This window comes from Pezoporus wallicus, unplaced genomic scaffold (genome assembly GCF_028554395.1).
Source record: "Pezoporus wallicus isolate ANWC-B61680 ecotype Strahan unplaced genomic scaffold, APGP_CSIRO_Pwel_v1 contig_8188, whole genome shotgun sequence".
Taxonomy (NCBI): domain Eukaryota; kingdom Metazoa; phylum Chordata; class Aves; order Psittaciformes; family Psittacidae; genus Pezoporus; species Pezoporus wallicus.
This window is the reverse complement of record NW_026640104.1, coordinates 3,518,400-3,590,488: the sequence shown is the minus strand read 5'-3', so window position 1 is coordinate 3,590,488 and position 72,089 is coordinate 3,518,400. Positions and strand designations below refer to the sequence as shown.

At 40.7% G+C, this 72,089-nt stretch overlaps 1 protein-coding gene across 2 annotated transcripts; it reads right to left on the bottom strand.

Moving 5' to 3' along the window:
• Window positions 1–53,521: 53,521 nt before the first annotated feature.
• FAM204A (family with sequence similarity 204 member A) lies at window positions 53,522–70,261 on the bottom strand. 2 transcript variants are annotated; one of them, XM_057417328.1, is made up of 8 exons: window positions 70,222–70,261; window positions 69,414–69,689; window positions 68,265–68,355; window positions 67,597–67,630; window positions 66,942–67,044; window positions 65,160–65,249; window positions 54,404–54,510; window positions 53,522–54,054 (listed from the first exon to the last, which is right to left on the bottom strand). In XM_057417328.1, exons 2-8 carry the CDS (start codon window positions 69,651–69,653, stop codon window positions 54,003–54,005), a joined length of 717 nt encoding a protein of 238 aa, XP_057273311.1. In that variant the 5' UTR covers window positions 69,654–69,689; window positions 70,222–70,261; the 3' UTR covers window positions 53,522–54,002. The 2 variants fall into 2 exon arrangements, with proteins under 2 accessions (XP_057273311.1, XP_057273310.1); XM_057417327.1 differs by lacking the exon at window positions 70,222–70,261 and adding an exon at window positions 69,857–69,998.
• Between the last annotated feature and the right edge of the window lie 1,828 nt (window positions 70,262–72,089).

The following is a 72,089-nucleotide window of genomic DNA, read 5'->3' as shown; positions in this document are numbered from 1 at the left end:
TTTTCCTGGATTGCACACATCCCATGGATGCATTATTGTATAAATGCTTCTGCTTCCTCTTCCTCTTCTCTTCAAGGAGAGTGAACAGCTGCACTCATATCAACACTCTGGAGCACGAGGCAGTGCCTATGCCCACAGTTTACTCCAGCCCCATGTGCCAGAAGGATGTTTCCACATCTTTCATCCACACACCACAGATCTGAAGTTGGCTAAATGTGAGCTCCAGTCCAAAACATTGCAGCCTGGGCACTGTGAGCCAGTGGCCCAGAGAGAGATTGGTGCTGTCCTTTGTGCTTTGTGAACATCACAAGTAGCCAGGACTGAAGTCCCAGTCAAAACCATTTCCTGGTTATTCATGCTCATATGTTCTCTTCAGCTGAATATACACACACAAATTCTACCAACCAATTTCATTCTTTTCAATCTGTTTAGCTCTACCAGGAATCCATCAGAACCTATTTCCTCCTTGTCTACCTGTTCAAAGAAAGACTTTATAATGAAAGGTTATTCTGTTTTGAAATAGTCCTATCAAGGAAGGATTTGGGGAAGTTTATTCTGATTAGATTTGGGTGCAAGCCCACAGAAAGCAAGTAGGGAGAACGGTCTTTTGCTGCCCCATAAACTTCCCAGGCTCCATGGCCAGAGGCATAGCTAAACATCACCTTAGTGACCTGTGAAAATGTAGCATAAAATAAACAATTTTGTAACAGGGAATAGGAAGAAAAGCTACATGTGTGTTTGTGTCACCAACGCAACTATTATTAACTATTTCTTTAGGAGCACGGGACCAGAATGATAGTTGGATTGGTTTGGTTTGGTTTGGTGTTGCTCTTTCTTGATAGACAAAGCCATTTTGGATTAACTGGATTTTCCATCTAGTACAAACACTGGACTGCTGTTGGTATCTGAACATCTTGTGCACTGTAAGGGGTCACCAGCCCATCACCTGTGGTGCCATGAGAAGGAAATAAGACGGGAATCCATTTGTTTCTCTTCTGAACCTCACTCAGACCACTAGGTCTTTGATTTCTTTCTTCCACATACCAGGCTACTAACACTTGTGGAGCTCTGTTTTCACATGGAAATTTGCTGAGGTAGGGTCTATGCTTCCTTCACTCCTATTTGTGCCTCCTGCTTCATAGCCTTGGTCACTAACAGTAGCTACTGTTGGCACTGAGACCATCCCAGACCCTTTCCTGAAGGATCACATCATTGTACAGCAGAGCTTAGCAAACAGGGGCTGGAAGGGCCCAGGAAATGATTACATCCCAGGACTGGTGCCCACCACCCAGGGCAGATGTTCTCTGGCCACATCCCAACCAAAAGTCAAGGCAAGATCTGGGTCTGGAAGGAAACCCAAGCTGAGAAGGAAGGATGCTGGGATGTGCTCCCAAAAATCCCCAAGTGTAAGAAGAGCATTTTGGGGTTCAATTGAAGCAGTACTTTTTGAGACACAACCCCCTTTCTCTTCTCTTGCAGTCATTTCAGTGACTTGCTTCAAATTTCTCACATTTTTATCTTTTTACTTCCATTCTCTCTACTTTCAATCACATTTTTTGTTGTCACCAAGACTGAGAAATGTCTCAATGTGAAACTAACTTCTCCTTTTCCCCTTTACTCTACTAAAAGTTCCCTAAGAATCACCCCGTGTTCTCCACGACCACCGTTCACGGTTCTTCATTGTGCAACCACGTTTTAGCCCAGTTTTTCCTAAGCAGGTCTGTGTTATGCAAGTGGGGTTTTACTTTTTTAAGTGGAAACAGGCTCAGTAATTTGTAAATATGCTTTGGTTGAAAAGGAGTTAAAAATACAGTCACAGAGACTTTGCTTCCCTCCTCTCTCCCCTGGTTCATGACCTTTGCTTTTTTCAACTTCCTCAATTTAGTTTCAGTAAATTGTCACAGAATGGCACAACACCTGCCTTGGGTACTTGAGAAATTGACTTTTCCTGCAAATTACCCTGATCAGTGACCTTGTCTGGCTACTAAAGGGGTTTGCAGAAGCAGCAGAGCTTTCTGTGTGGCCATCTTCCATCTTCGGATTGGTATTTAGCCCTTTGAAGTTCACTTATCTCCTTAATGTGCAGCTACTTTTGGGGGAAGAAAAAAAGGGGAGGAAAAAAAGGCCATGATACACTTGTCATCTCCGAAACCAAAACAGCAGCAGTGAGACAAACTATTCCATCTCCAAGAGTGCACAGGGCAATGAAAGCTGAAAGGCTCCACTGATTCCGCTTTCCAAAGAATGTGTAGGATTTCTTTTTAGCTGTTATACGTTCAGACACTGCTGACATCGTTGCAGTGGTGTTTAGTAGGAAGGATGTAACAAGACCGACAGTTCCTTCTTTTTATTCCTTTTTTAAAGCTAGCGTAAAAAGTCACTACTCCGAGGTACAGAAGCAACTATCTGCTCCTGCCCACACTGCACAAGTGTTGGGGCAGAGGTTACTTCTGGCAACCTACAAGGTAAAGCTCTTTTTTAGGCGGGAGCTTTGATTTCACAGTGCAACGTGAAGGGGTTATTTGTTTAATTAATTATTAATTGCTCTGGTGGTTAACAGGTGCCGGGTCTCAAGCGAGGTCCCCGGGGTGAGCAGCCCAAGGGGAAGCGTGATTCACAGCAACCTTCAGCAAATTGGCCCAGGAGAAAGTTCTGGAGCTACTTCCCATGTCCTTGTCAAATATCAAAGAAAAACAGTTAAAATGTAAACTTATATTAAGCATTGTGCTTAATTCTGACAAGCTTTTAGGATCGAATTGCACACTTTGGTCAACAAAAGGGAATTAGGCCGAGCTCTTCAACGGGAGGGGGCTGGGACAGCTGTTTGAGAACCGTATGCATAACTCTCATCTTATTTTCCACATCTGTTCTGTTTAATTTAGCTAAGCACTTTGAGTCACAACTTGTGGCTGAAAGCTCCAATCCTATTTTACCTGGGACTCCAACTGATATTCAAGATCTTAGAAGGAAATTAAAAAATGCCTGAAAGATTACATTATCTAATAAATTTCCCCCACCCCACTCTCTTTATTTTTGCAACTGGTGAAGATTTATTGCTTAATTGCAATTTAAGAAAAATTTTAATACAGTCAAATGCAAATTGTGTTTGAACGTGTGGGAGGATTTTTCTTTCCTTTCCTTCTTTTCCCCTTATCTTGAAAAAGGAAGTCTAACTGGGAAAAGCCCACGAGTAAGTTTTGAGTAAGGAAAAAATAGCAGAAAAACTGTTTTCTTTATTTCTTTTGCTGTCCTTACCCTGTCTTGCCTGATCCCTTCTCAAGATTTGTGATTTTAACCTTCTAACACCATTCTGAACTGCGGAAATATTACCCTTGTTTTAGAGGGAGGGAAATTAAAACAGAGGGCCGATAATGTAAGAGGTCCGTGGCCATGCCTCCTGTGTGTTTGGAGAAGAAATGATCTTCAATGCTATTCTTCATTCTTGATCTCCAGGCTTGATCAAGATTGAAGGACAATACTGAAGATCAAAGATTCAACAAGATTGAAGAGGCTGGTTCAACCTGGAGAAGAGAAAGCTCCAGGGAGACCTTAGAGCAGCTTCAGTGCCTAAAGGGGCTCCAGGAAACCTGGAGAGGGGCTTTGGACAAGGGCCTGTAGGGACAGGCCAAGGGGAATGGCTTTAACCTGCCAGAGGGGAGACTGAGATGAGCTCTTAGGCAGAAGCTCTTCCCTGTGAGGGTGCTGAGGCACTGGCACAGGGTGCCCAGAGAAGCTGTGGCTGCCCCATCCCTGGCAGTGTTCAAGGCCAGGTTGGACAAAGGGGCTTGGAGCTCCAGTGGAAGGTGTCCCTGCTTGTGCCAGGGGATTGCAACTGGATGAGCTTTAAGGTCCTTTCCAACCCAAATCGTTCTATGATTCTATGATTCTGATCCCCAGAAGGGCATGAGCATAGGACTGTGTGAATAAACAGGCTCCATCATTCCTCACACAAGGATCCACACTCGCTGTGTGGCAGCACGGAAGGAGTATTACGAGAGCAGCATGGCACCAGCACATGCTCCTCCATCAGATCCCTCCTTGCCACTCACTTCTGCCACAGCACTTTCCAGCCATTCTGGAAGCTTCTGGGGTGCTGCAAGCTCTGCCACTGACACTGTTTCTCCCCCTGTTGCCTATTTTTCCTCTAGTTATATAGTTGTTCTACCAGCTACCCTCACCATAGCCTCAGGGCATACCTCATCTTTGTCAGGGCTGGACACAGCCTCTGGCTGAACTGGACCAAGGCCCCCAAGTGTTATAGCTAATGGAAGCTAATGAGAATAACAAACCACAGTGACACGGTGTTGCTCTGCTATTAGAGAGGGCAGAGAGATGAAAGACTGTAAGGTAAATGAGTCCAAAAGCCTGATACATTTAGATCATGGGGATTTAGCTGTGACCTCTCTTGCCCTAGGGTCAGGTAGGGCACGTGAGTTATCCATGAGCTCTGTCCCTGCAAATGGGACTGAACTGGACTGGAAGCCATGTTTAGCTTTGCACCGAAGGCACCCAAATCACAGCCAGGGCTGTGATGCTGTGCTCCACCAGGCACCACAGCCAGGCTCTGGCATCTTTAAGCTGTTTCTAAAATTTGGCTGAGTGGCTTAGTTCAGTTGTTGCTTTGACCAGGTTGAAAAGCAAACAAACCCCAGTACGAACACAGGCTCAGGGCAGATCTTAGCTCAACAAGTAACTTGGATTGAGAAAATCGTTTGTAGTTCCTCATTTTCTTACAATAGAGATCAGCTTGTTCAGAAAATCAACACCATGGTTTACTAGACATTAAAACAATTAAAACACAAATCACATCTTGAATCTGTTAACTTTCAGATAAGTATAATTAGACCCCAAAATGCTTTAAGTAGTGTTTACGCATTTATTTACCAAAAGACAATTATTTAAACAAAGAAACATTTCCAGTTAATTGATAGAAAGATATGAGAAAATGTAATTAATCATCATTAGAGTATTCAGCCCTTTACTGTTCAATGGCACGTAGCTGTGGGAACTGCTGGCTGTGCCACCACTCCTCTCTCTATTACTTGGTCTAGGGAGGATAAAGGAGGTGGTGGCAATGCAGTGCTGTGGATTTATGATAGGGGTGTTGGATGTTTCCCATCCAGCATGGTCTAAAAAAGGATGGCTGCTGCCCAGGAGAGGCCAGGGAGAAGACTGCTGTTGGGGACCACGGTTTATCAGCAGAGCTGTGTGCAAGGGAAGGGTCTCCCCTCCTCTGGTCCAGCTCCAGTGGACAACGCAGCGCTGCAGACAGCTCCTGCCTGAAACTGTCAGCTGCACAACCAAGGTATTTCACTCAGCTCCATACTGACAAACAGAAGAAACCAAAATGATGCAGTGCAAATAGATCTGGTGGAAAGCAGAAGAAATTACAGATGTCAACAGAATTACACCAGCAAGGGAAGAAGAAAGAAGCCCTATATCCTTAAGCTATTTGACTCTCCAAAGCACAATACATCACCTTTTGTATGATAAGAGAGATTTTTTTTCCAATATGATGTGAAATAGCTTTGCTTGAAAGATTTTTTTTTTTGTGTTTTCAAAAATCCTTCTGGTTTTCCCGAGGGAAAATGGGGATTACACCAATAAACCCTGAGCAAGCATGCCCATTGCTTATTCAGTACAGAATCAACATTGGTGATTTCCTTTATTGCAGCATCTTGGACAATTCCTTTTCTTTTCTCAGAATGCCTTTTGAGGTGGATGATCTGTCTCCTGTAAGACAGGAACCTTTGTAAGGTTGGGCTTTTATCCTTCAAACTACTTGTAAAGGTTCACCACAACTTCCTCCACTATTCAGAAACGGCTTGCAAGAAAACTCACACTCTGAAATCCAAAGCTATTATGATTTAACTATTATAAACCTACTTTATTCTTAATTGAGTTGAATTCCAAAAGTAGAAAATTCAAAATCTTTACAAATTTCAGCTGTTTTCATCATTGTGGCTGAATTTCATCAACCACAATACCTAAATCTGAAATGCCTTTTTCCTTGTTCACCTGCAGATGTACAGGCCTTGCCAAATACATTAAACTATCCAAAACAAGGCCATGAAACTTCTATATGGATGGTTACAAACCGTTTCTACTTCTCTAAACTTCTGTTGGATTAGAACAGGATTCCTCCCCAAACTTAAAGACAATTGTGGTCTCTGAGATACTCTTCTACTTTTTGCAAGGACAAGAATGATATGAATCAGTGATTTCTGGCAAGCTTTTATCCCAAAGGATTACATCTAATTTACTTAGATTCTGCTTTCACCCCTGCCACCAGTCCCACTCCTCTTTACCATGGGAGTAAATCCTATGTGTTATTGTGCTATGGCTACTACAGATGTTGCTGTGCAGGGGAAAGCTCCAGAATTGATACAGAGAAAAGCAGTTCTCTCCACAAGGGCAGAGAATGCAGAAAGCACTTGAGCTGGTGAGCCCTTCTGGAGGTTATAACTCTCCAGGTCACCTCAGTGGTTTTAGGAAACACAAAGCTCTTCACGAGGATAACAAGAGGTAAGAAAAACATTTCCCACTAACACTGAAGAATCCATTCGTGCAGGAACCAGCTACTATATATCAGCACAACTGTGCCCAATACTGATGTGTGAAAGCAGCACTCACAGAGTGATCTGCGCATTGCACTAGGGGACCCATATACAGTATTTTATACCTGGAGCCACAAAAACGACTGTCATGTTTCAGTAGATTCTAAGTGGTACATGGATAGCTTCATTTCTGGAAATAGATTTCATTTCCTAATTCTTTTTTCTTTCCTTATTTTCTTCTCAAGATCTAGTCTTTAGTCTTACGTCTCCTGACACACATCTTAGTGTTAGTCTCACATCTCCAACAAAAGCCTCCTTATGATATAGATGATACATAAATCACACTTGGAATGCAGCAGCACCCAACAACTGTCAGACAACTGACATAGCTTTATAGAAAGCTTTTTCCTTCAGGAAAAACCCTTTGTGATTCTTTTGTCTGAGAGACAAAATGGATCTCTAAGTCCTTAGTTGAAAAACAGATATCTGGTATGGCAGTAAAAAGTTTACTAATGCTCTGTAAGGAACACAACCAATTTACCTAGTTGATAAATTGAAACAAAATCTCAGTAACAGAGACAACCACTTGAGCAGCCAGAGCAGGGTACCAGGGTCTGCACAGGATGAAGTTCTCACTGTGATCATTTCCACTCAACACCAATGCTGTAGTAATGACAAAAAGAAACCACAGATAAAAAATTTGGCCTGTCCTCCCAACTGAATAATTAAACAGAAAAGGAGGAGGAACTGAAATGCATTAGTAGTATTTGATGTAAAAAGTTTGATATAATAAAAATATACTTTTTGTCATACAAATGCAGTTTTCCATAAACAGCCCCAAGAATAGGAAGTACATTGATTGGATGTCCTGCTTTTCCTGGGCTTAGATGATCTGGTTTTGCTTTTTATTAAAGCAAAAGATGATTCTTAGGAGTACAAGCTATTTTCACGCATAAGCAGTAAAGAAAGAGGAGTTGCAGTAAAACATGAACTACATTAATTCTAAACACTGCTTCAAAATTATTGATGTTACATTTTGACTTACTTGAACATCCTAATCACCAAACTGAGGACTTAAGTCCTTCCCGTTTCTTCAGTGCTTTCATCCTCAAGAAGCACATTTCTATTCTGTGGGTCAGTCAGGCCTGAGCTTTTCATTAGCTACATCACTTGTGGAGTCTACGTTTCATTTATAGTTCATATTCTTCTTTTTCTTTTAAAGTCAGACCATCTCTGCTCGTTTCTCTTTAGGTTTTTTTTTAATTTCCTTTTCCTGACTTGGAATAAAAAGCATCCAAAAAAGCCCCTAGACAGTGCTGTAACATCACCATTGCGAAAAACAAAGAAAAGCAAAACATGACATGATCCAAGCAGCGTTTAGAACCTGTAATGAGGGGCATTTGTTAAGTGAGGAGAAAGATACAGAAACACATGATTGAAAATACTTTGAATGTACAGTCCTATATTCTAGCAGACTACACTGTTAAGTTACTAAACATGAATATTTTCCTATCTAGCTCCTGCTTAGTCTTAATGAGACCAGGAGCTATCACTTTCCCCTTTGTTTTATCACACTCGACAACATTATATACATGCAGGGACTACCTACTAAAATTGAGGGAAGTATTTGAATTCTATCATCCTTGAAAACTCATACTGTAGTCCAGTTTGTTCTCTTGTATACCAAAGGGCTCAGCTGACTTCAGATGCTCAAGACAGAGGCCAGTATCAGAACCAGCTTCTACTACACTTGTCTGGAAAACACAAGTTGTTCTTCATGAAAACTCATCAGAAAGATACAGGGAGGGCATTGCCCCCAGGATGACTGCTGTTTGTGAAGGGACTATCAAAAAAGCAAAGTGAACACTTTCAGCACCTTATCCCTCAAAACAGTCTTAGTTCACAGTGTTCTGTGCCATGCCTATATATATATATGTGTATATATATGTATGTATGTAGAGAGAGTCCATGTTTCAAACCTCCCAGGTAAAATCAGATTTTAAAATGGGGAGATGAATTAGGCAACCCTGTTTTTTCGTTAAAATATGCATAATTTTAACGAAAGGAAAAATGAGGATCATTAAGCTACATTCTAGTTAAAAAGAACATTTCGGTGGAAACGTTTTTGACAATCCTAGTCCCAGGTGGCTATTTAATCAGAGACAAAACAATGAATTGCTCCTTCTCTCTGAAACAGAAAATAGCATTGTAAATTTGTGGCATGTCTCTTACAAGCTAGGTCCAGGACTGTGTAAATCAACACTCACCCTGAGACCCTTAATTTATACCTGCCATAGCATTCACTTACAGACCTAGCACCCAAATAGCTACTCTCATCCCCTACACAATACTTTCTTCCAAAAGATAACTAGCTCTTTCAGTGGTTTGTGTGATATATAATACCCACTGCAATGTGCTAGTGGAGGCAAGAAACTGTTCATTTGATGACTGGGGGCAGAGCTGGATCCGGTCTCCCTTCCAGGCACTGTAATATAACAGGTCATTTCACAAGTGTTAAAGACTCCACATTTACCATCCCCAGCACCACCACCCAGGGAACCTGCAGTCTCTCCCTTGTAGCGCGCTGACCAAGTTCTGCCTGCCTGGAGATTTCAGGGACCACACAGCCCCACTCCTCTTCTATAAAGCATTAACCTAAGCAGTTGGGGGAGACAGTTGCATACGGCACTTCTTGCAAAGGAAGAGCTGTCGCAAGTTGCGTAGGGCAGGTTCCTCTGCTGTCAGGACTGGAGCAATGCTGCTCACTGTCACCCACCTCCTAGAAGAGTATGACCTGTTAAGCACCGCTCTCCCTTTACATACCTTGAAGCTTCTAGACAAAATCTGCCTTGCATGAAAACGAAAACCTTTGTACCCATTTTCTTAGCCATGTGATAACCTATCAGTTAATTGAATTCCATGACAGAACTAAAATATACTCAGGCTCCCCCACTATTTGTATTTTTCCTTTCTGTTTTCACTCAGATTTTTTTTCCTCCCCTGGTAAAAATAAGATTTCCTCACAATTCTGGGCCTCAGGGCTGCCTGAGCAGAATAGCAGTTGTGACTAAACTGTAGGTACCTGGGGATCTTTATCTAGGCCATGGCACATGTACAGATCTGTTTCCAGCTAACATTAATGTCCACCTCACCCAGGATGCCTGTGCAGGTGGCTGGTGCTCACTATACAGTTCTGCTGTTCCCAGGACACAAAGTACCTTTTCCATCTTCCTACCACAGCTAGTCACATACGCTCAATCAACCCCAATACTAAGGATGGTGCCCCTTACCATCCATGGACCAACCTGTGGGCTGAATGTATTCACTGTTGTCCAAGAAACCTCAAAGAACCATACGGCAATACAAAGCTAGGAGGGGCTCCAGAGGTAACACAGTAGTGGTGACAGGCATTTCAGAGTACATGTGCACCCTTGCAAAAGCATTCTCCTGCCACATTTCTAGTAGCTTGTCCAGTAGCACAGAAATATTATTGATTTCCATGCATGGGATTTACATCATTTTCCACAGCCTGGTATATTGATACTAGCATGCTTCCTGGCACTCAGCCTGAATTTTTGGCACTGCATCCCAGCTATGTGCTGGTGCGCAGCAGACATGCCCGCAGAATTCTACTGCTGGAGATGCTATTCGTAACCTCCAGCGGGGATATATAAACTGTTATACACGATGAGCTGAGCTTGGACAGAAATGGGGTAAGAATGTAAATAAATAACAGCTAAACACAGAGCTAAACGGAGAGTGAGGCATGTCAGGGAACTGAATTCCAGCCGCTGCTGCAGAGAAGATACCATTCAGCATGAGCATTCAGTCTGAAGCAGTAAGCCTGGCTGATCTCCACTGGCTTTGAATACAAGTACAGTTACAACTGGAAAAGCACCTGAATAGTTGGGCTGTCACATAGAGAGATTTGGAGTACACTCCAGAAAGTAGCAGCTTTAGGATTTTACTGAGATGTCCAGGGTGAGCTGGGAAGAGAGGATTTTTGTCTGGCTAGAGAAAAATACTATCTATAAGCCCTGTTTGGATGAGCAAGTAATTATTATTTCTGTAAAGCTCACCTGACAGCTGGATTCTCTCAGTGCCGGGAACTACACACCAGCGAGCAACACCTGCCTTGAAAGACTCCTTGCAGAAACACACAAGAGAGAATAGTAAGCCTTACTATCTTGTTTACATATGGGAAGCAGAAACATGCCTTCAGCAGTGGGTGAGCCTCTGAATGTACCTACAAGCATATTTGCTAAGATTTCTTATAAAGAGAGACCTCTTACATCCTTCCAGCTGCAGCCCTGAAACCACAACACGATGGACATGCATACAATGAGGCAGTCAGCAGAAATACAGAGGCCACGCAGACATGATGCATTGCCACTGTCAGGAAGACACCTACGTGTGGTACCGGTGCAGCTTCAGACTGACTGCTCATTAGATTTGTGACAGAAGGATGAAAATACATCAGAAAATAAGTTGCCAGATCTACACTGTACACCAGCTACCCTGTCCAGAGGGCAGCCCCAAGCACAAGGTCACCTGAGAGCCAGCAATGGTATCTATGTTGTCTTTGAACATTTGTTCCAGGTCAGTCTGCTCTACAAACTGCATCCTGCCCTGCATGGGTGATGCTGATGTCTTCATAAGGAAGAGATGAGCACTTTTGTCTGCCCAGTGTATTTTCTTTGATGTCACGACAAAGGCAGATGAGGCAGACAAATATTTCTGGGATAGACAGAGAATTCTGGAGCTAGTCTGTCCTACATACCACACTTAATATTTGAAAGCACACGAATTATCCACCCCTTGGAAATACTGATTGCTGCCACCAAAGGCAGACCCAAGGATGTTGCAATGAGCAAACATCTGGCAAACGCAGCCTTCAGGCATGGGACTGGTCCTGTGATGCACGCAGACACAGAGGGTAACTCCAAGTCAACCTACTTTTACAGGGCAAGAGAAGCACAAGCCTTAATGACTTTCTTAGAATAAGAATATTGCCTGTAAGCCAACCTTCAATTCAGATCATGCTGGAAAGGGAGGAAGAAAACAGCAAAAGTAAAAGCAACCTGAAGGTGCCTATGAGATGAGCTAGGGAACAGGCACTATTTTAATACAATGGACTTCATTCAATAATTCTATTTCTTAGTGAGAAGCAAAAAGCAGCATACTGGCCCTTAGGGCAGGGCTTTCTTTTTGCATTGTTTTTGCCACAGATCATTAACAATATAGCTCTTCCAAGGCCATTTTCAAACCCACAACGTATTCTTATGCATCACAACATATCCCTACTCTTTCCTCCCCTCTGTGACAGGTATTTAATTGAGATAAAACTTTGTTTCTACTAAGATGCAAATTTGGAAAAACAACATCACGGTTGCCTCAGGCTGGGTTAGCTGCAGATAAAAAAGCAACACCTGTTTTAGGTATGGCCACATTGAAATGCAGGTATTCCTCGGGCAACATACCCATGGTAACCAACCACTAAACTTGTCCTTCTTGTTTCCTTCTTGGAGACTGCAGCACAGATATGGGTTGAGAAGCCTGTGTGTAACGTGGTCTGGGGTGGTTTTTTTGTAACAATATTGCCTTGTGAAATGTTGCTCATTATCATTTTTAATGTGACATAGAAGACAGCTTTCCATTTACGTTGCCCGTTAGTCTGATTAATAACTTATTTTTATTTTACATTTTGTGGTTTATGCTGCCTGCAAGGCAAATATTATCAGTGTTTTCCTACATGAAGTAAGACAATTCACAGAACATACTTTATGCCCTGAGATCAGAGAAATAAGTTGAGATTTATAATACCCAAGGACGGTGGCTCTTTATGAAGTGTAAAAAGAGGGCATGTTTAATTACGTTTTGTTTATATCAGTGCTTTGTCTGCAAAAATAACATGAATTACCATATTTTCCTATCATTGGCAGTTATTTCTAATGATTGATTAAATTTCTTAAGTGCAGAATGGATTAAATTGCAATTTCTTTCAAATAATTTGGGAGAGAACAGAAAGAACTAACCACCCAATTAAAGCTGGAAAGATCAGACTCTGGCCGCTCGAGGCAAAGTCCTGTCCATCTTTTATAGTGACAACAATGAAAAAAAAAGCAAAATGCTTATTTGAAACTGAAGTACTAAGTGTGAGGAGCTACATCTTAAAAGCTGTAGTTTGCAATGTCTACATGCATTCCCAAGGGCAGCCTGACCTGAATCATTCATCATTTTGCCACAGTATCAGGGCTGTCATATTTGTGTTGTCAACCTCTTTTCCATGGGTTCAGGACTGCACATTCTCCTGCATGCACTCCTCAATCATAGAGTCATAGGGTGCTTTGAGTTGGAAGGGACCTTAAAGCTCACCCAGTTCCAACCCCTGCCACGGGCAGGGACACCTTCCACTAGAGCAGCTTGCTCCAAGCCCCTGTGTCCAACCTGGCCTTGAACACTGCCAGGGATGGGGCAGCCACAGCTTCTCTGGGCACCCTGTGCCAGCGCCTCAGCACCCTCCCAGGGAAGAGCTTCTGCCTAAGAGCTCATCTCAGTCTCCCCTCTGGCAGGTTAAAGCCATTCCCCTTGGCCTGTCCCTACAGGCCCTTGTCCAAAGCCCCTCTCTAGAGCTGTTGTAGGCCCTGAGTTATGCTCGCAGCCACAACAGCTTTTTAAAAACTCAAGGCATTGAATATTCAGAAGTGCTGGATGCCTTACACCAGCAAATAGATGGTATGAGTGAGCTTCCCACCTTGGAAAGAAAGGACACTCCGAAGTATCCTGGTGGGAAAATATGGCATAGTACCAGCAATGCTGAGGGGAAGGTGCTTGGTGGAGCGAGTGTTGTCAGCTCACAAGGCCAAGAACTGCAGCATCCAGAACCCTCTGGTTTGTGTTAGCAGGTCAGCACAACAGCAGCTTTCTTCACCTGCATGTTATCACTGTAAAAATATAATAAAGAATTATTGAAGGAGTTTTGTTAGTAGCAGGGAGAAATTGTTGGGGGTTCTTTTAGGCAGTAAAAGGCTTTTTAAGGGCAGTGAACAGAAGTGGTTGTCAAATACCATCTAGTGGTGGTGAGGGAAAGTGCATTGCTGGGAGGAAAGTCCAATTTAAAACTGGCAGCCCTAAAGGCTAGGTTGTCTCCTCGCATCCAGCAACTGCCCAGAGTTGCTCCTTTACCAACACGGGTGTAAGTGTGGAGAGCTGAACACACAAAGCGCCCGTCCAGCGCACAGGGAAGGACTCACTCCTGAGGGTGGCTGCAGGACGTTCTCGGTGCCAGCATTTTATGCAGAAAGCCCGAGGATTTATTAAGCCAACGCTCTTCTTTTGTTTTCCCTGCAAATCTTTTTATATTGGGAAAGAAGGGAGTGACAGGAGAAAGAATGCTAGCCATTAGCTAAATTGCTATTGCAGCTCAGTTTTACTTGATCAACAATTCAACAAAGAGGCTCCCAAATTCTGGCTTACCCTGCCTGTGAATCAACCTTCCTAGAGCCCAAGAACGAGTCAAGATGCACCCATGTGTCCTGTGCAAAAGGGCCAGCCCGAGCAAGCTGGGCTGTGTGTTTATGAACAGCCTGTGTCTGATGGCTGATGGCAGCTCTCAGCTTTAATGCACCAGCTCAGGGGAGCGCTGACTTCTGCCAGTCACTGCACTCACACGGACGTCAGGACTCATATACCTGCTGGGAGCACAAGTAGGCCACATTATCAGAATCACTCGATGTATTTTTCAGCCCACTCAGACACTCTCCTAAACCAACACATTGTTCTCCTGTAGGCTAAGACACATCCAGCCAAGTTCTCAGCTAAACTACATGCCTGAAGCCATCCTCCATCACGTTTACTCTCATACATCCTATCCCACTATTCATAAATATAGGTCCTGATCTTGCAGCTAGCTGGACCCCTGTGGACAGACCCCTGAGCCTGAGCAGAACTCCACTGACATTAATGAGGTCTTGCTGTGCAGAGCCGGTAGCAGCATTACATCAATAATCCATAACAAAGTCTAATCAACATTAAAGCTGAGTGGCCATCTGGCCAGAGCAAAGTGTTTGGCCATCCACCTGCATGAAGTGCTGCCGTGCCAAGAATGTTCCAGGGGGAGTATCTTTCCAATGGGAGACATAACCTGGGGATGTGAACAGGGGTTATAAGCTTAGATCAGCAGAACAGACTCTGTCATACACTGAAGTTTCAAAGATCTTAGCTACATACAAATCCTATGTAGTGACAGCAACTGTAGGACTTCAGACTTAGTACTGACACATCAACATCCAGTGTTCAACTTGCCTTTTGCCCTGAGAGTGGTGGTTTCCTGGGTTTAGGCCAGAATTTCTCATTTTAGTTTGTATATTATTTTTACTATGATAATTTTGGTCTAAGAAACCGCTTCTGTTCAAAACAAATTAGATAAACCCACTCAGGGCAGAGTGTCCTTGCTGTTTAGCTGCTCTTGTTTTGGCTTCCTATTAAATGCTCCCCCTGGATATTGTGATTCCCACACATCTCAGAAGTGCAAAAGGAATGCAGGAGTCAGGCTGTTTATATGAACTTGAAACACTGATGTGATCACAGACCTTTGCAGGAGCTCAGATACCACAATGACAGGTGCTGTATAAAAACCACCTGTGTAGATTACTTCAGACTTACTCACTGTATGCTGAATTCCTCGTGTTTGCATTCAGAAGGAACTCTTGGGCTGTAATCCAGTATTCAGTTGCAAAGTTGATAATTAGGGCATAGTTAGGGAAAGGAGTTATTCAATATAAGTGCAAGGTCACCACTTCAAATCTGGGTATCTTCAATGCCAACAGAGCAAGATAAGTGGCCTCAGCAATAGGACCAAGCAGTGCACCTGCTAACAGGAGCTGAAGACACACGTAGTGTGGGAGAGCACAGACAAGGTTTTTATGGAGTATTTTGTATTGAATATCTTTTCCACAAATAAGCCAAGATCTCTCTATTTTAGGATCACATTTATGCAAAGGAAATCTGGTGGGAAAATAATCTACAAACAAAAATGGGTATTAAAAACACCTTTAATTTGCTCATTTATGTTCAATTCCTTGCAATACTTTGGTTCGGAATCTCTAAGAGGCACATTAAACCATACCTCACAGTCTGCAAATCGAGTGCTAATTAAAACTGCATTAACCCTAATGGATGGGAAAGAAGAAATCTAATTGCAAAAACTTCTGTTTACCTAAGGCACGCTGGAAGAACAAACCATCCCATATTTCCCTTCAGTCTGTTTTGCATGCACACACAGAATTGCCTCCTCTTACTCTACAATTTACTAAATCAACCTTTTGGAGGAATCTCTCACAGCACTTTGCAACCAACCCTGTGCTATGACAACTTCAAAATACATGCTGCCACTCTCAAAATCATGCCTGAAATGGGCTTGTGCTGCTCAGAGTCACAGGTGCTTAATGCTCTCTATCCAATTACTTCATTATTTTCTTCAACTCCAAAGACCATTCTGTATTTCCTGTACTGGGTATGGTTATTGCTCTCACTTACTGGGACCAGTATGGCCATTCCATAAATTCTTTCTCTAGGTTAGGACAAGTCTTGTCTTCCCTGATTTCCCACATGAATGCAGCAGAAGCATCACTGTGGAATCTACTTAATGACAAGAGATCCTAGAAGCACTAGTGATAAATGACCTGTTGTTTGGGGTAGGAGGAACCAACCATGTTGGTTTTGGTGCCCTTATTTCTGTTTGTTTTCCTTCTAGGTCCTCATACCCACCTCCGCGTGATGGAGACATATCTAAAATCAAAATTCTAAAGCTCTGCACCCATCCTTAAAATTAACAGATTCTGGAGTTGCAAAGTGATGGGGAAGGGGGAGCTAAGCTGTAAGTAGCCTTCTGAGGCTTGTTGTCCTAATGAATAGCAGGCCACAAATTAATGAAGGAGGTCTTAGGAAAACATGGTGATTTTTTTAGTTCTTCAAGCATCAGCAAATCTGCAGAAGTCCAGACAGCTCTTGATAGCTTGTTAAGATGTTGATAGTTTACAAATTAGATTTCTCTTTGAAACCCCTGCACCCATCATCCCGCAAGTGTCACTCATTGATAAAGCAAGGGTGCTTTCCCTGCCAAAGAAGAAAGGCTGATGTTAGGTGGTCTAGTCTGTAGTGAGCTTTTTGGGGTTTACCTCCTACCATCACAAATACTCAGTATTTTTCTAACCTCCCCATTTCAGATGGTTTTTGCCCTGGATTTTCTTTGGCATTCACAAATTCGTTTGTTTGCACTTGTTCCTAACTGAAACTGTTTTGATAAGGAGCACAAGTATTGCCTTTGCATTTTGGATATGCAAAATACTTTTTGGCTTTTCTCTAGAAACAAAGGCTGGTGTTTGGGTGAAACAAGAAAGGTGTAGGATATGCAAGAGGAGTTTCTGTATGAGAAGATTTGTTTTCTCACTGACAGCTGTACAGCCCCACAGGCACCACAAATTGGCCAGGGTGTAAAGTCAAGGCCAGTGCCTACAGCATTCGGCAGCTTCCTGTGTCTTAATCTTCTGTTTGGGGAGTGAACTGCAATTTGTTTTCATTGACCCATAGCTTCAGTTGCTGGGTGTAAGATTACCTTAATGGACCAAAACTTGCGAGACATCAACTTTCTCTTTAGTCCTTCCAGTGCTCTATCTTTTCTTGTGCCATTCATCCCCCTGGGTCTCAGCAGAGCATTCTGTGCTTGCGGTCTGCCCTGTGGCTCCAGAGACAGGGGATGCTGTGGGTCAGTCTGCATGCATTCATACAGGGCTGGCCAAAACCCCCACAATTCTCCTGCACCTCTTGCTCTTGAGCACAGTCCCCCAGGCCCAGTACATCTCGGGAGTCTGTTTCCATAACAGGAATCCTAGCTCAATTAAAGGGCACCATAAATCAAACCATGAGCCCCCAGCAAGACCAATTTCCTGGCTGCATGTGAATGTGCTCCGTAATTTTCTGTGCACCATTTAGAACTGCCATTTAGCAAAGGCTGCACATCTTTCTTTTTCATCAGGAAGTGCTACTGTGCATCCCTTTATACCATATCACTGTGTGTTTACTCTGAACATGGGCAACAGATATCCTTGGGGGTTATCCAGCTGACTCTCAAAGCAGTGTTATTCCACAATAAGAAAGATGCTCTTCTAAAATAAAGATAAAACTTTCTTTTTTTTTTCGATTAGATTAGCATCTTCAGGGCATAGATTGTATACTCAGCATCTGCTAAATGGGCCATAATCTCTGGAGGCTCTAAATGCTACAGTATCCCACCAATAATGATACCTTTTCAAAGACCGGCATGTGTTGCACAGAATAAGGGAAAGAAGTAGAATATGTTTCTCACTTTGGAAGCTCAAAGTAGTATCAGGACCTGTAACATCATGGGGTACAATGACAAAACCTTAATTTTTTTCCTTAGGATACAATTTCTAGCCCTGGATCTCCATTATGATTAAACAGCAGCTGGACAGACCTGGTGCAGCTTCTTGATGTCCTGGCAAGGGGTGCTTAGATTTTCAAAGGGCTTTTGATACCTACAGGTACCAATAGATTCCGTAGAAAAACACGGAGGAATCTGAAATCTTCTGAGTCCTTTCCAGAAGCTTATGAAAGTCCAACAAGTCAACAAGCAGAGACTCAGGGGAAGCTATGCAACACTGAAACTAGGCCTGAAGCTTTTTGAAGGCATCCATGAGTCACTAGACTTGCACTAACTGTTTCATGCTCAATACAAAGCAGGAAAGTAATTAACAAGTAAATCAAAGTCTTCATCCAGGCATTTTAAATCACTTTAAGTTTGGAGTCCCTTGTAACTGTGCTTGTCAGTTATACGGGCTTTTCAAAGAAACACACAAAAATGAACTAACTGCTTCCCAGGTCCTTTACCCATCTGCCATTCAAATGGTTGTGGCACTGGTCCAGCAGTCAGTAGGAATTTGTATTGCTTTACTCCAAAAATTCAGGAGCCAAAAGAAACGATAATGAGTTCTTCTGGGAAGTTATCAACTCTTCTCACCTGAAGAGACTTTTCTGTCTTGCATGGGAAGTTCCTCTGGCATAAGGAGAGCCAACTCTTCTGCCATATTTTAGTGGAGTCCAAATGATAAAATGTTTTATTAATGCAATTAGCAGATCAACATGCAAATCCCTATTGAAAAATGCACTGTTGACAAAACAGCTAGAAGGCAGCTCATGACAGTACCAAAAATGGACCAGCGACTTGTATCCAGCCAGTCACTGTGTTGGAGAGAGACCACAGAGGCCAAGATCCACAGGGTTTTGGACATTCCTCAGTCAGAATTGCAAAACAAAAATCAAGGGTGACAGGAACCAGATGATCTTGGACATAAACCATTATAATAGTTCCCAATTTCTGTCCATTTCTTAACATTATCATGTTTAGTGGCACATTTAAGCAGCACACATAGCTTAAGCCAATTCACATCTTTCAAACACTTACTTAAACAAAGCCCCTCTCAAGAAATTATGGCAGTGGGCAGTCACTTCAATTAAAAGAAACAATAATCAAGATATCCTTGTTTGCTGCCTATATTCAAAACCAAATATGTTCACACTGGTTTCCAGCTTTTTCTCTGGCTATGCTGGCCAATTCAAGAACTGATGTCACGTAGTTAAATAGCTCTGAGATTAGCAGCTGTAAGAGAAACCCAGAAAACCCAGTGCTTGTCAGCAAGAAACATTTATTTCAGATCCACAGTCTGTTATTTACAAAGGGAGAATTGGTTGTTCTTTTGCTTGTTACACAACAGAAGAAAGTGTTCTGTATTTAGTTCCTTCCATTAGGTTGTTCCCATACAGTCAGTATAGTGGAGGAAACAACCTTTCCCAAAGCAGGCAGTGATTTCAGATGTCTCTAACTGCTCCTGCTTGGAAGCACTGGACAGTGAGTCAGAATGAAATACCCACTAAGACTGCTAGCAGACCTCCCCTCATTCAAACTACTTGAATATGCTTTCAGGGAAAGAAAGAGTTAATGGAGTTACCTTACATTTAGTATTCATCTTTTTTTTTTCAGCTTTGACAGGTAGCAGACAACAAGCCCAGACTTGACTTGGAGCATCAGCTCTGTACTGGCACAGTCTTGTGGGTAGCCTAATGTAATATTAATTGAATCAACATCTTTGTTGAGATCAGTTACACATGTAGGATTGAAGTTATTTAACAGTTTGTGCAACTGTATTTGAATTTTGATCATAAAGACACATGCTGGGCTAACAGGGCCAGAGGCAGAGCCAGGATCATGTAGAGCAGAAGTGACCTGGGAAGCATATTTTTAAGGCATGATTTGTACGGGGGAGAAAAGAGACTATTCCCATACATTCCTGAATGGATAATGCATTATAGTGATAAGCATGTTACATAGTCAACATTTGCTCTTAAACTGACCCTAATTTGAGTCTTTAAAGACCAGGGAGTGTGAACAGCAAAGAAGCATCTCTGGTGTCTTCTACCAGCTGACCTAACTGTGTCTTCTCCACAGAAAGAGATCTGGACAGTGGACAGATTTGGACAGGTTGGAAGTCTTTGGAAGAGAAAAGAGATGAGGATGACAGTCAAAGTTGTTATACAGTACAAAGCTCCAGAGCGTGAATCTCTTGAGAATTCACTGGAAAATGGATTTTGTTTCTGTCTGAAATGATTTGCTTCAAATATTTCCAGATTTTGCTCCATGCACATAGCCAGAATTGAACATTCTTGTCTGAAAGGTGAACGACTGTTCCTTTCTTGGTAAAACATAAAATGCAACCCTCCACATTCCTCATGGAAATTTCAGTTTCAATAGGAACCTCCCCCCTCTAATTTCCCTTAGGTTGTATTTTTACCCAAATATGTTGAGAACCATTTTTGGCCCTGGGTTTCACTAGGCCCTCTGCTCTTTACCCCTATAAATTGGTCTCTGGAAGAGGTTTCCACTATCAGCTGAGGTTTAGCACTCCTGAACCGCTCAGAATCCCCATCCTTATTCATAGAGAGAAAACTTACCTCAGAATCTGTTTGTTGTGTAAGTAAAAGTGCATTATGTGAACAAAATTATGAAATTCAGCCTGCAGACTTAGGGAATAGGTCATTTTTACCTAAACTAGTTCACCCTGATAGGAAACTTTGCTGTATAGGGTTTGTTTTAAAGGAAATCCTTAAGAAACTCTGAACAAAACTGAATTAAACCCACTTGCTCAAAGTGGGTCCAGTCAAAAAATGTGGCAGAGCAAAACAGAACTTGAGCACTAAAAAAATTAATTCCCTGTACTGCTTGCTTCCCTGCTTTTTGTGCCTTATGCCAAAACCCCATGCATTTCAAATCCAATCCACTGCAATTACACCAGTCCCCGGTCACACACCATGCATCTGTAGGAGCATAGTGAGCAAGAAATGGATTTCCCTCAGTTAAGGTGTCAAGGGAACGGCCAGCAGGTGGGAATTGTATCCAGCCATTTGCTCAGATATACAGTAGTGAAATTAAAAATGCTTTCTGCCCTTCACCAAGATCCAGCTCACAAAGCTTCTGTGATGTGTTATCCTCATGCCATTAAAACACTTAAAGTTTCAAAGAGATAGTGTGCTGCTACTAAACTCACATTTACTTGTAAGAAAGAGTGCCTTTTTGCTGAAGTTAAAAACTCCACACAACCACGTTGCTACACCTTGGTGAGATGTGTCTCATGCTGAGGTGAGCCCTTACAGTGTAGGGAAGCATGAAAGCTTTTGAAGTTGCATCTTCAGGCCACAGGCAAGCAAACCTCTTGGAGACCCCACCAGCGAAGTCATCTCAATAGATTTAGACACAGTGTTTGCTTACAGCTGGCTGGTTCTCACTGAAATCACAGAGTTGGGCCTCCAAACAGTCTGGTATCAAACCAAGATAGTCTAGTGCTGGCCCCCAGGAGTCTGAGCAGCTCAGCCCCCCCAGGCAGAGAGCAGCTGGCAGCAGCAGGTAAATCACTGTCAAACTGCTGCAGCGGATGTTGCAGCCATCATGTCTGACAATAAGTAAATAATTGTGGGGGAACACCTGGTTTTCATAGCACCTATCATACCTGCCATTGGCGCTCAGGGCACAGAGGCACATATGGAAAGCAGAGCAAAGGTTTATTTAAAATCACTGCAGAAAACATGAACATATCTGGGGACAGGAGAGCCTATGGTGCACAGAGAGCTGAAGGTAGCTATTTATTTTATGAACTAAAATGTCTCTGCACAGGAGAGAATGGAATAGAAGCAGGTGGTCTGGCAAGGCAAGAATCCAAAAGCCTGATTTCTAATCATTAGTTTCAGATTGAAATATAATGATCCGTTTCAGTCAGCTGGCTCTAGCTACTCTATGCATGTGCATAAGGGATAAACAACAACCTACTATGTCCAAAATCCCTCATTTAAAAGACTTAGAATCGCAGAATCCTAGAACAGTTTAGGTCGGAAGCTTAAAGCTCATCCAGTTCCAACCCCTGCCACAGGCAGGGACACCTTCCACTAGAGCAGGTTGCCCCAGGCCCATGTGTCCAACCTGGCCTTGAACACTGCCAGGGATGGGGCAGCCACAGCTTCTCTGGGCACCCTGTGCCAGCACCTCACCACACTCATTCAAGTCCCAATACCTAAATACTGTGGTTAGGTGTACATTGGGAATGCAGAGTCATGCTACTGAGTCTGTGTTACAGATTTCTGTCATTTGTTTCACAGCATCTCTAGCTGTACCAATGAAATCATATCTGTGCTAGCCAACCACACCAGAAAAGTCGGACACACATACACACAGAGGTTCAGCACTTGTCATCTTGTCACACCACAGCATGCCTGCACTTTTTGCACAGTGATATCCTTTCTACATTTTACTCTTGCAGTACACAACTTCTCGTCGGAGAGCTTGGATGCTCAGGCCGCTGCTGGCTGAAAGGGCTTGTTAGCCCCACCAGGGAACTGGCATTATCATAGCAGTTCTCAAGTTGAGAATTGTAATTATCCAAACTGTCATCCACTGAAGAAATCTGTAACCTTTTAGAAGAGAAATGTGGCAGGAATATTTCATTTTGTTTGTAGCTAAAAGAAAAGGGAAATATTTCTGGTATTACAAGCCCAAACTGACTTGCATCTGCTGCCAGCACGCACCTCTATAAGCTACGAAGATATTTTTGCCCCGTCAGGCTTCAGTGGAAATATATTGATAGACGGCACAGTATTATATTGATACATGGCATAGTATTATATAGCTTTTGTTATTGTAGCCCCTCACAGTAAAAGCACTAAGGTCATCCTGCAAACATCTTCAGTATTATCTTGATGTACTTTTCTTCTATGGAAACAAGAATGAGAAATTTTGGGCAAACAACTGGCTTCTTTGGTTCACAGTACCACTAAATAAATACCACTAAATGTGGTATCTTTACTGAGAAGCATATTGTCATACAATATACTCATAATGTACTTCAATAAGATCTTGCTGCTCAAACAGAGAATGCAACTTGTTTTACAGGTAGCTTGCCACCCCGATCTTCAAGCCCACACAACCTGGTGTAGCTCCACTGACTTCTATGGGCTGACAACCTTTCACATGTGGCAAAAACATAAAGCAGGACCTTTCATTAAAGGGTTTAGGCACTGGTCGAACCCAGGAGTTAAACACTTACGTGCCTTTAAACATATGACCACCAGAACCACTCTTAACATCTTCTGATAAGCAAACCTAACTTGAGACAACAAACTAAATCACAGTTATTTCCAGATACGCAAACTATACCAGCAAAATTGTATATCATCCTTCACCCAACTGACAACTGTTGTTTGGAAGTTATTAGCAGCTCTGCCGCAGGGAAGGTATCTCAGTCAGGGATCATCTTGGGTTACGGACAAATTAGGGAGTAAAGATGCCAAAGCAGTCTGTGGCTTAACTTTTCAAAGAAGGCTATCACAAGAGCAGAGTTGAAGGAAAACTCAACAAGTGAAGGTATAGGCATTAATGTACTTTAATGTGGATGACACATATTCTTTCATATGACCCAGATAAAAATCACACTCAGTTCTCCCTGTATCTCTTTTTCTAGTGCTCACAAACAGGGCTTTTACAGTGCTTTGAATTAGATCTGTGATTTGTGAGCGACATGTATAATAATTAGACTGTGAAGATGTACAGTTAATCCATTTAAAGGTGTAAAGAAGTCCATTTAATGAACATTATAGTCATATTAGACTTGGAAACATCTAACTCTTTTGTTGAATAAAAAGAAGTTCAATGAGATTAACTTCTCTTAGTTGGTTTTAAAGAATACTCAAACATGTCCTACTCTGATAGTGTACTATTCCTTGGTGCATGGTTTCTGCATACCAATGTCTTCAGTGTAGAAGAGCAAGAATAAGACTGGGAGACATTCTATTTCAGTTAAATAATTACAAATTAAAGAGGATCACTTCTACTTTCTATACTTACAGTAGTATGATAAGAAGCTGAACTCCTTGAACTTGTAATTATATAACAGAAATGTTAATCTGCTGGTTCGGTATTCAGTTCTACTGCATTAAATGTATTCTTACAATTATCAAATTTACTACATGGCACATAGGCATTTCTATTGGGAAACCTATTATTTGATCATATCAGATTTTGACCATAAATACTGTAATGGAATTCTGTTTTCAAATCTCTCCCTGCCACAAAATGACTAATGAGGGTTAATACACCTGTGTAGCTTGAGAAGCTGAGAAAAACAGTTGTATAATTTCTGATTTTCAATTTGTAATGCTGAGCTTCCCATTAATTTCCACAGCTTTGTGCAATTAAAAAAAGGGAAAGATTTAAGCTAGAGAACATATAAATCCAAAATACGCTGAGTAACTTGTAATAAAGAAATTTAATTCTAAATATATGTACTTTAAGCAGCTGTTCTCCTCTTAGGAGAAACTCATTTAGGCTTAAGAGTTACCGGCCAAAGCTATCTTCTTTTCACAGCATATTATAATGTGTGCTGTTGGCTTTAATAGTTTGGGAGTACAATTTATATCCTCGTTCATTTAAATATATCAAACTATTTCAAGGGGTAGGGTAGCCAGTTAGAAAAGAAAACTACATCATTCTCTGACTTTCACTTTTTAATGAAGACAAACTTATCTTGCCAGCAAAATTCTGGTTCCCAAAGCTTTAATGAACCTCTGTTAAAAACTGAAAATAAATGCTGTAGATCATCACTTCAGAGAGATTTTAGCCACTGAAATGCTTGTTACCAGTGAAGATACCTGGCTTGTTGCATACATCAGGCTACATTCTTTTGTAGTTTGCACAGCAAAGCCTGATAAGATCAAGAGACAACATAATCCTGGCTAATGCAGAGTGACTTTTTATGTACTGTATGGGATGCAGCTGAATATTAGAAAGATGATCTTTCCACCTGGGGAGGCTCGGGCAGGAGAAATCCCCTCTTGAGGGCTAACCCTACACTTAAAGGGCATACACAGGTTTTGCCTTCTGAGTGTATTGAGCCTTATAGGCTTTGCCTAAAAAGAGGCATTTTAGCCATGTGCAGTGGCATCTTACAGCTCCCACCATCATCTGCTACACCAAATTCTCACTGCAGCGATTGCAAAGCTCACTGTAATGAACACAAACACACACACAAATTTTACTTCCCAAATGTGTCAGTTCGAGTTTTATTAGTCAGATACTTCAGCACAGGCTTCTACAGCCAAAAAAGATAGGAGGAAAGAAGCACAAAAGAAAAGCAACCCATTCAAGACAAGATTTTTTGCTACGGATCTCTGAAGTTAATACTGCTTTTGATGTATCTTGGGTGTTAAATTAGGTCCTCACTCTAAAGGTCAAGCTTAGGGTGCCTGTGCAGTGCCCAGATTCTTAGACTTACTGAGGAACATGCACCCACCAGACACAAGGACGGGGCTCTGCTAACCCTGGAAACCTTTAGACCTCAGGTTTCTCAGCAACTATTCTCTCCTCAGGCATTTGATGCTCACTGGAGCAAACAACTGAGATAAGGATAAAATCAACTTTGATTGTGCTGCATAGAAAATATACTTCCCTTTAAATTTCCTGCCTGCCTAAGTCATTGGATACACACACAATACCAAGTCTAATGACTCAATCATGCAAGCTGAGAGCTACCCAGCCTGACCCGCAGAGCCTCTTGCCACAGCCTGACCTGCCTTCTGATAGAGAGGGGCATGCAATGGTACAGCTCACTGTATCCTCTTAAAGAGAATAACCATCGTCTAAAACATTATATGAGATTCTAAACCACTGTGAGTTTGAAGTTCTCTTATTGTTTTTCCATCCTAGCTAGACACCTTAGTCCAGTAGTCATTATCCTCTCATTATTAGCACGTTTCAACTACTCTTTAAACTAAATTGTCCCAGTTACAGCCAGATGAAACATCTTTGTCACATATACTATGGTCCTGCAGGATACTTAATACTTATCTCTTTACACACACATAACTCTGCATTTCACACTCATGCTCACATAAGGTGCCATGTCTGCCTTCTAACACAGGCTAACGAGAACCTTTCCCTTTTCTTCAGTATTACTCCTTTAGTTGTTTTTCCTGGATCATCCATGCTCCTTCTCTCTCTCCCCTCCTGTTGTAAAGTGTGGTCTTTCTGAACATTCTACTTTAGCTGAGGTTTTATGCCCTTTGCACACACCTGAAGGATTACTTCTTGTGTCCTGCTGCCTCTTTTTCCGATCAGTAAACCAGCAATAGGGGTTGGCATTTCCACAAGGCATTTTTACTTCCTTTCAGCATGTAAGCTGAGGAGCACCAGATCTTTTTCTGAAAGGTATTGAATAATTTTAATAGCTAGTTAAGATCAGTATCCAGCATCATGAGTTGTAGATTTCAGTCTGTTTCATCACCAAACATACATTTATGATCTACTCCTGTTTGTGGCATCTTCTAGCACCTTCCCTTGTTCTGAATACATTTGAGAAACCCACTGACTTTTATTCCAGGAAAGGTCTTCTCAGTATCCCAGCTGGTCTGAGTCACACCATTGAGCCAGCTTGGGAAACTTGTCCCTTTGCTACTGGGTCTGTCCATTTTACAAGTAGCACACTCAATTCTTTGTGACAAGTGAATTCACAGGTCTGAGCAGGCCACTGTGAGTCAGAGAGACCACAGGGACAGGAACATGCTGGGGTAGCTGAGACACTGCTGCGGCCATGAGTAAGAATAAAAAGTGTTCTGGCAGTGACTAGGGATGATTCAACTTCACAGTGAAAGTGCAGAGGTTCCCACTGAGTTCCCAAGATGAAGTCAGAGCCTGTCCCGTAAAGAGGTTGCCAAGGGAGAAAGGGCAGGGAGCAGATCCTTCCCTACCTGGTCAACAGGGACACATCAGGAGACAGAGAAAATGTCAGCACTCCAGGTTAGCAGAGTCATGTCTGCCTACAGTGCTGTGAGACTGCGTTCTCTCTGTGACAGCGCAGCCCCACACACTGAACAAAGAGCAGCAAGCAGGCAGGAACAGTGAAGCAGCAGATATTGTTTGTTTTTAAAGTACAGCTAGAAAATACTTGGGAAAAGTATTCCAGTCTTATCATCTTGTAATAGAGTTCATATTTCCCTCATATATAAGGTCTTACTGTAACATCAGTGTATCTAGATTAGGTTATAAAACTGTTCAGATAATTAAGTGGTATACATAAATGTGAATTGGCACATTGGGAAATACACTGCACTGCTGCTTAAATACAGCAGATAAAGCCATGGGAATGAGGCAACAGAATGTAGTGCTGTAAGATTACAGAGATATAAATTCAAGTGCTCTGCCCTGGTGCCACTAGAATGTGGGGAGAAAGTTATTAGAAACAAAATGAATTCAGTAGCGCCTTGAACTCACTATCATAGTCTGGGGCAAGTTAATCACTTCATCCTCATCCACTAACACATTTATCCACCTACTAATTCTCCACCTAATTAGAGAGAAATTCAGAGCTCTACTGGTCAGGGAGGCAGGGATTAGGGTTAAGAAAACACTTGTATTTGAAACCCCCTACCTCTGCTGGTTAGTGTGAAAGATCCTATAAGAAACTCCCACCCTAGCTAATCCATGACCCTCAGCAGGGAGGAGTGTTAACAATTTGGTTTAAAACTCACACTCTCAGACAAATGCATCAAAAACGGCTTTTCTTCTTTGATTTATAGGTATTACTTGTTTTTCCAAGCTCCATTAAGGACTCTTCATCATGTACTGCAAGGGGCATTAAGCGCTGAAAGTTGTTCCCAGCTCTGTATTATTCAAAGGCAATTTACACTAATTATTGGAGTCCATGGTGTTACCCATACTCATAGAATGATCTATCTCAGCAGGCTAAAGTACTTTTGAAATGTTAATTTATTACTGAGGTATAAAAACGTCCTTCCATTAAAGCACAATTCTTTCTTAAATGCCAAGGGTTTTCTATTACTGATATATTACATGCTTACTGTTTATCTTCAATACAAGAATAAAGATATAATTTCACTTACTATATAATAGAGCCTGTAAAAGCCACTATTAACACAAATTGCACTGCATTTTAGCACATTGATATTAGGCTTGTTTTTCTTGTTTAGTGATTTTCTCAGCACAATGCAAACAGAGCATGCAGAGCTACTTCATGAAGCCAAACAGCTGAGTGGTAAAGTGAGTGAAAAAAGTGTTTCACTGGTAAGTGTTTCATCCCTTCCAAAATAATCTCCTTCACGTTAAGGATATTAGTGCTGCTGGCATCACTGCTGATATCACCGGGATCACTGCTCTGAGGACAGACAGGGAAAACGCATTCATAAACTGGCATGAGAGTGTACCTCTGTATCAAACACCACCAAACAAATCTCCAGTCAAAGTACCCAGTATTCACTTAAATTCTGGCACCAAAGCCACTGATTTTACCAAGAATAGTCTGGCCAGTGCTGAGCACCCCAGCTCTTACAGGTTTTGTTCTTCTTGGTTGCAATGTGTAAAAATAGAGTGATGCCAACAAAAAAGTACTAAATCTATTTGACCTTGTGTTGACAAAAGATTGTGAACAGTCAAGGGGATTATTTCTTACCCAGTTCAACCAACAACTTTTCCTTCCCTTGAGAAGCCACCGGATTGCACTCAGCAATAGGAGGAAACCCTGCCTTGGAAACAGAGACTCGGGATACATAAGAAGTTTGTGACAAATGAATAAAAGGCCCCTCTGCTTTCCAAGGTCCCATGAAATGTACACTGTTGTGAATTAAGACCATCTGCTTTATAGCTGAAAACTCTAAATAACATCACATAAACAAAGCTTGCCATGATAGGCTCAAATCTTTTTTTATCCAAAAAATTTTGGCAACTTAGAATTTGTTTGTGTAGCTGAAATACAAAACACAGCTTTGGAATAGCAATACTTATTCCCAAACTCTGTCAAGATTTCATAGAAAATCATAAACCTTGCCCCAGATTTCATTTACCTCTCCAGGTCTCTCTCTGACCACTGGAGATACCCTTCCTTGCATACAGTAATTCCTGAAATGAAAGAACTTATGAAATTAAGTGTTATGCCAACATAAAACTTGACTGCCACTCAAAATCCAAATACCAGAGTGATGGTTTGGCTTCCTAAGCTGCCCAGTCCATTGCAGGTACTCAGGAGTCAGACGGTCTGCAGAGGAGTTGGGCAATTACACGTGGGAAGTATTGTGCTCACTCACATGCCTAAATTCCACACACAGGACTCTGATTTGCATGCACAATGGTTTGCATACATTAAGGATGCTTTTTGCATAAAAAGCCTGGTAGGTGCTAAAGCAATGACTTGTGTACAAAACCCTGCTAATCCTACCTGCAAGTCAGACCTTCAGATAAACAAGCTTGACTTACAAAAAGCAACTTTAAACTATGAAAATCTGCTTGAGAGGAGCATATGTTCTCACAAAGCATGTAACTGATCATGACAATCCACATCACAAAACACAATACCCTCCCCAGATTTCTCCTGTAAAAGTTTATGGCATGAATTAGAAGTAAGACTTATCATTATTTTGCAGCAATCAGGAAAAAAATGACACTGATCAGTTATATGTGATCTTCATTTAATGCACAGGCTATGTGTTACCTATGGTACCTCTTTTACTTTAGGAATAGGTGGGTGCTCCAGCTAATCCTGGATTACTGAGGCCTGGTTCACCATAAATTCTTTGGAAAGAAGCTATCCTCATATAAACACCCATTTTACAGAATAATCCCATCCATCAATCACACACTGACTTCTTGGGATGCAAATAAACCTGTAGGGTTTTCAAATTTCTATTTTATTCCCCACTGAAAGTTAGCCAGACTTTGACAACTTAGACCAACAGTTGTCTCCATGTAGAAGTTGCTCCCAAATGGAAAAATGACAACCTAATTTCTTTTTTGCCAATCTAGCCAAGTCCCTGATGGCTGGGAGATGGATGGGTGATGCTGATGAGCGGGGACTCGGATGCACAGCAGCAGCACATGGCAGTTTCAGTTTTAGCTGAAGTCCAACTGAAAAGAAGCACACTAAAGCAGAGAATGTACTCTTCTTGCCTAAAAATCCTACCATATCACAAACTGGTTTGTGTCTGCAGTTTAGTCTGAGCAAATGTAGGAATCCCATGTCTCACAGAAACCTAGTCAATTCTTTTCAACAAAGGCATGGTTTGGGAGATAAATATAGCTCAGGTGTCATCTGGTGCAATGAAGTAAATTCCGCACTGCTCCAGACTCACCTTTATCCAGATGGAAGTTGAGAAAAAGAATCATCTGAAGTTTTGCACTCTTTCAGTAGTCACTGATAGTGGTTACTCAAGCACAAAAGGGCAAATTGATGCAAGAAAATAGCAAAAATAGCACAGGAACAATGTTCAAACAAATCCTCAGCTTCTCTTCTAAAAGCCCTACCTCAAAGGTACTGGGCCTTGGTTACTGGGAACACATCTAGGACATTATACACACCTTGAGATGACTTAACATTCAGCAAATAGGAGTTGGGGAATTTTGATTATCAAAGTATCAAACTAGAAATCAGTATTCTGTTTCCCCCTACAATTCTGCTCCATAATTCAATCCCCCCCTGCCTCTTTTATTTATTTATTTTTTTAATGTCAGCAGTAGCTTAGACTTTTCTAAGAAATACCTTCAGGAAAACAGGCTTTAAGCTAAACATAATGGAAAATTCTCCTTATTTCTCAAGAAAAACAAGCAGACCTCAGGTTTATGCACTTACTAAAAGCAGTGGCCCATCATTTTTCAATGGCTGTGGCTCAGTAAAATAATTTCATTGTAGGGCTATACAAAACATTTTGGGTTGCTGAAGAGAACTGACATAGATAACAATTTCTAACCTAGTCAGTCAAATGGCTGACAGATCAACCACATAATGAATACATTTTACCTTATTAGACAAGAATAATTTTTATCAATAAAGTGATGGGGAAAAATCTGTTAGCAAGCTTCTTCGTATTCATTTAATTTTCATCCATAGCAATATATATTAAAAAACTGTGTTTGCTTCAGAAAATAGCAACAGGTTTGCCAAATAGCATCAAGGCAGATATTCTGTATTTTGTAAATACATCAGGATATTGCTGTGCTGCCATTCAGATCACACAGCAGCTCTGCATTATATATTCAAGGCTAGTGGCACCACGCAGTTCTTTTTCTAATTAATACAAGTCAGAGCAAATTGTTAGGAGGAGGGAAATAGACCAAAAATGAGAGAAAAGGAGATTTCCACACAACTGCGCATTGCAACATGAAAACTCAGCTCATCTGCATAATATTAATGATATCAAATATGCAAACAGATGTTTCTCTCATTAAATGCTGTATGCAAATAACAGTAGGAGGAGTGGTAATGTTGTTTCAGGGTTGAGAGATCACGGGGGGTAATTAAAGGTTAATCCAGTTTTCAGTTCACAGACTGTAAGACATGAGTGGTTGTAAAGAAAAATTGTCACTTAACCTTCAATTCATTATCCAAGGCACATGCATTTTTCTTCTAAAATAACAAAAAGATATATGTATTTATCTGCACTCTAGTGCCAAGGTATGGTGCATATCATTAGAGAAGAACAGGAATTATTTGTTGCTATGAATGTCGGTAAGTAGGTGCCGGAATGCATTAATTAGGGAAAGCAGAATTTGATCAGAAGTTCTCAGAGCACAATCTAAATGCTGTAATCTGACTAAACATATTTCAGTTGCTGAGATGTTGTCAGATGTTAATAGAAACCCATCTGAAGTACTTGTGGAACAAGTCTCCTAAAATAATTAAAAGCCCAATGTTTGAGATTCTGCGCAAGTTTTGCTGTAAGCACCGTGAGCCGGGTGGTACCATTGGGAGCAGGCTGCCAACCATCACTTTTGCTCAGAGTATCCTGCTGGGCAGATTGAACGCAGTAAACATTTTAGCACTTAGATCTGAGTTCAACACGCCAGATGAGACATTCCCACTCCTTGCTCATAGGAGAAAATAAAGTGATAAGTGTCTGCGCTGCAGTCTAGCCATGTTCTTCAGCAGCAAGATTTTGTGCTGAGGGAAAGGCAAGGCCAGTGTGAACTGCAGCAGCCACAGGTGGGAAGAAGTAGAAAGAAGCAAAGAAATATCTTGATTTGTACAACCTGCTCTGTACAATATCTGGTGAAAATCAATAGTGAGAGTGAGAAATCATAATGGAGATGACGGTTGGCTTTGGTTGGCCTTGGGTCCAGGGACCACAGCATTCTCTGCCTCCAAGAGTACATGGAATGTTTGGATATTCTGGTATTTTACTTAAAAAACTGCTTCCAGAATTCTTGCAAATTATTTCCTTTAAATATGGGACAAGAGCAAGGGTTTATGTGTCTCTCTCCAGTGTGTCTCTCACCATCTGGCTGTCCCCAGTCTCTCTCACTCCTCCCCCAGCAACACACACCACTAGACCTTCCATCTGTGCCTCACCATTTCTTTGGGTTTGAAAACCAGTTTCCTTCCCTTCCGGCTTCTCAAGTTCCCATTTGTGCAGTAGATCACTTTTGAGGCTCGCACTCGAAGAACCATGGCCACACCAGCATAGCCTTAAAATTTACCTTGGTTTCCTGGCCTGAATATCTCAGATTTGTCCCAACAGCTTTCAGCCAGCAACGAGTATGATATACCCTCAACTTCAGCTATTGTGACTGTTTTAGCTCTAGAATTTCACTGTAGAATTCAGTTTTAAAACTTCTTAATTGAGGGTACCAAAGAAGACATTTAAATTGTATTGGATGATATAAAAACCATCAAACATCTGTATCTTTGCTTTCATGCGGCAATCTGTGGCATAAACTCTGCTTCATAAAAATTCCCCTTCTCAATGATCTTCACAGCTATTAACAGCCTGCTTCCATTTGAAAAAAAAAAAAAAGGTTTGCTATTCAAGAAAATAAGCTTGTGAAAATAACACTATTTCTGAAATTGAGCACTGCAGGAGCATTTTACTGTACTATTATTTTGTCTTGAATGGCTGCAGTGAAATAGAAGTGTTATCTTGCTTGCCCTGAGTGCACAAGAGCTGTACTTTCCCTTGCATAGTACACTTTGCAAGGTGACTATATTCAGCTAGCCACAGATTTTAGGGCAGCACAGGGCTCATCTACAGCACCACAGAAAAGACTTTTAAACACAGAAAGCTCCACTTGCTCCTCGTCCAGCGACACGAGGTTTGTATGAGACTCACCGCAGAAACAGTGCACGTGGGGGGAAACCCACCTTCCAACCTTGCTCAGCTGGAGCCTGGCTGCTTATGGCTGCACATCCCTTCCCATGGCCACCACCACCGGCAGCTGCTAACGCCTGAATAAACAGCTGAGGATTACCCTCGTGTGAGAGAACACCCTCTGGCACGGCCGGTCCTGCGTCACCCCAGGGTACGGGCAGCGCAGGGCAGGATGCGGCATAAAGGAGCGGTGGCTGGCAGGTGCAGGAGTCCCGCGGGGGCCTGTTAGAGGCTGATAGCATTGAAGCAGACTTCAGCCCCATCCTTTGATCACTTCAGCACAAAGGTGGCTTCCACGCCTTCCCCATCGCCTTCCTTCCTCAGAGTCAGGACCTGGAGGAGCAATTCGAATCTCCCAGTCGCTTATCTCCAGACCCCATCAGAAAAGGGGCGGCTGGAATCTCATCTCTCACGTATCACCCCCAAGTGCTGTCAGAGCCCTCTGAGTGTGCAGGCAGGTGAAGATTTAAAGTTGTACCCATGAAGGCTGACCCCTCCACAAGCAGGTTACAAGTACCCCCTTGAAACGTCATGATCCATCTACAGGAAAACGATACAAAGAAAATCAGCCAGAAAATGTTTCTTATATATACTTGCAAGGCAAACGAATGCAGGTAATCGGCCAAGCAAATAGAGCTGTTGAGGATTTGGTCTGAAGCGCACAGGACTGTAAGAAAAAGTCTAACGATTATGTGTATAATAAATTTACATGGCATGGGGTTGGAACTGGATGATCTGAAGGTCCCTTCCAACCCAAACCTTTCTATGATTCTATGTAAATGGATGCCTGGAAACCTGGATTGTGCCCTCACACACACAGGTCCCGATGTCTGGAACACACCTCCAGTTACCTGCGAGAGCGTTTGGCTGAAGGACGCAAGCCTTTTGGCATACACAAAGAGAATAAATAGGTATTAAAATCTATTTATCACGAGCAGAGTTTTGAACGTCTAATTGCTGCAGTTTGTTAGAGGAACAAAAAGATCTTCCCTGGCTTCAGCCATATCCAAGGGGATTAATTTGTCACTCTTCAAAAACAACTCATTGGAGGAATACCCTCTTTGATTCTTTATTCTCACATTAATTAGGAGAAATAAGTACACTAGATACACTCAGTACTTAAAAAATTAGTCGAAATAAATCTGCCACACATCTCAAGAGGGCAACGAAGATCTGGCTGTGAGGGGTGGGAGCCCTGAAAGTGAATCCCGTTACCGGGACTGCCCTGCCTCAGGAGCAGGCACCGATCAGGGCCAGTTCCGGAGCCCCGGCGCCGCTTGGAAGCAGGGCCCCGGCCGCAGCCGCCATTACCGGGCACCGCCAGCGCCCCCTCCGGCCTGTGGCTGGAATCGCAACGGCCGCTCCAACGGCCCCCCCTGACGGCCCCCGGGTTGCCGGCACAGCCGCTTCCCGCCTCGTCTCACCTCAGCACGGCGTCCCTGCCGGTCCTCAAGAGCCGCCAAAAGGAGCCGTGGTGCTGGGGCTGCGGGAGGCATGCACGGCCATGAGTGGGGCCCGCCTGGTTTCTTCACCCTTTTTCAAGGCACTTATGATGTCCTGCAGTAATGCTACAAGCTCGACATGCTCCGTGTTGTATGTCATGCCCTGGTCTCCTGTGGTGGCTTTGCTATGGTCAGAAAAGTTGCCCTGGTTTACCATAGTGGAGAAGCTGGCTTTGAGAGCACAGGGAAAAAACAAAACCAAACAACAACAACGAAAGACTATTCTGTGCTAAAATATAAAGCAGAAGTCAGTTTGATCCTTATTCAGAGAAAAACCCCAAAGATGAGGTGATTGAAAACTGCTCTAGAGGAGAATTCTAACAGGGCTGAACCAAACTCTGTCTTCTCTGTCGTTGGCTTTCAAATGGACACTGCCTGGATGCTCTGGGTTTCTCTGTGTCCCTCTTACAAGCAGTTTCCTTCACGTGAGGGTGCTTTCCATCGGTGGGACTGTTCACCTGAACACAGCCATCCCCACCCCAGCTCTGGGACCGACTCTGCTTCCCAATCCACTGATCCCAGCCCGCCAGGATCGCTGCCCACAGGAGGAGGCTGAAGGAGCACTGGAATGCCAGATCTCCACCCAGTTATTCTGGGCTATGGGTGCTGACACCTCCACCTTTCATCATGTCCTTAAAACTGCATGGCTCGAGAGGCAGCAGCTTTATTGCCTGCTTGTTTAAGGTAATTACTTACATGTATTTCCTCCCTGCTGGTTCTGCTGAAGCAGAAAAGCCCTTGGCCTTCTCTGCTGTATATAATAAGGAAAAAAAAAGTGGTTTATAAACACACTTTTTCTATACTTTCAAAGGCAGGTTCTAGGGTGAGAATAGGGAGAATGGTCCCTATTTGGCAAGCAAGCTAATAAACAATGAAGTTGCTGGAGGGAAACCTCTTGTTGAGTCTCCCCAAGCTGGAAGGATGCAGAGCACTCTTTGTTCCCTTGGTAGTAGGTAATAATCCTGTCCTGGGTTCAGCAGTAGCAGTCATTTTTCTCCTTCTTAGTAGCGGGTGCAGTGCTGTGGTTTTGACTTTCAGCCTGGGAACAGCGCTGATAACACCAATGGTTTTAGTTGTTGCTAAGTAATGTTTAGACTGATCAAGGACTTTGTGAGCCTCGTGCTCTGCCAGGGAGGAGGGGAAGCCGGGAGGAAGCAGAGACAGGACACCTGACCCAAGCTGACCAAAGAGGTATTCCATACCACAGCACGTCATGCCCACTATATGAACTGGGGCAGTTACCCAGAAGGGCTAGATCACTGCTCGGTCAGGCTGGGTATCGGTCGGCGGGTGGTGAGCGGTTGTATTCTCTTCCCTTGTCATTGCCCTTACCATTATTATCACTGGTGGTAGCAGCAGTGGTTTGTGTTACACCTTAGTTACTGGACTGCTCTTATCCCAACCCATGGGAGTTACATTCTTTTGATTCTCCTCCCCATCCCACCGGGAGCGGGAAGAGGATGGGGGGGGGGGGGGGGGAGTGAGCACAATGAACTGTCATGGTTTAAGCCCAGCCGGTAATTCAGAACCACACAGCAGCTCGCTGTGTGTATCTTTAAAGATAATCTACTGTCCCCACCAGTCACTCTCCTCTAGGATATAAAAAAACCCACCCCAAAAGCAGGCCAGTTGAGTGTAAAGAGCGCATTTAATTTCAGAGAGAGTGGGAATTTGTGACTTTTTGAAGATACTTGGTGTTAATTAAAATCTGTGCAACCCAAAGAGATATATGACACTGTATTCCAAAGAGGGATGAAGTCAGTCTGATTAGAAATAGTTTATTACCATGTTAAAATATGCTTTTTCTTTCTTAAAATTCAGTGTTTAGGACTAATAGAAAACAATTGTTTGTGCACCGTATAACAGCAAAGTTTCAAGTGACTAAAATATGAAAAAAATCCCACAATATCCTAAAACCCCACATTTTTTACAGGGAAATCTTTAAAATAAGACTTTTGGAAAAAGTACATTGTGGAGGAAGCACTATGGAAATTCCCCATTTAACATCTACCTCTCAGTCAGCAGTGTGATGATTTGAAATTCCTTGCCTTTCTTATTGTTCCCCTCCTCCTAATAAGCGCTGCATCCAATTTGTATGTTATTCCGATGAAATGGTTTAGGCGAGAGAAAATGAGTAGTTCGAAAAATAAAGGAAAGTTCTACAGAAGAAATGAAGTGCTATCATTGAAATCTTTATTTATGTGGAAAGAAAGGGCTAAAACATTACCTCAGAATTCAAGATTACAACATCAGTAGGATATAAAGTAAATCCATTCTCATAGTGAAACATCAGAAACCATAATCCTTTTTCAAAGACCTTTTGTTATTTTAATGTCTGACAAATTATGCTTTTTTAAAAGAAGAAAAACACTTAGATTTAAGAGGTTTCTTTTACTTCAGCAAAAGTAGTTTCACTATTTAAAAGTTTTAATTTTCTGTAACCAATAGTATTTACTATGCTGGCTAAGTATTAACACAAGAGTAAGGTTATTTTAGTCTCAATAGGACCAAGTACAAAGTTGCCACCAAAGACTTTTGCATCAAGTTGTTATGGCAACTTAGTGTTCTAAAAAGTATTAAGTTTTAGCAAAGGGTTTTGTTTTGTTAGCTTGGATGCCTTTCATTCAGTTTTGAAGTTGTTGGGTGTTATAAAAATGTTACGTTGTTATCATTCAAATGATGGGAGGTCTCAGAATGTATTTAAAACTTGTTTACCCGCAAAACATCCAGGATGGTGTCCAAAGACTCCCATCACTGCCTTTAAGGGGAACCTCCTGACCTCACAATGAGCACAGGAGTCATTCCACAGCGTTCCTAGCACTAAGAAACAAGCACAAAAAGAAACAAACTACGTATTTGCCTCCAATGTAATGAAGGAGAGGCAGGGTGGAAAAACGGATGGAAGAAGGGATCTTTCTGTTGTGCATTCAGCACCTCACTTTAATGTGTTCACATTGAAAAGCATAAACCTATTTGGTATTCTGGAATCTTGACACCACAAGAACGGGAGGAGTGAAATAAACTCCTGAGAGCTCTGCAACCACAGGGCAGGTTTTGACTGATGCAGACATGGCATGAAATTGTTGCAAAAAGCAATTTTAGGTCCTGTGCTACAGGTAGGGAAAAGACAGAATTATGGTCTTAAAAACCCATAATAGATGAGAGCTCAGGGTCACAGATTGCCACAAGCCATTTGCAACAGCCCTTCTTGAACTGTGCCCAATGCTGCAAGTTCCGTATCTGAAGACCCTTGGTTCCCTAACCCTGATCCTACTTTATGGCGCAGCCTCTCCCATCTCCAAATGCAGTGAGCTACAGCTTCATCCTGAATCCAGTGCTTGTCGCACCTTGCCACATTGGGCAGTGGTGCACTGGAGCTCAACCCAAATGAGTAGAACAGTCAGCAATGGAAATGAGCAGTGACTTTGGCTGATGTCAACAGGCAGCCTTGTGGGTATACAGCCAGATACCACTGCTGACTTCATCTCAGTTTGGAAGCTTAAATGTGTATGTTAAAAAGAGGTAAAAATAACAGAGTAAACGAATTGTGTCTCTCATGTAAAGGGGCCCTTTTTTCCATATTGACAAATTTTCTCAGTTTCTAATGAAACTGAGAACTTTGAGGAGATTGTGTTGATTTTGTCACAATTCTTTATTATTATTTTTTCTCACCATGTCTCTCAACTCCTTCCTCTTCCACTTTTCCTACTAGCCTCTTTTTAAATAGAAAGATGGATGGAAATAAATAGAAATGGAAATGAAAACCTACATTTTCAAAACCAAGAAATTGACATCCATGTGCCTATAAAATCTTTAGAAGGTAAAAAAACCCATAAATTATTTTTAAATCTGAAATTATTTTGACATTTAAAACAATTTCGTTTTTCTTTTGTGGCAGGGGACTAAGGTACTAAGTACCTGTAGTCATTTTCCTAGAAGGCAAACAAAACAAGATGCTTTGTCTACCAAAGACTTCTTGTATGAACTTGGGCAAATCATTTAATGTGCCAGTTTCTCAGTGCTGTTTATGCAATGAGAACAATACCACTTCCTTTTTCTCATCCTTTGTCTTGTTTATTGAGATAGTCACTACTCCAGGGAGTACACAATCTCTAATTATGAACAACTAGCATAATAGCACCCTGATCTCTAGGACCTACCGCAACACAAAGACTGAATAATCATCACAAGTCTTCTTTTCTGATGCATGGTCTGTAAGAGCTATGAATACTAACATATGCTGGAAGGTTCTGTTTAATTTTATGTCTTTGAAAGAAAATAAAAGCCTCTTTTTCCCATTGCTGCCATTTAGACAGGCTTATACTTTCCAGGAAGCTTCTGCCTTTACATGTCTTCCTTCTCGTTTTCAAAACAGAAATAAAAGTCTCACTAAATAAAATAAAGATTATGAATGGCCAGTCTTTTCCTTCCTACAAGTTACTGTCACCCAGGAACATGCAGCAAAGGATGTCTATGTTATCATTTAGTTTCACAGAGATCTGCAGACATCTGCCAGCTGCTGGCCATATGCTTAATCCTAAAAGGAATTATCTATGTTCTGTGTTGCCTGTACACGCCTAATTCCCTGTCTATGTATTTTTACTTGATTATGGCATATTATAAATCCATCTAGCTTAACTTTTATGGTTAGAAGCCAAATCCTCCAGTTTTTGAGGGTGTTTTTTTATTCAAATGAAATTTCACTGCCATTGTGGAAAAAACATGCAGCAACAAATGGGATGAAAACTGTAAGATTTCATACAAATGCATTCAACACAAAACAAGTTGTGTATGGAATTTAATTTACAATGACATCCCTTCTTTAGAGTTTGTTTTTTAATGATCCAATAGCATTTCATAGCAGGCAGAACTTCCCATCAGCTTCCACAGCGCTGTCTAGAACCTCTGTCCACCAAGTGACTCAAAGGGTTTTCCCCGTGGAAATCCCTGGCCACCACAGCTATCATGAGGATGGGAATGTATTCCTTCACTCCCCTTGTCAACCGTTATGAGAGGGGACTGTAGAGCAGGGAATGATGAAGTGAATTGCTCACAGGCAGAGGAAACAGCTGACCTGGGAACTGAGTTCCAGTTGCTCAACCCCAGCAGGAGCCAAACCACAGGCTATTGTTTGCTATTGAAGCCTGTGGACATCTCCAGATATTTGAAGTCAGATTTTATGAGTGGTCTCGCTATGCACATACCCATGTTAAAATGATACAGCACTGTACGACACCAAAGCAGCCTTTTATACTTCCAGACCATGGTAAATCTTTACCACAAAAGCATTCTAAAATGCATTTAACGTAGCAGGCTTCTTTTTCAGAACAGAGGAACATATCCCTTGGGGTTGCAGATTGTTTCCTTAGGACTCAACTTAAACATTCCCATGTGGTAAAATGAAGTAGGAGGATCCAGTGAAAGGAGCTCTCACTTCTCATTTAATTTACTACCTAATACTCAGCAGCCGAAGATTTATAAGACACTACAAAACTGTCTACATGTTTCCCCTTGTGGCAGATAGCAGATAACTGTTAATAGACTTGCTTAGAAAGTTTATTTAAAGGAAGAACGTAACTGTATTATTTTTCATGGAGGTGTGAACATTGCTTAAGGAGCTTAAGTCTCCACGTGTAAGTATTATCAGATAGGTTCATGAGGATGCTAATGTACATTAATATGAAATTCCAAAACCAGCTTGCACTGTGGTACATAGTGCCATTCTGCAAGTATTTCCTTCTTATACTGCAGAGTTCTGGGGTTGCTGATACATTATTATTCCCAAGTATAGTAATATTAGTCCATAATACACACGCTCTCTATACACTTTCTGCAGCTCCTATAAAATCAAAACACAACCACTCATGCAGAATCCAGTCTTGTCTACAGCTGCATGTGCCTCCTGCCTCAGCAAGATTCTGTCCACCCTTCTAGACAGGACCACACAGCTACTGTGGGAAAGGGGAGGTGATGGAGGGGCTCCAAACCAATTCACATTTTCGACTTGTCCAATGTACCCACATACTTTCAAACTCTGCCCTGGTCCTCACTTAAATCTTTACTACTCCCTTTAAGGGTAACAGCAAGGAGATCGCTGGATGGGATCGGCTCTGGTTTCCGTGCACTACAGCATAGCTGTCTGACCCCTTCCCATGCTCTTGAGCAAGCCTTCCAAAAGTGAAAGGTGCACACAACATTGCTCAGCACTTTGCAGGATTTAACCCACATTGCACATGCTGTGTGGCAATGAAAACATGATTAAAGGAACATATATTACATTATACCCAGCTTTAGAGAAATATTTTAATGGAATAAAGAGCCATACACTTTCATGTTTTTTTTTGTTTAGATGTAAGCTTCACCTCCTGGTATTTACAACCTAAAGCCCTCTGATACTGGGTTAGTTAACAGGATCCAAACAATGAAGGTGACTACAGGGAAAAGCAAGAGACAATTTCACCAACCAAGGAGAAGAAAAGACCCAGTTTGATAAATGGTGAGAATTATATTAGATGTGAAAAAAAAATTTTCATTTTTAATAATCCTAGGTGTTACTGACAACCCAGGTAAAAAGCAAAGTTCATTTCTTCAAAATACATTTAATCTGACAGTATCCCTTTAATTAAGTAGCAATTTAGATTTTTCCTCTCCTCCACATACAAAGCTTTAATGAAACATGAAAGCCACAAAAGAAATCTGTGTGTGTTTCATGGCAAGGCATGAGGAATGATTTTCTGTTTAAATTCACAGACAGTCGCTATACAAATAACATTTAATATTTGTTGGAAGTATTATCTGCCTTTTTCCCCTCACAGCATTACATTACTAAGGTAATAAGTACATGAGAATACATGATTTCCTGGCTACTGTGTTGAATATGCACCTTTAAACAAAGTTAGACTTGGGAATTTACCCATATCTTAAAATGCTAATCTAACACTAATTAAAAGGCCAGTGAATATGCTTTGATGGATTCTAGTTCATAGAATATGACAAATGAATTCAGATGGCATGCACGACTGCAGCAGAATTACAATACCGGGGGAAGCCAGGCAGGCGGTTCTGTGCACTGGTACAAGGGCAGAGAGGAGGGAGAGCTGGAGCTTACCATAGCTTCTGAGGGTGCTGCCATGCTTTCAAGGTGTGGCCAGCCACAGCCTTTGTTTCTCATTTCACAGCTGCTTTCCAGGCTATGCTGAAGCAAAAATTTAGCTGCCTCTGCATCCCACCCACCCTCCCTGTTACAGATACACATCTGTGCCATTCACTGTGTGACACTGAGTTCTTCAGAAAGGACAACAGCCTCCCTAGGGAGGAAAACCCAAAGTGTAGCATTTCCTTTCTCCCACAAAACCAGGTCATGTCAAAAGCTTCTTCAACCCCTTAAGCCATGATCTAGTGAGGCCTCCCTACCCACAGCAGGAGGGTTGGACTGGATGATCTTAAGGTCCTTTCCAACCCAGCCCAGTCTATGATTCTATGATTCCCATGCATATCTATTGTTAAAGAGATATAAAGAGGTCAGCTCAATATTTCTAAATGAAATTATATGTCCAGTATCTTCTGCAAAATGACTATGTCTTGGTGGTCTTCCTGCCTTAGAACTAGGACAAAATTAAACCCAGCTTGTAATACAGTTTGGAAGCATGCCCTATGAGCTCCCAAGTGTGTGCTTCTTTTGAACTGACTGCAGCCCTCTTCAGAGGTACTTACTGCATGATGATATGCAGGTTAACTGAATTGCTCTTGTACCTTTACCTTCATCCTTCCCACATGAGGAAAGCCCAAATTTAATTCACGCTAATTAAAAAGTTAGGGTAAAAAAAGGCAGACATTTTTTAATTTATTTTTTATAAGTAGTCTTCTTAGAGCTCATTTAAAAAGGATTTGGAAGTTGGGATTTCCACGTACCATTACTTACCTATGTAAAACAGACTCAGTCCTTGCTTCTTATATGGATTTTTATATAAACCATGGCAGAATTCACCATGTTTGCTTAATCCTTTTGGCTTTATGACCCCTTATAGTTGCTTTCAGAATGCTAAATGTAAGTGAGGCTGACCCACCATTTGAGAAACCTGGAAGAAAGTAAATGAAGAATAATTACTGTCCTGGGAAAAGAAAGCAGTAGCAAGCATCAACAGAAAAAAAAACACAACAGTTTGCCCCAGATTATAAAACAAGCATGAGAACATCATGGCTGTATCCACTAAAGAATTCAGGAATTGCGATGCAAAGAGTATGAGCCTGCAAGCATGAGGTCGCTCTGCACAAGAACACCACCTCCCTGCTGCAGCGCCTACCTGCCTACCCCACCATGGCTGAAGAAGGACTTGCACAGCGGAATTATGGAGACAGCATCTTGAGATTATATATATAAGCCTAAAACCAGGTGCTTTCCTTAGACCAGATGGAGATCCTTCCTCACTGGGGTTCTCCCTAGAGGTAGCAGTTAAATTTTGCACATCCCATCTGTGATGGACAGAAAGCAGCCAGCCTCTCACCAGGGACTGGCTTTTCACCAGAGTAGTCACCAGAGTAGTTAAGATCTTAACCTGATATTTTTTCTATCAAATTTGGAATAGATCTGGAGGACACAGCTGAGGAAATGTCCGAGCCATTGAGGCACTGGGTAGCCCAGCATTGACTGATCCTCCCTTAAAGTGTCGTGTGGGTTTGTATAAATAATTAATTTTCCACTGGATCAAAAAGCGAGTGCCTGTACTTAGAGGCTAATGCACAAGTTCATTCAGAGCTTCCCTTTGAGGCACTGTCAAAGTTTTAAGTGGCTTTATACACACCCTCTGGCAAAACCAGAGACTGCAACTGAGCAGTATCTTTTAAAAGATCAGCAGCATTTTAACAGTGGGCTCTGGGATGGTTCTGCATGTGTAAAAGTCTGGCTAGGAGCATTTTTCCAGGGTCTCACAGTGAAATGGTGCTCTTCTGAGGAATGTCTGTCCAGATTTTTGCAAACAAGGCTTAGGGACTCTCTGAAGGTTTAATGGAGTTGACACAGCACCACACTACTACAGCTGCACAGATTTGAGATTGGAGCTGACTGGTTGCTAGCCAGCTTGGTTTGAGGACAGCACGATCTTCATCTGGCCTGCAAAAACACCAAGGAAAAATATCCAGAGTCCCAATCCATGCCTTAAAAACAAGATAAGACTGTCCTTTTGAGGGAAAGAGAAAGGGTTTTTCCAGATTGTTTCTTTTCCTTTGTGAGAGTGGATCCTATTATGAGCATAGCTGTTGGAACAAGTCCAGAGGAGGGCCGTGAGGATGATCAGGAGAGACTGGAGCACCTCCTGTATGAAGACAGGCTGAGAAAGCTGGGGCTCTTCAGCCCAAAGAGAAGGCTGCTTGGAGACCTCATAGCAGCCTTCCTGAAGGGGGCCTACAAGGATGCTGGGGAGGGACCGTTTATTAGGGACTGTAGTAATAGGACAAGGGGTAATGGGTTAAAACTTAAACAGGGGAAATTTGGATTGGATATAAGGAAGAAGTTCTTTCCTGTTAGGGTGGTGAGGCACTGGAATGGGTTGCCCAGGGAGGTTGTGAATGCTCCATCCCTGGCAGTGTTCAAGGCCAGGCTGGACAGAGCCTTGGGTGACATGGTTTAGTGTGAGGTGTCCCTGCCCATGGCAGGGGAGTTGGAACTGGATGATCTTAAGGTACTTTCCAACTCTAACTACTCTATGAATCTGTGAATTGCTAGATGAAGAAAATTCTCCCTCTCACAAGTTCTGCTTGATCTTACTATCACAAACTGTGTATACACCCCTAATATGTTCCTTGACTGCCACTTCCATGCTCCTATGCTGTCCAATCAGAGATAAATAAACCAAAGACAGCATGATGCCTGTTATCTAAAAAGATTCAGGTAGAGCAAGTATCATAGCACAATCAGAGTACTTGAAAATTGTATTTTCCTGGAAAGGACTTTTACTTGCCTTCTTGGATCATACACAGAGGAAGTCCAAGGTCTAGAGGGAGAAAATAACTCTTAGTAACAGAATGTTTGAACGTTCATACAGGATTAATTACTTGTTTTATTTTTTCTTTAATTTTCAATGATTGTACTGCTAGCAAGAGTGAAAAGTAAAGACTCTGATCTATGGCAGGCACTCAGTACATGCAAATACTCTGCAAGTTTTTCCTATCTTGAAGAATTTCAGCAGAGACTACAAAGGCAAAGTGGACTGGACTGATCCCTGGGGAAAACATGTGCAACTCTACTTATACAAAAAGACTGCTTGCTTCAATAGATCTGTACCCATTTATCCTCAGGATGAATTCACATATATTTCTCCATTAATAAACAGACATTCTATTTCTAATGGAGTCTATGTGATCTAAGCACTCCCACTTTTTTTCTAGAAGTAAAATTCCATGCTTATATCATGAACTACATTGCTGAGCAGTGCTGCGTTTCGACTGAGGTACAATAACACCTGCAATGCCATTATGTTAAATCTGAAATACTAGGCTATGTAGGAAACGTCAAACAAAGCTTCTGTTCAGTCTTGGTACAGCAAATCTTTTGTCTGCGGCTTATCACACCAGCAAATTTGTGTAACAAAGATTACACAGCTCTTGAAATATCATCAAAATGGATGAATTTCACAACAAATAAATAATGCAGGAAGAATTGTGACTTTCTAATGATTACTCCCCCAAATGCATTTCAACAAAAATTTGTATCCTAGATGTGATTATGACTCATAAATTTGTAGTTAACATTTACTTATGACAATTAAGTCAATTGAAAATATTCGATCTGTGAGAAAGGCAAAATATGCAAGACCTGAGGGTTATGAGCAGCGGAAAATAGGTGCTTGTAACAGATTACTTGTGAATCACAAGGGTTGCTGCCAGATTCTCACTGTATGAAAGTCAAATGTCAGGTTGCCTGTGCTTGGTCGTGATTAACGTGAGATCAGGTCTCTGTATCCTGTGAGTCATATTCTCCATGGCCTTGGCCAACTTTCCCAACCTGCTTGTGCTCTTACTGGAGAAAGAAATAAGTGTATTTAAACCCTAATCCTTGGGCCCTTGTGAGTCAGCAGTCCTAACTCGGAGCTGTGTGCATGCCCAGTGTGATAGGAATGAACAGTATTTGACTAAGGGGCAACAGATGTAGTAATTTGTTCACAATAGTGCAAGCAGTACGTGTTCAGTCTACACCAGAGGGAGCTCAGACACGACAAGCAGAGGTTATGCTCTAGATTATGCTCATGCTCTATTTTCCACATCCCATGAACAGAGAGACATTTTCAGAAGGCATTCAGGATTACAGAACCATTCTCCCCAGATTACACTAACTGATAACCTGATCTGTTTGCAGAGTCCATGAACTTCCTCCTAGTAAACTAAGGAACTCTGTTAATGGTGTGCATGCTCCCAGCTGGCACCAAAAATGTGGTGTCGATGGTCTATTTGATAGTTTTTTCCACTTCTTACCAGTCTGTCTACAACAGCATTAGTAATGGTGATTGGTATACCTCCAGTAGCAGTTATCTGGTTATTTTATGTGATTATAATGAAAGAGACATGCCAGCTGGGATAAGCTCTCATTGAACAGTACAAAAACACTCCTGGGAAGATGGTTTTTGTTGTTACAGCAGCAGTTGCGTTTAGTTTTACAGAGCTCACATGCTGAAATATAAATCACACCCCAGCAGCCTTGAGCGAGTTGTTTAGTGCCTCCTTGTACCTTAATAACAGCAAGTGATGCACTCTCAACTTGCGTAAACCAAGCAGCTGCTTTTTAATAGACAGAAACTATCTCACCATTGACATCAGTGAAGCTGGAAGAGATTCCACCCACCATCTGCCTTCCTTTTATCTCCAGTCCTCCAGCCTTTTTGCTCTCAATTCATTTTCTAAGGGTTTTTTTTTTTTTACTCCCAGATTCAATTTACCCTTTTTCTTGCATCAAAGAAATAGGGTCTCAAGTCTTCACATCTCACAACACTCCCTTTATGGCTATTAGTTGAAAACTCCTCCACAACCCTTTCCACTTCATCTTACTCAAGACTGAGAAAGCCAGTATTCCAGAAACCTCAGGGCTAAGGCCCTGCTCTTTTGATGGGGCCATTAAATCCACTGGCTTTCACATTCTGAGGAGCTGTAAATATCTGATAGAACTCTGGCAACATGCAGGTGCTGGGACTAATGAATATTAATGCAGAACAGAGCTCAGGCACCTGCAAGGCAGTTAACATGTAGGAGAGCCCTTTCTATACAGGCTGTGTCAGTATTTAAGTGCTAGATTATGTTTAGGAGCACCAAACACAGCAGTCCCTGCTTCATTTCCCCACCTAACACTTGCCTTCAGACTTTAAAGATTTACCCACCCTTCCCTACACAGCACTGAAATAGGAGCTAATAATCATTCCCCTTCACAAATGCAGGTCCACATCTTCAGTTGCTGGTTTTTGTACAAACAATGTCACCCTTATTTGTTACAGTGCTACCAGTTCTGGAGTAAAGGCTCTTCCTGACTGACAGCATCAGAATATGATCCCCAGAGATTAATCTGTGGCTAAATTGCGCCACACGCATGATGAAAGAGACTGGCAATATATTCCTAGAGCATTGCCTTTTTGAATGAATTTGAAAGAAAATTAATTACATCAAATAATTCTATGCTTTGACTCTATTATTGTATTTAGCATCAACAACATCCAGCATTATCATCAGCCATCAAAATCAATGAGGGTTGATTCAGTGGGAGTTCACTCAGACTGAAAATGAGCACAGGGCCCTTGAGTATGGGATGACCTGAGGTAACTTGAGTGTAAGAGGTTTATTCCCTCCTTCCTCTTCTATTGGAACTTCATCCTTCCTTTTGCTCCCACCTCCCCACCCCAACTAGTCTTATACAACTATTTGTGGAATGACACTCTAAATTGGATCACTGAAAGGAACTGCTTTAAAAGTAAGACACTTACCTTTACAAAGAAAAGACTGGAAAGAGCAACTGCTCAAACACCCCTTCGAGATGGGCAACCTGAAGCCCTGACCCTGACGGCACGCAGTCCACTCCAACACCTGACATGTGACACAGATCTTTAAAAAGCTTGCTAAAGGTATGACATGGAACAGCAGCCCCATAGCTTGGAAAAACCTGCTGCTGCTGCTTGACAACGTGCACCCAAATCCCTTCCCTGAGCTGTTCTTTAAAAATTAAAGTGACATAAAGCAAAGCCTGCTTTAAACTGTTGTTAGAATACGCAGCCAAAAAAACACCACAGCGAGAGAAGCAAAGGAAATAATGCTTAACAAAAAGTATCCTGGGATGTCTGTATTTCTATGGGAAAGGCCGCTGGCATTGCTGTGGTGACAGTGAAGGACATTTTATAAACATATTCCTAAACAGAGAAAAGTATTCAAATTGGAAATGCCTGTCTGGCTGACTCTCCCCCTTTGCAGCTTGTGTACTCCTTCAGCAGATAACAGAGAAGACAGCTCTTGCTAGCAGGCTGCTATCAACATTCTCTTCATTAACTCTGGGAAAAAGAAAAGCTCCGTTCTACATTGTTTGATGGTAATTAGAAGCTGAATCATGCAATGCGTCAACCCTCCGATGTTCTCTGGGTGTTTACAGTTTATACTAGCCTATTACACCTGGTTTTATTTAAGGCTTCCTTAGAAACCTATGCTGTTACAGAGAGTGTAGTTTGGAGAGCTGGTGACATACTTGGAATATAATTGTGGAAAAGGTGCTTTTACAAATGATACAGAGAAGGAGCCAATGTAAAAACAAGACAAAACAAAACACAAAACTCATCACCCCCAGTTATGTTGGGATCTTTTCAGTTCCTAAAAGAATGTGATGATTTTTCATCAGAGGTGCAGAAGATGGTGTCGTTTCTCACAGAACGATCACAGTGATCAGAGAAGATGCAGATTATTCTTCCTTGTTTCATTGAGCGGTTTGGTAAATTCAGGGGCTAACAGTGTGGAATCAATGGTCTCTACGAGAGGAGGCCAACTAGCATTTCAGCATTAAGGAAAATCTAGCACAGTCTGCAACCAGCTCTTCACATAGAAAGCCTTAAACTAGCTGAGAGATTCCACAGGCAGAATTACGCTGTACTCAATACCTAGATTTTCTGTTTGGGGTATATGAGTATACAGGCCATTTCAGATAGGCTGCCAAAAAGAGATGAACAAAACTCCCCCTTCGGCTATCAGAAAGCAGTTGGTTCTCATTTAGGTAAGAATCCTTATTTCCATATCTATCTTTTCTCTTACGTCACACAAATTGCACTGTTAGAGAAAAAGTTGTGAAAGACTAGTTCACTGAGATACGTAACACAGATACACAAATCCCCATTTCAATCTATGGTCACTTTATGTTGACCTTGTCTCTTCATCGGTATGAGCCAAGCAGACAGCGTAACGGAAACTCCAAGAGAAATAAACGTATTACTTAAGTCAGGATGATGGTTCAGTAACTGACATGCTTCTGTGATTTGGAACTCAACCAACATCTTGGCGTGACGCTGTCTTTGCACTGCAAACAGCCTTCTCCTTTCTCAGATGGTGCCCATCATATTTAGGAACACAAAGAAAGAATAAGAACTATCACCTGCAAAATGCATACACTTGACACAAAGTTGGCTGCTTGTTTCTTAGTATGTTTAACTCACCAGGAGAAAATGTTATTTGCAGATATGATTCTAAGAAAATAAATAGAAAACTCTCAACTCTGTTACACAGTCTCAAGGAAACTGGGAAGACAAGATTTGATGGCATAATAAACACAGCTGGAGGCAGATCAAAGCAACACAGGCACTTTTCAACAAGATGACAACTTTCAATATCCCAGTTTTTTACCCTCTCAGCAGGATGGATGGTAATGAGATACCTGATTCCCAATGGCTTTCAAAGATTCAGGCACCTGCCCCACATTCATTCAAGACTTCTTTCTCCATGTTATCTCCAGCTATGACAAACTGCAGACAAGCCAGCAGATTCCATTTGCCACTTTGCTGCCAGCTTGCAGTCTACCCTCACATAAGTTGCTCAACCTTTATACTCCTCTTTATAGCCACCCTATTTGTGAAGTAAAAACCCCGCCCTATTATTAATATATTTAATACTTCTTAAAATGCTTCAAGCTTGCATTAGAGGTACATTATAAATACATACCTAAATTACCAACATGCAAAAGTAACAGGAAAAAGACCTGTTGGTGGATTAGCTACGTATGATCAATGCCAAATCAAAATCTACTCTGGTTTTGCTGAGGTCATTTACTGCTGTACAATTCTCCTGAAGTAAATATTTCTGAAAGTGGGGAATGCTCCGAGATTAAGCAATACATTACATTTTTTGATCAAATGCCAGAAGCCATAGGTGAATAGGAAACAGACATCAGTAATTACAGTTCGTACTTCAGCTATTTCAAAACCCCTTGCTTCAATGAGCAAGTATTAACTGGACAGACACTCCTTCACAAATTAGAGGTTGCAAAGGCTTATTACACACCATATTTATCTTTGAAACCTGTCCAACAGAATTAAACTAAAAAAAAATAATGATACAGATTATGGTTGCAGGCAAAAAAACTATTAAAACTCTAACAACTATATATATGTTTTTATCTGTCAAACTGTCCCTGCAGCCACTCTTTGGTTTAGGAGCTCAGGAATGCGGTATTAAGAAATACTAGTAATTGTATTAGTATGCTGTTGTCAAACTTCAAACTGGCTGTATTTTACCTAGGAGTTGATAAACTATTTCTTGACTAGGCAGGCCTTAGAACACAACAGAATTGCAAGAACAGGAGTCTACACTATCCCCACATGGAAGTATAAATGGAAGAGTACAAAACCCACGTGAGTGAAAAGCGTCCAGTAAGGAGAGCCCCCATTGCTTAGCGTAACTGTGAACAGAGCCAGTAACTTGACATCAACCAAGTCCACTGTAAAACCAAAAGCAATCTAACCACCTCACTGCATTTTTGCACCCAAGCAAACTAAGTTTGTTAACTTAGTTAAGAGGCCTCACTGGCAAAGTTCAGCACATAACCAAGCTACCTCTGGGCAGGCCAGGCAGCTCAAGATAACAGCACTGGTTCAAGGAATGACAGGTAACTGTGAGAAGACACTCCCCTTCTCAAAGTTAGTTCTTCTGTTTACCCCAAGAACCTCAATTAGGAAGCTGCATGATTTTTCCTCAAATGACCCAAGACTACTCAGGATACCCAAGAGAGTACCATGACTACAGTTGGAAAAGGTATGAAATTGTGGAGGAAAAACTGGGCAAAACCAGTGCAGGCATTCAAGTCTTCCAAGACTTCTGAGGGTAGGAAGCTGCTTAGGTAAGGCTGCCTTTCAACTGTTGCCCAACTCAAGATATCATCAAGTGAACTCCTAATAAATATTTGGCTTCACAACAGATTTGTACTGAAATTAATAATTCAAGTACATTCCTCTAGATACATAATTTCAGACAGACAAGGAAGACAGTGCAAACCTTTCATTTGCTGAAAGAATTATTATTAGATCTCAAATTTAGTTCAGTGTAAGAGATTATATATTTAAGCTGATTAAAAAGGTTTCCGTTAACTGCAACGAGCATTTGGATTGTTTTAACAGTCTTAAACAGGAAAAGTTAAGCCTCAGAGCAGAGTTTTAGTTGCTTGGCAAAATTCATAGCATAGAGCAAAACTACCAGAGTCAGGAATGCAACACGTGTTAGAATCAGACCTGCAGCTTGCGATGTCTTTTAAAGTGTTCATGTTTTTATTAGGCTTTTGTATTTTCCCTGTTGATCAGGTTTTTTTAAATATAGTATAATTCTAGGAATTTACTAATATCCTAAGTGAATACTTAAGGTCAATCAAAATACTTAACATATGATCATTTTTTTAATTCACCAATCAAGTAACTCACTGCAATCCCAGACTGGTTTGGGTTGGAAGGGACCTTAAAGCTCATCCAGTTTCAACCCCTGCCACAGGCAGGGACACCTTCCACTAGAGCAGCTTGGTCCAAGCCCCTGTGTCCAACCTGGCCTTGAACACTGCCAGGGATGGGGCAGCCACAGCTTCTCTGGGCACCCTGTGCCAGTGCCTCAGCACCCTCATAGGGAAGAGCTTCTGCCTAAGAGCTCATTTCAATCTCCCCTTTGGCAGGTTAAAGCCATTCCCTGCTTGTCCTATCACTACCCACTCTTACAAAATGCCCCTCTTCAGCTTTCTTGCAGGCCCCCTACATTCTGCATGATTTCTAAACGGTTGCATTATTAATGGCCTAACATAAAACTAATGGGGTAAGTGAAAAATACGACAGGTGGCTGTGTAGGCACTGCTGTGACAAATACAACACAGCAAGTTCTCATGCAGTAGGTGTTTTCTGAGGGCTTGGATTTCTTTTAAAGCACATTTTCATACCAAGCAGCACTGATCCTTACAATAAGATCTTCAATTTGACTAATAGTTATTATTAAGAGCAACTACTATGAAAAAGATATAGCATCTCTTTAATATACACTACTTTTAAATGCTTAATGGAATACTGCTGCTGTTTTCAGCACAAAATTATCAGCACCATTCTGCTTTTCAGTATGTAACAAGCAGAAAGGTCAACTTTAACACTCGCCTGACAGATGCTTAAAATAACAGGAATTATGGACAGAGTGCTTGGAAGTTTTGGACAGGAATATTTGGAACTAAGAAAAATCCTGATGAAGTTCATGGTATAATCTGTTTCTGCAAGCAAACATGCAATTTGCCTTTATAATCATTTTACAATGAGATACCACTTGCTTCCTTCCACACCAGTTACTAAGGCTGATGTAGTTTGTAAACCATAGTGTGAGATTTATGATGTTATATTGCAGAAACCTGTTTAGCCCCTGATTTACAATCCTGGCAATTGTATTCAACTCTGTCACTGTAACTGCTTACAGCTAACTGCAGATTACCATATTGCAAACTCTCATCTTTGTGAAAGAAATATGACATTCTGCTAAAAGAGAAAAAGAATCAAACATCCTGAGGGGTAATGAACAAAAATGTACTATTCCGTGTTGGACTGCAAACCCAAACTCTTCGAATTGGTGCCATAAAACTTCAAATTGCTATTTGTTGGCACGTTGTTTTAGCCTCAAGTACTTCTGTAGTAAATCACCATTACACTAATACCATACCTTTGGCCTGAAACATATTAATCTTGGTTAACAATAACTGACATTTACATTACCAATTCAATTCAGGCATTGTGGTGACTAAACACACACGCAAGAGCTTCAGGGAGAAAAGTTATTAGTTCTGAATGTGTTCTTACTATTCACTCAGAACAATTTGAAAGAAACATCATCAATTCTAGTTATAAGATTATACCATAAACATTCAAATCCTAATTGATCTGTAGAATTTGGACTTGGAGTAAAACCTGCCTTTGTTTCTTGAGTGCAGTTAGCTGCACAACATACTTCAGATATTTCTCAAGGTAAGTATTTATGTTATTTATCTGCTAAAAGAAACTGGGACTTTGAAAACTTGATTTCTTGGGAAGGAAAGGAAAATGAGAATTTGAAATATACTGAAGAACATGGCACTAGCACATGACAAATAGCAGATCTTTCCAGGAGAGAGGATGGACTTCTGAGGCCATTTTTTTTCCTGATGGTATTTACTATGCCTATAAATGCATAAATAATAATGGTTTTACACAGGTAGGGTGGTTTTGCTTTTCTGTATTTAGTGGCACAAACACACACTTTCAAGCAATCAGAAAAGTAGCACTTACTGCATTAAGTTTGTATAATCTCAGCAGGAAAGCTTATTCCACTCCCTACACCCAAGCACTACAACTGCAGTGCAGCACAGACCACATAAAATACTTGGACCAAGTATTTTACTCCATCTTCAGAGTTCTCTATGAGACTCTAAATGCACTCTGCAATGCCTAATCTTAAATTCTCATATTTTGGAGAAAAATGCTTTATTTAACATAGCACTGGTGTCTAGATAGTATTTTTACAGCATTATAAGACAAAATAAAAAAAAGATGCTGCGGTCTAACAGTATTAAGAGAAACACAAGGAATCTGATATGTTTGGGTTTGTTTTGGGGTTTCTTTTGTGTTTAGATTTAAGAAGTTGCCCACAAAGATTCTTCAAGTAAAAACAAGTATTTAAGTCCTGAGGAGAACAGGATGGATTACATGTATCCCATGTTGCTCTTTGTCTCCCATCTTTTCTTGGCTTCAAATCTGAAATACAGCACAAAACCCACATTAGGAATCTTGAGTATGCACATTTCGGGTACTCACCCTAACAACAACAAAAACAAAACCTTATTTTTAATACCATTACAAAGACATGAAGGCAAATATAGCCATATAACCAACACATTAAGAATAGAGGCTTTACCAGAATTAAGTCTGATATACTGCTAAAAAAGACACAAACCCAACATAAAAACCCCCAGCAAGGTTAAACTAAACAAATAAGATTAGCACAAGCCTATTTCAACTAAGAAAACATTTAGCTGAGATTGTATTGTATACACTTAGTGCCAATGAAACCGCACATGTTTAATTCCATACTCAAATGACTTACCCCCAAGCAAGCTTCTTTTTCTTTTGAGCTTCTTGGGCAGCCTCTGCTTCTTGCTTGGCTTTTACAAAGTTGCGGCAAGCAACAGCTTTGGCAATTTTCACACCAAGCTAAGGCATAAAAAGGGAACAAAGGAAAATTGAATAGATCCAAAGGGCTCGTGTGAAATTTAAGCCTCACAAATTACTTGGTCCGATACTGTTCCTCAAAAGTCAATAGATACTTTAATATCTTTCAAACATTAGGCTGATGCTGTGCTACTAGATCAGATGAGCAAGAATGTCTCTGGAAAGAAATACAAAGGAACGGGATCCTAGAGCAAGCAATCCTTTTCACCAAATCCTTCATTTTCAAGAATAAAAGCAAAGGGCAATAGCCGACTAGATCCTTTTGTTTGTTTTTAAATAAATACATACACATACACACACAATCTCCATTATTAAGACCAGTCTGTGACCTCAGCTGTGCCAACAACAAAAGCATCAGGTCATACCAATATGAAAAACACCCAAAAAGACAGTTTTATACAGAAGAACTGCTACTATCATACATTTTCCAGTAGTGCCAGTGGTCATGTTTTAATCAGTCTGTCCAGCAACTAAATGCAGCAGTGCCCTTAGAGTCCATCTGGCACTTCGTCTTCATGTTACCAGCTTTCATATTATTAGTGTGATAATATGCATACTTTTCAATTAAGGTCCTAACAGGCTGTAGGTGAATACTACTTTGCTTTCATAAACTTACTCATCACACTGTGAGGATTTAAGTTCACTTAAGTGAATGTCATGGAGGAAAAAAACAGAACAAAGCAAAGAGATCAAGAAGATACTGTGAACTGCGACCTGATCATTTTCTTTAAGCAGCATTCATAACCTGTTCATTATTGTTATGTTTTGGGATTTCTGCCATGACTTGACATTATCTGCCACTAAATTATGAATTACAGAAGAATTTGTCTCAAAAGTTACCGCTTTTCTCCAAGACAAACAAGCAATTCACTTAGCCAGAGGTGCTACGAACTGATGTGGACAAATAGGTTTTTCTTCCTATCCACTCCAAAGCCTCCTGGAGTTAGCTAATAGCTTCTGACTGGATCTTCTCAATTTCTCCAAAACCTCAGAGAAGCATCAAACAAGAAAGGCATGGGAGAGTGAAAGGATGCTCCTTAACGCTTTGGCGAGAGTTCCACTATTAATAGTAATATACTTCAAATAGTCTGTAGGCATCTATGCAAGCAATTCTTATTTCCTGAGACACATTTTATTCAGGTAAGATGAGCGAGAACTCAGAAGACATCTTTGCTTGTAGATGCACTGGCACATCTGTTACAGGTCTCCCATCAAACACTTACCATGTAGGGAGGAGATTATTTTGTAAACAAAGCAAAACAAACCAGCACCACTATAAGCTATTCTACCTTACAGCCCTTATGGTCCAAAGTAGGCTCTCAAAGCTTTCTGCAGAAAGGCTACCTGTGCACCTGCACTAAGCACATCAGTCTGTGCGTTGTTTGAGGCTCCAAACACTGGCAACACAGGCATAATATTTTAAAAGCAAAATGTGCAAAATAAGGAAAGCTAAAGGTTTTCATCTACGTAAGGTCATAAATATGTACCTATGGAATCACCTCGATGCACAAAATAATTCATGTAGTCAGACATTTCAAAACTTCCATATTGTTAGCTACATCATTTGTCCTCTGAGTATTAACATTTTATATAATCAGTAATTCAATGCCAACATCTGAACTGCAAATCTCAAGTCAGAGACCAGAAGATGTAACATTCTCCTATTTGCATTGTCACTTCATATTTAAGGGCACCTATTAACTTTAATGCTTGCGGTATAAAAATGCTGAAGAAAACTCACCTAGAAAAGAAATTCAAGAAATGCTTACTTGTTAACTGAAACAGGACAATTATTGCCTTAAAAACCAGTGCAATCTAATGGCTGGAGTCAGTCAATCAGCACAGCCATGACCATTCCTGAACGGTATCTTACCTCCTAACACACTTGAATATTAACTCTTGCTATATAATGAATAACAGCAGCTCCTTAAAATATATTTTAATGGCATATTGAACCTTAGAAACATACAAATATACATGTGAGGTGCACACAAGTGCTGCAGAAAAATACTTTGATCTGTATTTCTTGGAAGACAGAATGAATTCTTCTGTCTTTGAAAAGGGGAAAAAAAAAGGGATAGTAAGATCCTCTGTAGTGTATATGGAAATAAAAAGAGAAGTATTTTGCAGCATTAACATTGTAATTTCTAGGCTACACAGAGTCAAATATGTTGCACATAAACACACACAAACATTCTAGTCAGATTAAACGTCTTCTGCTCCCACCCACACCCAGACATACATCCTGCCTTCCCACCCTCTCCACAAAGAAAACCATAAAAGCTTGGTCAATGGGTTTTACATTAAAAAAAACCCCAAACATTTCAGGTCATCAGATAACTCAATAAAATACAGTCTTAAAAGAAGTAAGAAAGCATGAATAAAAATATATACAACAATTTCTTGTGTAGTCAAAGTATCAGCATTTTCCATATAGAACATCCAATATTTTGCTGCATTTTAATTAAGGTGTCTAAACATTATCACAAAGAACTGCAAATTGGTCAGAGCACGCAGTAAGGAAAATTAAGCTCTAAAGGCTTTTTATCACCATATTTCAGGAACCAAGGGTGTAAAATGTTCTAATTTGGGATATATTAAAAGCCATAAAAGGTCTTTCAAAAAGATTAATGGTACTTTGCTTGGATTTAAGATAAGGGCTTTAGCTGGTTGGAAAAGCAGGGCCCTGGCTAGACCCTTGAGGCATTCATCTTTACAGCCACTTGGAAGATTTGTAAAAGCGTCTGCATAACCTCAAGCAAACGCACTGCGACATTTTTTTTTCCTCTAAATTCCTTTCAATTTTACAGGTTTAAAGTGTGTAAATCATATTGGGTAGTAAAGCTGATAGAATGGTTCATCCCTGTAACACAATATATATGTACATCTATGTATTTTTTAAGCAAACTTAACAAAAACAACTTAGTTCCTACAGGGCAAAGACCCTTCCATTCTGAAGTTGATCAATAATCATGTCAAATATCTTCCTCTAGATGTTTAATGTAGCATAAAGGAGAATTTTCTCCTCATCTGAAATTGTTACCTTGTAACGCATTTCTGAAGCTTGGCTTCTTTTTGAAGAGTTTCAAGGCATTTATTTTAGAATACCAATTATCATACTTTAACTTTTTATGGAATAACAGGTCTCGATGAAAAATATTTATGCCGTTCTCTTTTGTTCTTTAATTAAATGAAAACAGATGTTTTCTGAAGTAAAGCGGAACCATTACTGGAGTACTTAAAGTGTTAAGGTCTTTAATTTTTATATCAGTTTGGTCTACAATTCCTGATTGTCTTTACTCAAGCTCAACATTAATGTCAAGCAAGTTACCTAGGAGACGAAAGAGATCAAAGAGACAAAAAACCCTCAAATGTCTGATTAATCAAGCCTGCAAACAGCTTATTTCTTTTAGCCTGCATGCAAGTATGAAAATGAGATTCTGGGAGCCGTACATTGTGCAGATTTGTTCATTCTTATCAGAACAAAGCCAGCGGCAGCTTATTTCATGGATCATTGGCACTGTCATCAGTGCTACACAGAACGGGTGACAGCTCCTCATTTTGAGGCTTGAACAAAATTAGCAAAAAGTCGGCACAAATTAGCCTCTCATCTTTTTAGTAATATGACATTATTCATTTACTTTTTATCCAATTTTTAATTTTTTCCTTGTCAGCTATCCCTTTCTAGTGTTTCTTGCACAGCATCATAAAACACTTTTAAAACAACCAAAGAAATGGCTGAAGTTGAAATAGGATGTAAAGTTCAGCAAAAGAGTAAACATTTTTATTAAGTTGCAACAGAACCTACTGGAACTTCCAGAAAACTTCCCTGAAAATCAAGACATTTCACACTAAATAGCATCAAGCAAGGAATTCTCATTAAGATAAACTGTGCAAGTAAATGTTGTATGATACAAGCAATGAGACAACAGATTCAAGAACTGCTCCAGAAATATTTAGGTAAAAGGCACAAAATGCTAAACCTACAGAAGCTCCAACAAAACATCTATATTGAAACAGCTCCTGAAATATCCTATGATCATACCAGAGAAGCCAAACAGCCTTTTAATACAGTGTTACACTTTCTCATCAAATATGAATCTGGCTATTTCAGGCTTGCCTCTAGCAATGATTTTCTCCTTTTATGTTATGGAATGTTATCCATTGCTGACGTATATAAAATATATAAAGCAAACAAGAATACCAAGTGGATTTTGCAGTGAAAATTGTCCCCTTTCAATGGCATGCTCAACTTCCACTGTAAAATACTCTGTAATATCTTTGTTGTATTTTTATGCTGTGTATTACACCACAAAATGATATTTGGATGACACAGTAATGGAGCAAGGACAGAGCACTGTTCTAACAGTAAACCCTTTGCTAGATTTAAACATTTAAATGCAAGTAACTTCTTCCATTCATGAGAAAACCCAGCATTAAAAAATTAACTATAAGCTGCTAGATGCTTTACACAGCCCCCTTATAACAAAGGCAGTTTCAAAAAAAGAACTGTAGTACTGTTTTCAGCAATTTCTTTATCTCTGTTCTTCTAAGTAAGAAAGCTTATTAACAAGCTTTGAACTTAAAATCACATTTACAATAATGTGCCATCAACAGTTTTATAAGCTAATTAGAAAAAAAGATTAATTAATGACTGGCTGCTAATAAAATGGCAATCATGAAGAAAGAAACCAAGGGTGCTAAGCTTCAACTACCACCAATTAAGAGCTAATTACAAACAAATTATATATGTGTTTTGCTGTGGGCTTTAATTTACTAAAATGGTTTTAATTAAAAGAGAAAACATGCTGATTAATTGAACTGCAGAAAAAATCTACAGTATAAACTGTGCTTTGTCTGTCTCTTTAATTAGACTTGTAACATCTGAAATCTTTTTTTAAGGTTTGTTAAGGCAAAGATATACATAATTAAGGGAGCGGAAGAATGGAATTCTAGGTGATAACCCTGCCATGTTCCAAAGGTTAAAAGAAAACCACCTCAATGAAGAGAGAGATTTGGAAGCACCTCCACTAAATGTTAGAAGGAAAATCCCTCAGAGATAAAAAGGAGAAACTCTTCTTTTTTTACCCCAGGTCCCTCAACAGCAAGACTTCCAAGTTAATGGGTGTTTGGTTACATTCCCTATAAAACTGCATCAATCTCTTCAGGTACCTCAAAGCACTACAATGAACTGCAAACACCACACAGAATTCAGAAGATCTATTTTACCACTATAAGAGCATCAAGCACTATAATCCGCCCATCTGAAACAGTAACGTGTGTACACCCTCATGATCTACCATATCCTATCCAGATTTTCTAATGGAAAACAGCTTCCAGAACGGTTCTCAATGGTCACGACACACAACCTTGCTCGTGTACTTCCCATTCTAAATTATATGGCTGGAAGTTACTCACAGACATCAGATACTAATTTGATCATGAGAAAATGGTCAAAACTGATGAAGCAAATTTTGAAGACAGCAGGGGGACTGATCTTGCTGTAACATGAGAATGATACCCTAGTAAATAGCCAATTCATTCCATCAATTACAATGCAGATCTTTCATTTACACTTGATCACAATACCAATGTTTCCCCATAAATTGCAGCTTTTTAAGAAGTCTTTCACCAAAATGCCAGAAGCCACGAAGCTAAGCACTTAGGAACACTGCTGTCAAGAAGTCTGCGCTATTTAGAGCCTGACAACTACTCCAGTAATTTAGCACACTAAATTACAAAATATTTCAGAAGTTCTTTTTGACAGCAAGTCGAATATGGTCAAGATTATTTTGTCACGTTCAAGTTACAGTCCTCGGGCTAATGTGCTCTTAGACAATGTGGCACCTACCTACCAGGCAGTTCACACAACCCACAAGCAAGTGCAAAGTTTGAGGTTTAGCCAGATTAGTTCTCAGAATATTAGAGACATCAGAAATCTGCGTTCTGCTTCTTGAGACATCACAAAGTGATTCGAGTACAAAAGCACTATGAAAAATTATTTCTCCAGGGGGAAGATAAGCTTGGAAAATATTTTGTAGGTTTATACACTGGGGAGGCAGATCATTAAAATAATATTGTTTGATTAGGAAAAGAACCTTTAGAAATTTCACTCCAAATGGAAACCGAGTTATAGCAAAGTGAAATTACCAACTATCTCCTCATACAGCCCTTATTCAAAAGGATAAACACTTCCACTATGCACACGTTGCTCCAATTTTATCACCAAAGGTCTAGGCAGATTCCCACAAGCACAGCAGGAAAAATTAAAGTCCATTTCAAGATGTTATTCCAAAAAAAGGTTTTTCAAAAGCATTAGAAAAGTTGGTATAATTCCAAGTGTCTGTTCCCAGCTACATATCCAAGTACCTGCTGCCATTAAATATCAACTACCTCACTCTAGATCATGACCAAATTAACCATTTTATCTCGGCCCAGCTAAGTGTCCACATAAACTTCATTCTCTTAACAACGCTCGTTGTAACTCCTACATTAATATCAACACTTCTACTGGCATCTCTCAGGTTAAACAAGTCATTATTAAATGAAATACAGTGTTCCAACACTAGCTTGATGTATGCCATTCTACACCTGAACGGCAGAACTTTAAAACCTGAAGGAGACTGCCTTGCTGAAAGCCCTGGAATGTTATAACAAAAACAGCAACTCAGTTACAATAATAAACCTTAACTGTTCATATGATACCATGTGCATTGCAACTAATTGCTAGTTATTTAATACTACCAGTATTATGTTGTAGGTATTAATGAAATAATCCAGTCTAAGTGTGTTTAAAAACCCACAGTGAATTCAGATTAAGCAGTGTAACCCACCTGCATTATGTGGATGCTCCACACAAATTCAAAGCAGTGCTGGCCTCATACACTGTAACTGCATCACAGCACCCAGATGCTCAAGCTAGACAGAGTTCTAGAAGCAGTCTGGGTACAGAAGCAGAGGTACTGAGGGGCTAAATTACCCTAGACAATATAATGTAGACCTGACCCTATTCTCTCAGGAAGAATTTCACCAATGTATAAAATAATGCAAACAAGAATTTCAGGATCACTAGAACTCTGAGTGCAACACAACACCCCACAAGAGAACAGGTTAGGGGGATATCCAAGGATGCTATGGTTAGAGATCTGCTACCCTGGTAACCCAAACAAGTCCAATCACTCTTCTAGCCCAGAAACCAGGATGGCAACAGGAGACAAGGAAGAAGCAATACTTCGTAGTGAGATCTGCCAAGAGATCAGACTCTTCATCATCACATAAGAACAATTAATTTTAACAAAAATTAAAATGCCAATAAAAGAGTGGTAACACATTTTTAGCTAGTCTCAAAAGCTACATATGAAACCACACATGCAGTCACGAGTAAATGAAGACCTTCATGCATAAGGTATCCAAGTTCCAATTCCTCTCAGTCTAAAAACTTGAGCACTACTAGATTAAGTATCGATCTAAATTTGTGATCATTCACCAAACCAGAAGCAAGCAACAAATAACATACTGCCCAAAGCCTCATTTACAGCAGTAGTACAACATTTTCCTTAAAGAACCTGCAACAAGTACCACATGGAAACAAAAATACCCCAAACCCTGAGGCAGTATCATTTAGGTTTTTAGGATGTAAATTTCAGTCATCCACTCACAGCTGGTAGATTATGCATATTGCCTAAATCATCACTGATTTTCAAGGAATCTGATTTCTGAAAACCTTTTCTCACTGTGTCATAGTGATAGCACATTGACAGCATCATTTTGGCCTTCCTTTGCTTTTTAGGACATGTTTTTACTGCCTATTCTCATCATCTGTTTATTTTTGGTTGGTTTTTTTTCTAAATACTGAAGCTGCCCTATCAGTTTCACAGGCTTATAAATGTTATACATCAAAAATTAGTTTCACTTATTAAGGCAGGAAACGGCTTTAAGAACTCTGGGATCTGTGCCTCAAAGCAAAAGCTTTATCAGCAGGTTCCAGTCACTGCTTCTTGCAAAAGAAAATGGTGCCGACTAAAACCCCATACACCTGATTTCAAAAAGAACACCTACCCACTGAACATTCTTCACATGGCTGCGAGGGGGGCTGCACCCCAAACAGAAGGCAGCTCCTTCTCACACACTCCCTGCCCCCGAACCCTGCAACACTGCTCAAGAAAACTGAAAACTATACATAAAAAGATGATGGTGAGATAAAGGAACAATAATTCATCCACTTATTTCTCTAGACTTCAGAAGTGGTGTACTTCAGTAGTCATAGTGTGGCTCCACGCCTGACCTGCTCTCAGCGTTGTGTTGCATTTGGAAGTTAGAGGCATACAAATAGCCACATACTTTAAAAATAAACTCACTTCTTAGAAGTATTGCGTAAAATGAGTTTTAAAAGGGACATTTAACTTGCATAGTATTTATATAATCCCTACTTTCCTCCTCAATATGAAAGTATTTCATTAATTGCACTCATATACAAACACAGTGATTTTTGAACCAACATCTCCCATAATGAAATCCTTTGCTATAGCACTGCACTGAACCAGAACTAGCCACTGTTAGAATGAGTTCCTTAGAACAAAAAGTATTTTAAAGGGTCAATTAAAAGAAAATACAGCTTCATAAAAACCACAAAGGAAAATGAATCTTGCAGTGGTTAATGCTGCACATCTTTACAACAGTAGAGAACTCCAGTGAATCCACATGGATTCTGCCTCAACAGAGCTCCTCATGAGATCAAGCCAGAGTCATTTGAGTTTTCTTTCCTTCAACATACTATTTATTCAGATAAACCCACTTAACCAAAACCAAGTGAAGGCTGTGAATACTAATAATGTTTCAAGCATTTTGATTTCAGAATTACAACATGCTAATATTTGAAAGTCAACAATTTGGAGCTAATGTTCCACAAATAATAATACATTGCAGTAGCACCTGGGATATGCTAGATGTTGTACAATCCCATGGCTACAAAAACCAGATTAACAGTTTATCATAAATATTACAAAACCTTAAAACTTCTTACATTAATTTGTTTTTATAGTCAAACAATTTGCACTAGAACCTCAGTATGTTTTATTGATTATGATACTCTAACCACTTTAGATGGGATAATGACATTTGTGAAGGAGAACTGCAAGGGTTTTTCATGTTGTATGCATGAAAAGTAATACAGCAGTATCACAGTGAGAAGCTGGTCCGAATTAAAGGGAAAATCAGGACACATTCCTATCACTGTCAATAGCTGTTATCTTTGAGGACTGAAGTTTTGTGATCACTGGTGAAAGGCAGGTAAAAGTCTAGTCATTGGAAACTGACCGGTGTGACTAAATACAGGAGTTTAATGATTGTGAAAGAACAATACCAAGGAACAGTTAGTTTTAGTTAACCTTAGTTAGGGAACCTTAAGAACTGTATTTCTGATTTCATAATACATCCGTTTTTAAAGCCATCACAATATTGTGTTATATTGTATTAAAAGACTTAAATCTGCACTCTTACATTAAAGCTTAGCTTAAAACCCTGTGATTAGGAAACATTTTAAGTATTTGTGTGAGAACGAGAAGTGTTCAGAATTTGTCTTTCCCTTCTTAATCCTTTTCCAATACCTTTGAATTTTGGTAGTATATATAGTGGACAGAAAACTTCCATTACCTCTGTGTGAAAGAACATGCAAGATAGAGGAATGAAAGCAAGTACTACATAATTAATTTCTAATATAAATCTAGAATATTTATGATTTAAATTATATCAGATGACTTAAATATTATAGCTTCTCCACTCCTCTCAAATAGCTCTTACTTACTATTTTCTCAGCTGGCTTCAAAACTATTCCAACCATCTTTTTATCCTAATTTTCTTCCTTTGCTTTTTCTCCCCTGTGTACAAATAGAACAGCAACGAGCAGCAAAGCTTTCATAGAACTACTCAGATACACCAACCAACAAGACGTTGTGAAAAAATAGTTTCTCACTTGTTTCTTTTTTTAGATAGGCATTTACATTACTAAAAATGATGACAAGGAGAAAAAAAAATCCATTCATTCTATAAGCATTGTTCTAAGGCTACAGCGATGTTTGACATCCATCTATTCCCATTCTTCAGAATTATTCCAGACATCAACTCCCAGGCGCATGAACATAATAGAAAAAAGCACTGGTGTACAAGTTTGGGTGTATTCATCCTTATTTGGGCACATCTTGCTCTACGCTACATCTCTACCTTTCTTCAGGCTTCCCAAGCTTATTGAAGAGGGAATGTGAATTGAAAACTAAGACACAACGAACAGACAGGACAAGAACATCCTACTGCTGTTTTCTTGGCTTGCAACATGCAGAAAAATCTAAAGTTCCATACAGATGACTAGTGACTGACTCCTCTGACTCACAGAGTCAGCATGAAGGCTTTAAAGCAAGGTTACTTAGGATTGTTCATGGTTGTATTTTCAGTTCTAATTCATAACTACAGGGTATCCAAGCATTACTAGATCAGCAGCAAAATCCTTCAATCACTGACAGAAATCTGCTTAAGAAACAGGAAAGATGCCCCAAACCATCTTCAGAGCTATTTTAGTTAAGACATTTTCTGCACAAAACTAAATGTTTTCTCAGAGCTTTTGTTAATCGCCCACTTACCTCACGAGCAGCTAATCTATCACTCAGCTCCTCAGCCTTATCAATGTCACCTTCAGCCACAGACTTCTCTATGCTAAGTTCAAGGCCAGACTAGAAAAAGAAAAGTAAATCTTTTTAGGACAAAAAGAAATAACACATTTAAAGGGAGCATCTTTCTTTCATAAGATTCTTTAAGACGCTGCATAAACCTGTAATTTCTATGTAACACAAATCACTTTGTCTATGTATTGTAATGGACAGTATAATTAAGAATTCACTGAAAGGCCGCCTGAGCACAAATCATTGCATTAGTTCCACCTTATGTGCAGGATAATACTGTAGGTTAAAAAAATTACACGGACTAGTTTATGCCTGTCACAATAAAATTTCATCTGAAGATCTGGCTTATCTCTTCCATCCCTGGAGCTTTCTAAACATAATGTGAAGTATATGTGTCAGGTAACACGAAGAATGGCAATTACCACTGTATCGTTACAGTTCTCAGATCTTATCTTGATCCAAAAACTGAGTTCTGGCACGGTGCCACTCTGCTGTGCTAATAAATTAAGAATTCTAGCAGTTCTATGGAAAACAATGAAAAAGCTTCAGAATTTAACCTCTGAGAATGACAAAATAACCTTTGTGATCAATAGAACTTGTTTTACAACAATATTTACAAGTAATGTAACAATAAAAAGTAAATGTTTACTGGAAATTATAGTCGGAAACTTCTGAAGGGTAGCATAGAAGGAGGCACCAGCTTCAGAACGTCACAGAGAACTCTCATAACAGACTTTACAGCCTCGCTGGTTTTAAATCTTAGCAATGCTGAAGCAAACACTTTTGACGGTTTTGTAACATACACTGTTTTTCAAAGATGAAAGCAAAAAAGCAATTCTTAAGAAACAGCAATCTGCAAACACTGCACTTGAATTACCCAGGTGGTAAAGTGCCCAACTGGAACTTGCAGTGACAGCCAATTCTGTTAGGTATCTTTCTGAAATTAAGGACACATACGTTCCACTAGTGATTAAATCTCTGGACTTGCATGAAGAACATCTGCTTTTTAACAGTTTGGGCCTCATTCTAGGTCTATCCTGCGCAGTGTAAGGACAACTAAATATCCACTAACAGCAAGAACTCAGGCAGAAGCAAACAATGTCTCCTGACTTGCATGCAGAAACTTACTTCAGGCAAATGAAAGTAAAAGAAATATCACAAAGGAGACTCACTGAACATTTCATGTCATAGAACTTACACAGGCCTTTACTAGAAGTACAGAACAGAGCTACAATGAACTCATAATGTGATGCATTTCTTAACTTGCTCATTGTGTTGCACCATTTATTTCAAATTATGCCTGGTTACACAATAGTATTCATGAACATAATGGGTTATAAATCCAGTAAAATTGTACAGTGGGTTTGGCTGTCTAATTCCTATAGCCCATGTTGTCAACCAAAGGATTTAGGTGACAAATTTTAAAGTTAAAATATGATTAAAACCAAAGAAAACAAAAATTTAAACAACACATGTGAAGTGTTTTGTGTCTTATGATACAGAACCAGACAGGAAGTGTGGATACTGTCACAAAAGAAAGCACAGCAGCTACTCTATTGAACTACAATTGATTAAATATATAAAAGGAAATTAACTTTAAAATGTACACAAAATTATCCTTCCTCAGTGTAACTTTATCATTTACTCACTTTTAAAGAGTCTCAGTTTTCCTCCTAACTCTATTAAGGCCAAGTTCTTTAACTGTGAAGTACAAGCTGACATTGCTTTTGTATCAACAGTCACCTTTTGGGGAGCCCTGCTATCCACAGGCGTTTCAAATCTATCATTGATTCCAAAGTATTGTGTAAGCTCTTTCCATTTCTCTTCATTTGCCAACTGCTGCCTACTAAAAATAAAGACACAAGAAGTCATTAATATAATCAGCTTCCTTTCCACAATTTGTAATATTCTTTTAAATGCTAAAAGAAACTCTTCCACCTGGCAGACATGCTCTTTTCACCCATTCAGTTTCTAACAGAAGTGAAATTAATTATTCCTTCCCTTCTTAATTCCAGAATCTTAAAAGCAAGCTTATAGACTCAAGAATCATTTGGGTTGGAAAAGACCCTTAAGATAACTGAGTCCAACCATAAGCCTAACCCTGCCAAGGAGGAAAAAGAAGAGCAGATGGAACAGGTTGAAGAGGAGCTTGTATGTTATCACATGCAAAACATATTTAGGAATAACATTAAGTCTATTTTAAGTTACATTCAGCACATTCGTGTTGATTTTTCAAATCAAGCAACCACTGGTATCACATTCAGCCTGCCCAACAAAGACACTGAACAACTGCAGCTGACATTTCACACCATGTTCAAAGCTATGGTCATGCATGTGCATTATAAGCTTTGCCCAATATTAAAACCAGACCTCAAATAATCACACTGACCAGTTTTACCTCTTAGTTGCTTCATCACTCTGTTTCTGTTTTCCTAGGAGGGGAAAGAATAAAATCCAACATTACACAGTAATACACTACAGCATCCAATGAAGTTACAGAACTCTACTTGGTCACATTTTATTTGAAAGACTGACACATGAGGATTTTTACCCAATGACCATGTGGTTTTAAACCACTTACTGCAAGACTTTTCATACAAAGAAACTCCTACAGTATCTGTGAAGACATTTTAACCAGAATACACAAAGTATGTTCTATAGAATTACTGAAATACACTTAACCATTATAAATCAGTATTAACTGAGCAAGTTTTATCTCCTTGTTAAGAAGGGGACAAGTACACGACTTGAACTTTAAGCAGCAACTCACAACCTAGTCCTACAAGTGATTCATACAACTGAAAAACAAAATCCTGGATAATAACTATAAAACATGAACTCGAGCATTCAAATCTTGATAAGAATCAAAAAAACAACATACAAGAAAAACCCAAAACCCCACAACTCTTCCCCCCTCGGCAAAGAAAAAGCCAAACAGATCAAAAACCCAACAACAGAACACCCAAACAAAAACAACATCCCTCCTCAAGCCTGCGAATCCCACTTCTAAAGTATTTATTACTAATTCCACTGTGAGGAAATAAATCCTGCTACTATATAAAACACCTTTTCTGCGGCGCTTTCTTTTCCGGCCTTTGCTTTCCTGTTTCGACTGGGTTTTCATTTCATGGCTTTTCTTCTGGAGCTCCAGAAATTTCTACAAGATTAAGAAAGGCAAATAAGTATTTTTTTATTTATTTTCCTTTTTTAAAAAAGGAAATATTATATGACATGCTGAGAAATGTTGTCCTAATATCTTATTTATCCACAGGTCTTTGTTACACCTATGCATATAAATTACATACCTACTTATATACACACACTATATATGCATATAATAACATCATACCATTACATTAAACTTATCAATGAGAACATCCAACTCTGATGGTATTAAACAAGAATTGGCTCTTTCCTCACCTCTTTCTACATCCCAGGATTATTCAAACTTGACAACTTTCTCCTGGGACATGACACTGAATACACTTATGCTGGTTGTAAGCTCCTGAGCTATTCCATGCATTGTTATTGCCTAGCTGGTAGCTGGATTCCAAGCACTGCTGACAGCCTAGTCCTTGCACAGCTATCTATCTACATGGACTGAAATTCTGTGTACATATTTCCTCCTACATGGAGGATAGAGGAGAGTAGCTAGTTTTTCCTAATTCTCATTTTGACTCAAAAAGCCTAAAACACAGATCACTTTGTTTATACTCACTTTTTCAGTCTCTACATGCAAAGGAAAATCGAGGGATTATAAGCAACTATGAGTCTGAATGCCTGCAACTAACCCCTACAGAAAGCAGGGGGGCACATCTGTACTTCAGATACATATCACCAGTGCAGTGGCTGACATACTGAGCTCCAAATCCTTCCAACTGATGTAGAAAGCAGCTACAAAGAAGCTCTGAGCCCATCTGCTACCAAAACACTAGTCTTTACACAGTTATCCAAACATCTTCCTGCTGTGCCACCAATCACCACTGCACTAGGGGAGGGGAAAAAAAAGTCACTTCCTATGTAAATACCTGCTCACCTTACTTGAAACAAACTAAGATATATTATGGCAAATGCATTTTGATCACCCTCTATATTATTTCAGGTTTGGATATTGAATATTCAACAGGGAGTTATCTGGATTTAAAAAGTAGCCATTCATCTTTGAGTATGGTGCATTCATGCTCTGGATAACTGGAGACCTGTAACAATACCCACGTTCCACGTATGTAAAGAAATTCCAGAAGGGCATGGCCGAGATTCATTTTCTTCAGGTATTGCAGATATCACAACGGGCTCCCTGGTGGCATTACTTTCAGGTCTATTCTCCTGCAATTCAGGAACCTGAGCTCCTTCAACATCTTTCACATCCTCCTTTGAGAAGGAACTGTCTCCATCATCAGAACTTAAGTCAACATCGCTTTCATTCAGTCCTGGAGGCAACAGTCCACTCCACATCTCCCAGTTTAAACAAGCCCAAGCCACTTCAGGTCACTGCAAAGACATCAGAGGTACATCAGGTAACCCTTTCCAAGACAGAAACATCATCAGCCTGTAGAATAAAGAAACAGCAAAACACATAATCACAAATATTTCAGCATCTCTTGAGAGAACTAACATCAGACGTTTGAGACAGACACCTATAAAGCTTCTATACTTACTATTTCAGACAGAAGCGGGGGATTTCCTGTTCTTTAGTTTTACCACCTCGCACTTGCTTACAGCTGCTTTCTGCTTAAGGGCTCTATGGCAGCAAACGCCTCCCGCCTCTCCCCACGGGCGGCTGAGAGCACGTCCCAGCCTTCCCCGCACATAACCACCGCCTCCCCTCGCCTGGCCGGGTACTGGTGCGCTCCGCCGGCCCCGAGGGAAGGACGAAGAGCAGAGTCCGCTGTGGAAGGCAGCGAGCCGAGGGCAGCAAACACAGACAAACAGCGCTGTAAACGGCGACAGGACAGCACAGACGGCACCTCCGGACCCCCACCGCCCAGCAGCACCAACACCGACCTTCCCCTACCGTGTTTACCTGGCCGCCATCTTGACACAGCCCAGCACCACACCCGCCGGTTGGACTCTGCCCCGCAGCCAATCAACGGGCGCGTTGCTGCAGTGGGCCCGGCCTCTCACGGCGCCATGGCAACGAGGGAGGGCAGGCGGCTGCGGGGCAGAAGGGTTGGGTCGGCCGGGGCGGTGGTGAGGTCGTTCTGGACAAGGGGGGTGCTGCTTTCCTGGGAGGGTGGAGGGGGTCTCCCCTTGGGGCACCGGAGTCTCCCTTGGGGGCGCAGACACCCCACCCACCACCCCTCGCAGTGGGGCCGCTCTGGGGAAACAGCAACTTACTGGCACCCAGGAGGGCTGCCGAAGGTTCCGATGGCCCAACGCCTGTGAGGTGGTTCTGTCAGAATTAAAAGCAGTGCTCTGGAAGGACAGGTGACGGGTTTACTGCAGTCTTAACTTGCCATAAAGGAGTATGGTGTCTGTTCCAAAAGTAAACCTTGGAATTTGTACTATGCCTAAGTGTTTACGCAGGGACAAAGTGGCTAGGGTCAGCAGCCTTACTCTGCAAGGGTGGAAAAATCCTTTCAAAGTACCCACTAGTGTCTTGGATTAATGTGGTAAAGAGAAAACTTCAAAAACACTGGTCGCACACCTTGTGGGGTGGTTTGCTGTAGGTTGTCCTCCAGCGTAAGAGTTTTCATTCTCCTTAAAGTTCTCCAAGAATGTGGGAAAGCTCTTAGAAACTCGTCAGGAATTCTGAGCCAGATAGCACTGTGCTAAGGTGCTTCAAAGGTGAACAGTAATGCAGAGTGTGTAGTAAAGGACTTGCTTATTTGGGGATTCTCTTACACATTCTCCTTTCAGCTTTCACAGATGAGGCAGACAAAACGAGTACTGTGGAGCAGCCTGAATATGATTCAGCAAGAACATCTTGCCTATAAGCATCAATAGGAAGGGAGGCACAGAGAAACTGCAAGATGATGAAGGGATAAGGCTGACAATAGATGAACACTGAAACATGTCTGAAACGTGGGAGGTCTCATGGTGGAAATAATTTGTGAGAAGATGCATTTTTGAGTGATGATTCAGCAGGTTGAAAACTGAATCTCAGTATCAAGACTTCTGACAAAGGAATTGCTGACACCAAATCAGGACACAACCCAGCTGTGGACAAACAGTGCAGCCATGAGGGGAATAAGAAAGGGGCAAGAGTTTAAGCGTTACAGAGATGGATAATGGGGAATATTACGGTTTTGAGTAGGGACTTCTTGGTGGGCCACAGCTTCTGGGGTTGGCCGTACATGGAAGGAAAAAATAAGCATGTTTCTCATGGACATAAAATAGATCTTCAGCTTCATTTCCTTTTAATGCCATAATGTAACATCCTCAGATTCATTTCTAAAATCAATTAATTCCATAAGTAATCACTTCTTCATGAGCTACATGTAAATTTCACACTCGGCTTGCTAACTACAGTCTCCTCTCATCTGGTAAATCGATTTTTAAGAGGTCTGTTTTTGTTTACATTTAATAATTGATTGCATTTGATATACAGATAGGTGGCAATTGATAAATGTATTGATATTAGATGCTCATTGCCATTTGTTCTAGCAAGATGTTACACCATTATGCTGCATATTTTCTTAATGTGAGCAAATCTGAGAATGCTCCAAATATTGAAAGATATGTGACATTTTTGTGACCTGTAAAAGCATATGTTTGATAGGAATACATTTTCAGAAGGCAAGTTTAATTTCATGACAGAATGTGTATCCAAACGTGCTTCTTATTTAGTATCTACAAGACGATTTGTGGCACACATGAGCAGTGGTAGCACACACGAAGTACTCAGATGTTCACCTGCATTTTATTTTACAATTACAAATTCATTGCATT

Coding starts and splice junctions, on each gene's coding strand:
- FAM204A (XM_057417328.1), bottom strand. CDS start 69,653: ATGTGGAGTGGACTGTTGCCTCCAGGACTGAATGAAAGCGATGTTGAC. Junction 54,511..65,159: donor ATAGATTAGCTGCTCGTGAG/GTAAGTGGGCGA, acceptor TTTATGCCTTAG/CTTGGTGTGAAAATTGCCAA. Junction 54,055..54,403: donor AAAAAGAAGCTTGCTTGGGG/GTAAGTCATTTG, acceptor GCTGTATTTCAG/ATTTGAAGCCAAGAAAAGAT.